The 69,600-nt window shown below is 41.4% G+C and overlaps 5 protein-coding genes across 13 annotated transcripts in view; 3 read left to right on the top strand and 2 right to left on the bottom strand.

The window, feature by feature from the left end:
- Positions 1-6,178, top strand: part of fam20a (FAM20A golgi associated secretory pathway pseudokinase) — a 17,156-nt gene extending 10,978 nt beyond the window's left edge. The window contains exons 7-12 of the mRNA XM_066665856.1: positions 2,810-2,925; positions 3,706-3,886; positions 4,012-4,121; positions 4,511-4,592; positions 4,683-4,742; positions 5,537-6,178. Of these exons, the coding sequence (XP_066521953.1) occupies positions 2,810-2,925; positions 3,706-3,886; positions 4,012-4,121; positions 4,511-4,592; positions 4,683-4,742; positions 5,537-5,807 (820 nt within the window). The 3' untranslated portion in view covers positions 5,808-6,178. The remainder of the gene's footprint in view (positions 1-2,809; positions 2,926-3,705; positions 3,887-4,011; positions 4,122-4,510; positions 4,593-4,682; positions 4,743-5,536) is intronic.
- A 1,825-nt stretch (positions 6,179-8,003) lies between these two features.
- Positions 8,004-15,830, bottom strand: prkar1ab (protein kinase, cAMP-dependent, regulatory, type I, alpha (tissue specific extinguisher 1) b). The gene is made up of 11 exons (XM_066665221.1): positions 15,694-15,830; positions 14,725-14,926; positions 14,379-14,546; positions 13,713-13,804; positions 13,539-13,600; positions 13,402-13,448; positions 12,753-12,911; positions 12,596-12,656; positions 11,865-11,986; positions 11,701-11,782; positions 8,004-10,934 (listed from the first exon to the last, which is right to left on the bottom strand). Exons 2-11 carry the CDS (start codon positions 14,896-14,898, stop codon positions 10,762-10,764), a joined length of 1,140 nt encoding a protein of 379 aa, XP_066521318.1. The 5' UTR covers positions 14,899-14,926; positions 15,694-15,830; the 3' UTR covers positions 8,004-10,761.
- Positions 15,831-16,858: 1,028 nt separating this feature from the next.
- zdhhc16b (zinc finger DHHC-type palmitoyltransferase 16b) lies at positions 16,859-24,988 on the top strand. 3 transcript variants are annotated; one of them, XM_066666510.1, is made up of 10 exons: positions 16,859-16,987; positions 19,088-19,335; positions 19,431-19,625; positions 20,063-20,151; positions 20,609-20,637; positions 20,928-21,061; positions 22,465-22,550; positions 22,655-22,778; positions 23,387-23,457; positions 23,536-24,988. In XM_066666510.1, the coding sequence occupies exons 2-10, from the start codon at positions 19,096-19,098 to the stop codon at positions 23,636-23,638; spliced, it is 1,071 nt and encodes a 356-aa protein (XP_066522607.1). In that variant the 5' UTR covers positions 16,859-16,987; positions 19,088-19,095; the 3' UTR covers positions 23,639-24,988. The 3 variants fall into 3 exon arrangements, with proteins under 3 accessions (XP_066522607.1, XP_066522608.1, XP_066522609.1); XM_066666511.1 differs by lacking the exon at positions 16,859-16,987 and adding an exon at positions 17,493-18,163; XM_066666512.1 differs by lacking the exon at positions 16,859-16,987 and adding an exon at positions 18,195-18,666.
- Positions 24,989-26,066: 1,078 nt separating this feature from the next.
- mms19 (MMS19 homolog, cytosolic iron-sulfur assembly component) lies at positions 26,067-45,761 on the bottom strand. Of its 2 annotated transcripts, none has more exons than XM_066666276.1 (31): positions 44,556-45,761; positions 43,066-43,114; positions 42,761-42,861; positions 42,590-42,675; positions 42,032-42,106; positions 40,925-40,994; positions 40,649-40,777; positions 40,047-40,108; positions 39,877-39,963; positions 39,480-39,554; positions 38,615-38,692; positions 36,918-37,056; positions 36,529-36,683; positions 36,279-36,357; positions 35,990-36,115; positions 35,769-35,850; positions 35,587-35,684; positions 34,407-34,550; positions 33,798-33,953; positions 32,337-32,436; positions 31,651-31,753; positions 30,733-30,807; positions 30,340-30,490; positions 30,063-30,169; positions 29,910-29,966; positions 29,101-29,287; positions 28,270-28,352; positions 27,590-27,754; positions 27,298-27,357; positions 27,039-27,139; positions 26,067-26,833 (listed from the first exon to the last, which is right to left on the bottom strand). In XM_066666276.1, exons 1-31 carry the CDS (start codon positions 44,641-44,643, stop codon positions 26,803-26,805), a joined length of 3,099 nt encoding a protein of 1,032 aa, XP_066522373.1. In that variant the 5' UTR covers positions 44,644-45,761; the 3' UTR covers positions 26,067-26,802. The 2 variants fall into 2 exon arrangements, with proteins under 2 accessions (XP_066522373.1, XP_066522374.1); XM_066666277.1 differs by having other exon boundaries at positions 30,340-30,466; positions 44,556-45,760.
- Positions 45,762-46,743: 982 nt separating this feature from the next.
- On the top strand, positions 46,744-61,896 carry ubtd1b (ubiquitin domain containing 1b). Of its 6 annotated transcripts, none has more exons than XM_066664740.1 (5): positions 46,744-46,791; positions 47,302-47,475; positions 48,676-48,927; positions 56,240-56,467; positions 57,112-61,896. In XM_066664740.1, the coding sequence occupies exons 3-5, from the start codon at positions 48,843-48,845 to the stop codon at positions 57,486-57,488; spliced, it is 690 nt and encodes a 229-aa protein (XP_066520837.1). In that variant the 5' UTR covers positions 46,744-46,791; positions 47,302-47,475; positions 48,676-48,842; the 3' UTR covers positions 57,489-61,896. The 6 variants fall into 6 exon arrangements, with proteins under 6 accessions (XP_066520837.1, XP_066520836.1, XP_066520840.1 ...); XM_066664739.1 differs by lacking the exon at positions 46,744-46,791 and adding an exon at positions 46,798-47,009; XM_066664743.1 differs by lacking the exon at positions 46,744-46,791 and adding an exon at positions 47,732-47,830 and having other exon boundaries at positions 46,798-47,475; positions 48,679-48,927.
- Positions 61,897-69,600: the final 7,704 nt, after the last annotated feature.

The following is a 69,600-nucleotide window of genomic DNA, read 5'->3' as shown; positions in this document are numbered from 1 at the left end:
ACATCTTTAAAATGTCTTCTGATCTTTGGTGGTGTCTCTGTGCTCTAACAAGTGGAAAAAAATATTTAATCAATTATATCATGTTTTAATTTCCCCATTCCACCACCTCCAGCTCCCACAAAGTTTTCAATTTAATTCCTTCTCTAAACAGACTGTTAAATGAATGATAAATCACTCCATTTGGGAGTAGTTTATGTTTGTACACGTTTTTCAGATATCACAACATTTACTGCAGAAGCCTAGAATACCACAAAGTGACCTTTACCCTCAGCATTGCTCAGACCTTGTGGCCAGTCTGTAAACATTCCTGTACACATTTCGGATTTCATTTCCAGCAGGACTTCTCACACAGGGCAGAGTTAGCAGTTAAAAAGAGGATTATTTCCAGCATGGTGGTTGAAGATAAACCTGTAGAGGTGGAAAGCTGACTCGTCGGATGCTGGCGACTGTCTCGGTGTCTGGAAATGAGCAGTTATTCAGAAGAGCCTCCTCTGTAATGAGTGCTTTTCCCTCTCGCTGTGTATTCTAGTCCTAAAGGTGTGCTGCGATAAACTTAGAACGAAGAGCTGTCAGACCACCCACACCACCGTTACAGCTCATCACTTGCCTTAAATTCAGGTTTTGCTTTCCACCTTAAGTGGGGTAATAGTAAGAGTTGCAAAAGTTCTGGCATTAATTAAAGGAACACTATGTGATATTTTTACCTCAAAATCACAGCTTAAGATAATTTTTATGCTCCACTGAGCTGAGAGAACAGAGCCTCTGTCTTTACTGCTCCGGGTTCAGCACTGCAGAAACTGCACTATGTCACTTTTGGAAAAGGGTTGTAGGGTAGGTCAGGGGGCCTTAGGGAGAGACCACGGGGTCAGATTTAATCAAACATCTTGGTCACACCCAGAAATACCCAGGGGTCTCTGATGACCTCAGAGAGGATTTGAAGGACAGTGCCCCCTGTTGGCCCCAGTAGCACCACCTCCAGCAGCCACCCAAGCGCATGTCTGCACTTCTGTTAACTTAAGAAATAAAAAAATTTGAGTGAATTTCTGCATGTTTCTGTAATGCAACAGCACGTAAGGTGGAATGGTGAATTAGTATAAGAGGCGAGCACATGGGAAACCACCTTTAGCCTTGTTGTAAAGCTACAATTAAACATAGATCATGTTTCCCAATGCTCTGTGGGGCTCTGCTGAGCACTAAACTGTTTGCACAACTTCTAAAGCGTGTTGAGACAAACAGCTTCAGTATTGCAGCACCAAAGCCTGTCTCTGAGGATCACGTAGTGCCAGGCTAGCGCTTTAATGAGACAGGCTCCACCGACGAGGCGTGATTAGACTTGAGACAGAGCTTTCATTATGAAAGCGCGAAATTACAGAGGAGGGAGTCACCTGCGGCCTGAGTCTCGCTAACAGTCAGCTTTAATGTGAAGCCTTGAGGGGAAAATGTCATGTGGCGTATAACTTCTTACTATCAGAATGTTTGTTTTAGTTTAACAACGTGGGCACATTTGCATCTCAGTTTTCATCGTCCTCTTCACCGAATTTTAAAGGGTTCATATCATGGAAAGCCAGCAGTTTCTCAGTTGTTACTACACACACTATTCAAGTTGCGATAAGTACCTTCCACATTCAGGAGCAGACCCCAATTTGTTGTTTTCTGTTTTATATTATTATAATATTTCTTTATTCCTTTTTTTTTTCCTCTGCTAACTCTTCTCACACTTCTTGAGATATGGACCCATTACAAATCCAAATTTTTCAGTTGAATTTGGATGACAGGACAATGTGTGTTTGTAAACAGTTCACTGATTGCACTTTCTTTGTAAAAACACATTGTTTACATATTTCCCCATAGGAATGAATGTGGTGCAAACGTTTGTGCTCCTTTTTATGTCATAATCATACAAATACACTAACAACACCCTAGCAACCACCTACCAACACCCTAGCAACCATCTGGGACCATAGCAACCACCCAGGATATAGAAAACGCGTTAGCAACACCCTAGCAGCCACCTGGGACCATATCAACCACCTAACAACAATCTAGCGACCACATGGGATCATAGCAACCACCTGGGAATATAGCGAATGAGCTGGCAACACCCTAGCAACCACCTGGGACCACAGCAGTAATTAGTAACAATCTGAGACCATATCAACCAGATAGCAACACCCAAGCAACCACCAGGGGCACCTTAGCAGCTATGTGAATTACCATAACAATTGCCCTAGCAACAACGTAGTATAACTTTGCCTTCATCTGCAATGCCATAGACACCTCTTAGCAACACCTTAGCAACCACTTGGGGAACATTAGGAACCATTTGAAATATTATGGACACTGTCCTAGCAATCACAAAGCACACCTAAGCAACTGCCTTAAATACCATAGCAACCACGCAGTAAATTCACCAGTGTTAAATCAACACTATTAGTGTTAACACAGCGAGTGCTAAATCATTACACTGACAGTGTTAATTTAACATGGGTGAATTTACTGTGCATCCTGGCAACCACCTGAAATACTACGTACTTGAAATATTACATACCTGAAATACAACCACCTAGTCACTGACAGAATTATCAAAACAACTGACCTAGAAACCATCTTGGAAACCTTAGAAATTCACCTTTAAACACTATAGCAGCATCAGTGCACGTACACACACACACACACACACATTTTGGTCCCTTAAACTAGAGGAAAGCCCTCATTATTGTAGGATGTCAACACTTTTGTGGATGTATACTGCACAATTTTCACTATTACTTTGTCTTTCATTGAAATATTGCTGTGTGAATGTCCTCAGGGTGCTGGATTTCCGGAGAGTTCCTCCTGTGGTTGGACGCTTCATTAATGTAACGGGAGACATCTTGCACATCACACACAGCGATGACCTCCGCAGCGTTTTCTTCACCTCTCCGGGTAAACTCTCACCTGCTCAAGTGTCTGTAAAAACGATTAAACAGTTGAGTGTCGCTGTCACAGAGCCTCAGGGTCCTAGGGTTGTGGGTTGGAGCCCCGCTCTGGGTCACTGTCTGTGAGTTCTCCCTGTGTCTGTGCGGGTGTTCTCCCATGGTCCAAAGCACACGTTGGTAGGTGGATTGGCGACTCTAAAGTGTCTCTACGTGTGAAGGTGTGAGTGTGTGTTACCCTGTAGTGGACTGGCGCCCCCTGCAGGTTGTGTCTCTGACTTGCACCCAGTGATTCCAGGTCAGCTCTGGACCTACCGCCGCCCGAAACTGGAGAAGGGCTACAGACAATGAATGAATGTCCAGTGAAAAACATGTAACTAACAAAAAGCACAATGTCTTAACTTTCAGTGGAAGTTAATGTAAAAAGACTTTATTTTAAAATAATTTTCAAGCATTTCTATTGGTTCTTTCGTTATGAAATTTTCATACAGTGTTATTGACAGCTGCTTTGTTCAAATGATGTAAAATAAAATTTCTCAAAAATTGGAAATACATGTTTTTCATTGGACTGTGATGATGTATATTAATCATGATTTAACTCTAGATTTCTAATCTCTTGTGCTTTCTCAGACTTTCCCCGTCCTTAAATGTACTCTCCTCAGAAATAACTTGTACTTCATGTTTGTGACTGAAATGAAATAAAGGAAGGGTGTTCTCTGAGTGCTGTAGGTGGTGATTGTCGGCGTAGGTGAATAAATCATATGTCTGCGCTGCTTTGTCTCTTGGGCAGCGAACAACACCTGCTTCTTCGCCAAGTGTTTGTACATGTGTAAGACGGAGTACGCAGTGTGTGGACACCCAGATCTGCTGGAGGGGTCCATGTCTGCCTACTTACCTGGTCTGAGCATCGCTCCCCGGATCTCTATCCCAAACCCCTGGATTCGCTCCTACACCTTCGCCGGGAAAGAGGAGTACGCACTTCATAAACATACCCTGTGTCCCTGAGCAAGTTCAGCAGCTCCCACAAACTCTGGATTTTATTTTGTGTTCACCTGTAAGACCCTCTTTGACTCCTGTCGTTATTTCCCTCCTGCAGGTGGGAAGTGAATCCCTCGTACTGCAACATGATCAAGAGACTCTATCCCTACAGCTCCGGGAACAGACTTCTCAACATCGTTGACATGGCAATATTCGACTTCCTCACAGGTTTGAGATCACGTTTGTGACTCTGTATTCTCGTGGCTAAATCTCTAAAAGCTCTGGATTTTAGCCATTTTACCTCTGTTCTCTTCTCTGTTCTTGCTTTTGCCATTTTAATTTACTCAGTGCTTTTATTTTTTGTTTCATCTGTTGTGTCACATATCGGGTGAATCCCAATTCTTATCATATCCCAATCATATATAATAACCGGTTTGAAGTTTGACTCTAAAATATCTCAGTTGTTAAGGCCATAACAATTCACCCTACCCCTTTATCCCAATAAAAGCACACCCCCCACCCCTAGGCAAACAGAGAGTGTGAGGAGTGAAATAGGATGGACCCGTATTGTACAGTCTACAACTTTTCAGTCCTCACTCTTTGCTTTTCCATCTCAGGAAACATGGACAGACACCACTATGAAATCTTCACCAGGTTTGGAGACGAAGGCTTTCTGCTGCACCTGGATAACGCCAGAGGGTTCATGCTTTTCTGTTTTCATAACATTTCTATTTGTGGTTTAATCGCTAATATTCTGCTTAGGGAAAACCCATGTGTCTTTGTGTTCAGATTTGGGAGGCACTCCCATGACGAGATGTCCATTCTGGCGCCACTGACCCAGTGCTGCATGTAAGGATTCCCTTATTTCACACTGTCCATCTTCACAGAGATTCAGAGAGAGTTGGAGTATTCGGCCAAGGAGTCATTCTGATTTGGGAATATAGGGCCCTAGGAATAAAGGACCTAGGGGATAGAACTAAGGGCTTATAGGATCCAGGGCATATGAGACCTTACAAATGTAGGACAATACGGCTCTTGAGGACAAATGTGCCTAAGAATATAGGGCTCGGGAAATATACAACTTAAGTAAAATAGGACCCTAAAAAATGGGAACCTGGGAAGGTATGGGTCAGGAAAATTAGGACCCTAGGAAAAAGAAACCCAAGTATAATAGGACAGTAGAATACAGGGAATTTAGGACCCTGGGAATATAGGGCTCTTGGAATATAGGGCCATGGGAATTTAGGACCCTGGAAATATAGAACCCTGGGAATATAGGGCCATGGGAATATAGGACCCTGGGAATATAGGACCCTGGGAATATATGACCATGGGTATTTTGGACCCTGGGAATAAAGGACCATGGGAATTTAAGGCCATGGGAATATAGGACCATGGGTATTTAGGACCCTGGTAATATACGACCATGGGAATTTAGGACCCTGGGAATATAGGACCATGGGAATATAGGACCCTGGGAATATAGGACCATGGGTATTTAGGACCCTGGGAATATAGGACCCTGGGAATATAGGACCCTGGGAATATCTCTCTCACAGTGGGCAAATAAAGAGCCCTACAAGCACAGTTTTCATTAACTCTCAGATGCTCTTACACACCTGACATTTCTCATCCTTCCCCAGTATCAAGCGCTCCACGCTCCTGAGGCTGCGGTTGCTGTCTCGCCCCAAATACCAGCTCAGTGACGTGATGAGGGAGTCTTTGGGTCGCGATCCTCTACGGCCCGTCCTGACAGAACCACACCTGCAGGCTCTGGACCGGCGTCTGGAGCGCATCCTCAGGGCTGTTAGCCGCTGTGTGAAGAAGCTCGGCGAGGCCCAGGTGGTGGTGGTGGACTTTATGGATTCTGGAGCAGCGACAGAAGGAGGACTGAGGGAAAAGGGAGGTGTATGAGAGAAGGAGGAGAAAAGAGAAGAAGGATGGAGCTGAAGGATTGGAGGGAATACGCTGGAGAAGCTGGTTCTCTCCCACAGTCTCCTTATTTTTTTTTGTTTTGGCAATAACACAGTTGGAGGAGAACACTAAGCAAGCAGGTTTGTTATGTCAGGTGACAGACGCATGTGATGTGCAGGAAGAGGGCCATCCTACACTCCCCCGCAGAGAGAGAAAGAGAGAAAGGTCTGATGCTCTCCTGGACTATCATTTATGGATGGCTGTGGCATCACTTTGGATCAAACTCAAACGAACAGATGCTAAACCCTGAGTCTTAGGGAACGCTCTCCACGTTCTTGATTCTGTATAGAAAAATAAATACAGAAAGAACCACAGCGTAAATACTTCTTTGCTTGGCTGTTGTTTGTTGTAATTTTTAAAAACAAATATTTTCCTCTAATATTATTAGTTTAAGAATCTAATTTTCATTGTTCTTTGCCTGGTTTTAATGGAAAACCTGTAAATGGTTCTTTAAAAAGGTTAATATATTTAAATATATACATATAAGGTTCTATACAGAACCACAAAATGTTCCACTACTGATAAATGCCAAATAACCTAATTTTCAATATTATATAGAATACAGTTTTATTCAAAATTATATCTCTAGCTACATGCTTCAAAAAAGGGGTTCTTTAAAGGAAACATCTATGTTTGTGGGTAATCGCAGTACTCTCTGGTTGTTTACATTCCAAAGCGGAGCATCTTTTAAGATGGAACGGTGTATTTCAGGAGATAAATGACTGTATCTTGTTGGTGTGGTGGAAGTGTAAATTGTCTGTAAGTGTTAATTCACTGTTTGAATCCCCACAGAAACTCATGTAACTCAAACTGTTTCGTTTTGTAGCACTGTCGCTAATGCAGTTAGCCGTCTCCTGAGTTTGGAGACATTTCCACCTTAAGTGTTCTGAGACATCAAAAATAAGTCAGTGTGACCCCCCTATGGAGCAGGAATAGAGCAACGTTTGGAGTCTCTCCGTTGTCTAAAAACCTCCAGATGGTGGTTCTCTGCCGTGAGCAGAGAGAGAGAAAGCCTAGCCTTTTACCCATTTACAGACACTAGGGCACAGGATGAAAAGTAGTCCTGACAGTTCTCAGATGCTGAGGAGGGTCTTGAGAGGAGCCTTTCCTCCGCCTGAGCCTCTCAGAGCTCACGGAGGGTTCTTCTCCTTGATAACCCTCAGTAAACGTAACTGAAGCCTAAAGACACTTCACACAAACGAAACACGTAAACATGTCTGAGAGAGAGAGAGAGGGGGAGAGGTGGACCAATCAAGAGGCTAATTTCTCCACAGCGAAGTGTATGCCATTTGGCTCATTATTATGCATCTGACATAATTTAAAGACTCAAGTTTTGTTCTTAATCTGTGAAATAACAATATCACTGAAGATTACTAAAGTTTGGAGGAATGGGCTCGGGACTGAAGGGTCCCCGGTTCGATCCCTTTGAATGGCACAAAAATTGGGAACAGCGCTGTCTCCTCCCTCAACATCCACTTCTGAGGGGCCCTTGAACAAGGCACTCCAAGCTGCTCCCTGGGGGTTGAGATGGCTGCCCACCACTCCGGGTGTGTGTGTGTGTATGTGTGTGAAAAGTTTAAAAAATGGTTTGCAATAAGACTATTAATGATTAATTAAGCACTTGGCACAGTTGAAGGAAACCCCCACAGATACAGAGAGAACACACCAAACACTCCTCACACAGCAACTGGAGTAGTGGATCCAATCCAGTACCCCGAGACACACACACACACACAGTCTGAGCATAATCCAACATGGAGCTAACCTCAGTGTTTGTATTTTACTGTGATAAATGAGTTTGGTCTAAGTACTTAGAGAACTAAACTGGAGAATTTTATTCTGCATGATGCTGGCCCCTTGTGGTTTTCACACAACACTGCAGCTTTCCGATATAGCTGTGTGTCCTAATCAGGTCTCACTGTCCACAAACACGTTATTAGGTGAATGAGCTGTATGACATTGTCCCCAGGTGTGTGAGTGTGGTGCTCTGTGCAATGTGTGTTCTTGTCATGCTCCCAGTGATTACGTTTAGATCAGGGTGAAGTGCTTACAGAAGAATGAATGAATGAAACATTAACATTAATAAAAAATAAACCGAATGAACACATTATTCAATAATATATTTTTTTTATTGCTTAAACTGCCATTAGAACAATCTATACCAAAAAAGATCATCTGAGCGTGACACACTGAACCCAAAGCAAAGGTCTGGGTTAAATAAAATTATAAAAAGAAAAAAGAAAGAAAATGGTCCACTGTGTGTACAGCACCTGCAGCTCCAACGACCGCAAGCATCACAACACCAGCTGAGAGAGGCTGGACGAGCGAGAGGAGCCACTCCTCAGTAACAGAAGCCAAGGCAAGCTAAGATTAATATTATTTGTGTACACAAAAACACAGACGGGCACTCGTCCATCCATACAGGCATGTACTCACATGCCTCGTATAACCCTCCTAAATAATATCCACACGTTCACATCCCATAAAAACGCTATAAAGAGTTGTGTAGTAAAATGTTGGGTTGGTGTAGACACAGAGACACCTGGTTCCATTCACCACCACTGCGAAGAAATCTAAACCCACCCTTTTCTTAAAAATCAACAGCTTCACACCAAAACCCTCTCCATTACTGTGTTTACACATCACACACTTAATTATAGACTTTCACAAAAGTGAAATACGGAGGGAAATTAAGTGAAGAAGGAAATACAGAAAATCTTTTATTTCTGGCTGTTTTCTGGGATTTGTAGAAAAGGTAATATCACAGTCTCCTGAATGTTTCTGGGGGTCTAATGATCCGATACTGCGTCAATGTATTGACCCGGTGTATGCTGCACAACTCCAGACCAAACTAAGAGACGTGAAGGTGAGGAACACACTGGACCATTCTAATACTGCGCTGTTTATGTTTCATAATGCTCATCACGACCAGGGGTTTCGTCATTACGGAGCCATGCCACTTCTTATGCCTGCAACTTACTAAGATGTGGGAACAAGATACTCATATGTGGCCACAACTTACTAAGGCATGGGAACAAGATCACTGCTTCATTATTGTAACCCATGTTAAGAAGTCATTTATGTCATTTATTTGTGTTAACTGAGGTGTGTGTGTGTGACTTATCTCATTCACACAACTTAATTATTGTTTCAGCACCAGTACCTTACAAAATTGTGGCTCTGACATAATTATCTGATGCCCACGTTTACTACCTTGTGGCCATGGCTTAATTATTTAATGTCCATACCTTACAAAGGCTACAACTTCATTTTCACACCTCACTAACATGTGGCCACAACTTGATTTCCCTGACTGACCTCATTTCGAATGCCTGACTAAATTGTGACAACGTAAATATTTCATTTTCAAGTCTAACAAAGTTGTGGCCATTAATTAAAAGTTCTCATTTCCATGTCTAACTTATGGCCATGATTTAATTATCCCACATCCAGGTCTCACTAACTAGTGGCCATGATTTAATTATCTCATATCTAGGTCTCTGTAACATTTGGCCAGAACTTAATTATCTCATTCCCATGTCTTACTAAATTGTGGGCACAACATCATCTCATTTTTAGACATTTTACTAACTTGTGGCCATTAATTAAATGTTCTCATTTCCATGTCTAACTTGTGGCTGTTATCCTACTTCCATGTCTTGTGGAACTCATGACCACAATTTATTTATCTCATTCTCATACCTTACAAAGTCTTGGCCCCAGCTTAAAGTTGTCCCCAGAGGAGCTCCGAACTTGTTCTTACTCTGTTTCTCTAATTTGAATAAAATCTGTTTCTGCACCGTTATAAAGCGCAGAGTGGAGTTTGGCACTGGCTTCGATGCTACCCAACTATCGCTTTAACTTCAGACACAGCTGATGAGCCTGGCTTCTATCTGCAGTGTCAAGGACATGCGCAGACGCAGACTGAGGACGCATGCAGCAAGAGCTTGTGTGTTACTGGTGCTGGAACAAAACAGAAAGGTTTATAACTCCTTCATTCAGAGAGTGCTACACCCCAGGTACTTCAGGGCCCTCGTTCTTCCCCAGAGTCGAGGGGGGTGGAGGGGCACTCGCACTCACACACACAAACACAACTTTATAAAGAAGGAATAACTCTATAAGCACGCTTATAGCCACGGTCTGAGGATGCAAAAGAAAAAGTCCTCTTTATTACAACTGCTTTCATGTTTCATATTCTTACAAAACTATTCTTAGAAATCTACTCCCAACTAAAGCACACTAAGCCAAAATGAAACAAGAGGAGGGTCCTCCTTGAGTGGATCTTTGTAAAAACAGAACCTCACTCTGGCGGGAGGACGCAGCTCAGGAATAGGCTGGAGATGTACCTCCAGCCAGTTCCTTTTGATTGTCCCTTCAGTGCTGAGAAGGTTTTGGGTTTGATGGAGAGGGGGCATGTGCAATGAAGCTCTTTAAAGTTGAATACCACTGATATTCCTCTGAACAAGATGTAAACACAGTGATGGAGAGTGCTGTGGTTCCAGGGTCAAAGCAGTGGACAGTGGAGGGGAATGGAAGAAGACGTCATCCTTTAAAAGCTCCTCTTTAGCTGGGTGGAGGTCCCTGATGGAGGTGGACAACTGATGGAACGCTGGATGTGCGTTGTAGACAGACGTCTGGTTCCATTCGCCAGCACTGGAGAGGAAGGAGGCCCTAGCATCAACCTCTTCACACCAAAGCAAACTGTCTCCATCACTTTGTTCACATCACACCAACAGAATTATGGGGGATCTGGAAAATGAGTGGACTTCCCCTTTAACATGAGCGAGCTTTTAACACAATAAAAGAGGAGTAAAAAGGTGGGTCTAAAAACTGCACAGGTAGACCCTGCAGGGGTATGTGAGAGTGTGTGTGAGAGAGCGAGAGCGAGAGAGATTCAGACAGACAGAGAGACAAAGCTGTTGTACTGCTGGATGTTGCGTTTGAGGATATCTGAGCATGGCCCCAGAACCCGTTCGAATCGAGGCCTGTCGAGTTTAACACACTTCAGAGGACCACGAGCCACCACTGTAGCAGCACGAGGACGATTCATCAGCAGAGCGATCTCACCTGGATGGAGAGAGGGAGGGGGAGAGGATAAGAGAGAGTACAAAGAGAGAACAAACAGAAAGAAAAGTGTGAGACAGCACAGAGAGAAACAGCAACAGGGAGAGAGCAAGTACAGAAAGAGCAGAAGAGATTAAAAACAGACAGAGAGGGAACAAAGATAGAGAGAGAGTAAAAATAAAAAGAGTAGTGTGAGACAGCAGAAAGAGAAACAGCAACAGGGAGAGAGCGCAGGAAGAGAGATAAAAGTAGAGTATAAAAAGGAGAGAGTGAGAGAGCAGAAGAGATTAAAAACACAAAGAGAGAGAGAGAGTATGAGAGAAGGAGTGTGCAAAAAGAGTGTTAACAAAAAGGGAAGTGACAGACAAAAAGAAAAGTAAAGAGTATGAAGAGAGAAGAGAATTGAGAGAGATGGAGCATAAGAGATTAAAAGATGGAGAGAGAAAGTAGAGGGAGAGGGAGAAAAAGAGAGAATTAGAGTTTAACTGCATTTAGCCACTGCTCCACTGCCCAAAGCTGAGGGGGCTGTACCCCCCTCTACACTCTGCATTGGTTCATGGAGACCATGGAGCTCATGTGCAGTTGCTTCATCTCACTGGTCCCTGCTTTTCTATGGAGTGCGAACACTTCTGTCAGCAGTGAGGGTTGGAAACTTTGTCCTTTAACCCCTCAGCAGCTCCAGCTGTCCCAGGGGACAGTTCAAAAACTGACTAAATGAACAACATCTGGAATAAACCGGGAAGGAGCTTTTAACTATAAATACACTCACCAAAGTAGTCGGAGGGTCCTAACCGTCCCACCTCCACAAACTCCTCATTCTCTGACCTTCTCTGTAACACGGCGGCACAGCCCTGAAACCATCACACACACACACTTAGAGACAATGAAACAAGCAGAAGGCAGCGGAAAGAACAGGAAGAGACACACACAAACCTCCAGGATGATGAAGAACTCATCTCCAGGTTCTCCCTGAACCACAATCTTCTGACTGTCCTCAAACTGCACCGGCTCCAGAGCGTCTGCTACCGTCAGGCGCTCCCACTTATCCAGAGACTCTGGAAAACACAGCGCACAAGGCAAATGTCATTTATATAACCCTCATACTGACTGTTTTACATTTATCCAGAGACCCAACACGTAGGTCCTTGGGAAGTTGAACTTTTCTTAAGGAAACGTCTGTGACCTGCTTTGGTCGAAACCCCACGAGCCCCACAGCAGTGTTCTCCCCCTGTGTAAATAGCCCTGTTCAGAACGCCCGCTTTCAGCACCTGTTCCTTTAAATGATAATGAGCCACTTGCTGTTCACCCCGACCCTGAGCGCACAGCAGTGAGGAGCGAGGAGTAGAAGCTCTGGTTTTTAGTCGCTTTCGCTCTGTTCTCTTTCTTCTCTGTTTTTACTCAGTGCTCTTATTCCTCTGCACTCGTTGTGTGTTTTGCTGCGTTTAACCTCGTCTTTGTGCTCTCACATAAACACGGGTTCATCACTGTGATTGGACAGACTCAGACGAGTGGGAGGGGCCATTCTAAAGTCTCTGCACTTGATGTAAGAGAGTCAGAGTCTTGGGTGGTCTTGTTGATCCACACATTAATGAGAACATACACAGAACAAGGGATTTTCTTAAATCATAGAAAATAAATCATTAAACATGATGATCAGCTCTTACCCAAGATGGACACTTTACTGAGGAACTCTTCGTACATCTTTCTCTTTCTCAGAGTGCTTCCCTGAAAACAGAGAGATGAATTTAGGTAAAAAATGATCACTGATTTGTGGCTAGTGTGATGCATATCCTGCAGTGGTCATCTGGGTCTGGGCTTTACCATCAGTATTCTCCTATAGCTGTCTCTGTCAATGCCCCACAATTTGACGTTGGTTTTTGCTCTGACTGTGGCGGCTCTGGGCGTCCCGTAGATCAGCGCCAGCTCTCCGAAACTACCTCCCTCACCGATGCTCGTCGCCCACTCGTTGTTTACATACACCTAGTACAAACACACACACACACACAGAAGAGTTTTACATTGTTACACATTGACACACTTCAAATCTAAAGTCAGGGATCCCCGCTTCCCATAAGAAATCATTTTCAGGTTTAGACACTAACGGAATTTTACATAGAGCTGCATCTAGATCAAATACCATGAGCTTTACACACTTCCAGAACCTGACTTCCAAGCTATTTTATCCATTTTCACATTTACCAGGTTTTTACCAGGACATATGGGCATCAAAGAGTGTATTGAAAATGTTTTTAAAAGAACATAAACCAGCCTTTGTTCTTGTCTGGAATAAAAAAGCTTCATAAACCCCAGGCCAGTTCATCGGACGTGTAAATATTTTAGTCATGTTACTTTGGGTATAAAGCCAAAGGTCCCATCCATTTTCTCTCTTTGCGAAGTCAGGCCGCATTAGTATTACATTCGTCACTAAACCCATGCGAGGAGTTTTTCTTACTTGCAGAACGATACTTACATCCATTTCCCCCTGGTCAATTACGTAGAAGTTGTCACCTTCGTCACCTACAGAACCATGAGAGAAAATGATACACAATGACACAAGGCACTCGATTATGAGGATCACATTAATAAAGAATGATCCAAAAGGTGAACCTTGCTGAATCACGATCTCTCCTGCAATGTAGGTGACGGGGAACATGGCGTCGAAAATGTCGCTGTGAGAAGAAATTTAATTTGTTGGTTTAAAAATAGTATAAAATAAGCAGCTACCTGCAGATAATGAATGAGTGCATTCCTAAATAAAACGATAAAGAAAGTCATCCCTACCTTCTTTCGTTGTCGTCCAAATGAGAAAAGAGCACATTCTTCTCGATGGCTTTGGCTAGAGCCGCCATAGTTTTGTAGTCTTTGGGAATAACCTTCAGAAAGAACAGAAAACAGACAAAAAGATTCAGAGTTTACCATTTGTTTTTAAGCCGTTCAGCCGAAAGTCTGTGAGAGAGACGGAGACAGAGAGAGAATATACAGAGAGAGAGAGAGACAAGAGAGGGACAGAAAGAGGGAAGAGTAACAGACATAGTACAAAGAGAAGCAGAGCGAGAACAAGAGAAAGACAGTACAAACAGAGAGAAAATGAGAAATAATGAGTGGGGGAGAGAGTATAGAGACAGAAGAACAGAGGGAGAAAGACAAGAAAGAGAGAAAGACAAAAATATATGGAAAGAGTTAAAGAGTTATAGAGAGAGAGAGAGAGAGGGGGATGGATCCTATACAGAAGGCTATGGTGTTGCAGTTTGTGATGTAGCTCACTTGTATAATTTTTCTGTCTTACTAAGACACTTGAATTGGGGGAGGTTCCAAGACAAGAAGAGGAGGGGCTAATAAACTAATGAGCAGAGCTAAAATATTCAGTAGGAGGAGCGAAGACACAATAAAAGAGAAGTAACAATTAAAAAAATGAGACACGTCCAGAAAACATGTGAATCTTCTGACCTTTCTGACGTATGACGCTGCGTCCTCCTCGGTGTAAACCTCGGCACTAATGGCTCCTCTCCTCCGCCGGCCCTTCACCACCGGGTTCATGGGAGGAGAAACCTCATCTTCCCGAGAGTCTGAGCGGGAACTGGGCTTCTGCTGGTTCAGGAATTGCTTTGCCTCCTCCTGCAAAGTTGCACAGGACACAAACATAAAATACATTTAAAATGTGCAATTATTTGTCATTGTACAACGTCATGTGTCTTCCACATTTAACCCATCTGTGGCAGGGAACACACACACACCAGTGCATTAGGGGCTGTGAACACACACCCAGAGCTGCGGAGAGTCATTCTGGACTCACCTTCTCAAGCCTCTCGAAGTGTTCTCGGAGGAAGGCCATGGGTCTTTCGGGTCGTGAGGTGCACAGCTGGACAATGCAGTCCTTCAGCACCTGCTGGATGTTGTGTTTCTGTACGTAGAACTCACACTCCCGAAGACTCCTCTCCTCCTCGCTGCTCACGCTGCCAGACGCCATGTTGACCTGCCGCTCCTGACCCCTCAACCTACAGACCACAAGCAGCATTTTACAAGCATCTCCCTGCTTTATTACAACAACTGTGATGCAATTTGAAGCTTTCAAATGGCCAATATGTTTAATTTAATCTTCTGAAGGTGTCCTTTAAAAACTTTCTGCATCACTGCTGTGCCTGATCCACTCGCACCAGAACGTCAGTGTAACTGCAGCTCTGAGAACGATGCACCACTACAGTCTGTAATTGTAGCGCTACAAAATGCACATGAATGATCAGTGGAGAAACAAGGGGGTGGCTTTAATGTTATGGCAGTGACCGTATCTAACGTTACACTTGTGGAAAGGCTTTCAGCTTGGTGCTCGAACATTGCTGTGAGGATCTGACTGCACTGCGCCACATAAACAATAACCAGGCCGGGTTATGATTTTGGATCACAAATCTTTTCAAAGGATCACAAGAAGGTAGAGTTGTATACTGGCATCTTCGGTTCCACCTTAAATTGTGCATTTAAGGTGGAAAGGAAAAAATTGTAGGCGCATCTGACGCACAGAGGAGGCCAAATTAACCTTTGCTGTTTTTTTTTTCTTAAAGATATACGAGCATCGTAACAGTCTGAGACATTTTTAATGTTGGGGAAAGTGTTTTAAAGAAGGAACATGGATTTTAAAATCATAAACAAACGCAGGCGCTATTAGCCAGTTAGCTCCGACTCGACACTGCGCGGATGAAAGCGGATTACCTCGATATTAACTCGGTCCAGAGGGGGGAGAGAAAGCTGAAGTTGTACTAAATCTTACCGAGAAAGCAGAAGAGACTCGGAGAGTTTAATTCCTCACAGTTTTTGCTCTGTTTCTCTCTCCTCCGTGCTCGGACAGACCACAGGAAACGGTCAACACCAATCACAAATATTCAGCATTGACGTCAATTCAGCTCGCTGTGACGCGCGGGCGGTTACCCATGGCAACCTTAAAGCGAGCCCGCATTCTTTTTTTCAGCGGCGACGTCTTCTTCACTTATATTTGTACAAGATCCGAGGTTTTGCACCTCAGGACATTTTTACACACTCATATTGTCACTCACACCTCTGGACAGATTTACGCACTCATCCAGTCACTTACACACTCACACCTGTGGACAGTTTCACACACACATCCATTCAAAATTTTAGTCAAGATGATTGAATGAATTTTCTCTCTCGCTCTCTCCCTAATTTGACTATTCTAAAACATGTTGTCACTAAAATGTCATTGTACTGCTAAATCTAGAAAGCATCAGTGGCAGTTTAATACCATCAGGAGATTTTTAATAACTTATAAATATGTCATTATAGCAGAGATTGGCATTTAGGGGTTTAAAAAAGATGGGCATTGTATGCCACTACTGGTCCACAGTCAGATCACTCAGATTAGTGTCCTGAGTACAAGATCTAACTTGTTTTTAATCTCTACAAATTAAACTTTTGTTTTGGAAAATAAACCAATACAATTATAACCAACAACTATGAGAGATACAATAATGAGAAGGCCTGATATAAAAGGATTAAGGACTAGAAAGAAATTGACACTGTGCTGCATTAATATTATTTACAAAACTAATTTACAAAGAATAACAAGAGAAAACAAAATCAGTAGGAAGAAAAGTCTTAAAGCCCAGAAAACGCTTTTCAAAATGTCAATGGACCTCAAACTTTGAACCAACCATGGTCCACTGTCTTCTTGCAATCAGGGATATTTCACTTCTAGATGAGTTTAAATATTATCTAATATTTCTATTTAATATTATCTATTTTATAATATATTATATAATATTATATAATATTATATAATAAATATTATACTATTTAAATATATAAATATTATACTATTATATAATAAATATTATCTATTTAAATATTATATTTTTTTTTTCCCAAAAACGCTAGCAAAAAAGAACGGCTTTTATTTTGAAAGTCGTCGAGCCGAGGAGCGGTTAAGTGGATGAGGGATAATTCAGTAGGAGAAAGCTAGATTGATTTATATATATATGCCTTTATTAAAAATGACATAAAAAAAACAGCGCAATACTCCTGTAGTTTTACGGGAATAGTAACAGGTAAGCAGCGCTACTGTTTTATTACGGAAAGCTGAAGCTTTTATGACTCTAATTCTACGTTCCACCTTAAATGGTGCAGCAACTACATTGAGGCAACATAGCTTTTAAGGTGGAATGGAACAAATAAATTAACGGTCAGTTTATTCCCCACCTTGACCATTCTAATGCTCGTGTTAATAATGAATGCCATCAGTCTGTCATAGAAATGTTCCAGAATATGATGTAAATCATTCCAGAAGAAGGATAATTGGTTTAATTTTAACGTCTGAGGTTTAATAAATATACAGTATATTAATACGATGCAGTAGAGATTGAGTATTTAAGGTGCTGAAGAATTTTAAATGAAATATTTTAATTGTAATATGACATTATTTCAAGCACTCATTAATTACAACTGAATTTTCCTCAAATTTCAATAAAGCAGTGTTAGTCACTGAGAATATATAGACTGGTAAGGACCTCAAAAGAGCAAGACGTTTATTATTTGAGTGAATTATCATTCTCAGTGCTGCAGTAACACTGACGTGTATCACCGAGTGGAACAGACACAGCAGTGCTGCTGGAGTTTTTAAACCCCTCAGTGTCACTGCTGGACTGGGAATAGTCCACCGACCAAAAACATCCAGCCGCCAGCGTCCTGTGTCACTGATGAAGGACTAGAGGACGACCGACACACACTGTGCAGCGACAAATGAGCTACTGTCTCTGACTTGGTGGCCCAACGAGGGAGGAGTGTCTCACAGAGTGGACAGTGAGTGGACACATGGTTTAAAAACTCCAGCAGCACTGCTGTGTCTGATCCACTCGCACCAGCACAACACACACTAACACACCACCACCACGTCAGTGTCACTGGAGCGCTGAGAATGTTCCACCACCACATCACATCTGCTCTGTGGGGGTCCTGAGCGCTGAAGAACAGGGGGGAAGGATGCTCACAAGGTATTAAGAGCAACAGATGCACTACAGTCTGTAATTATTTAAGAAAAAATTACTAAAAAGTGAATGGCAGTGAGAGCACAGATGGAGATCAGAGACAAGTGACCCAGTGCCTTGAATGTCACTCATAACCATGACAGTGGAACCAGGAGCAGGTTTGGGTTTCCAGGCTCTCTGAGGGCAGACAGCTGTCGTGTGGGGGAGGACATAACGACCAAAAGATTGAAACAATCAAAGGTAGTTACGATGTTACACAGTGTATTTAAGGAAAGTGAAAGTTTGTGGACACCTTCAGGGTATTAATGAGGAGTCTGTCCCTGTTTTCCTGCTGTAAGTCTCTATGCACCCGGGAAGGCTTTCTAAGGGATGTCGCTGAATATTGGGTTGAGAATTTGATTGAATAAGCTCATGTACAGCTGCCTCAGTAATGTGGCATACAAGTTTGTTTTCTCCTGCTGCTCCAGAAGCACTTACCTTCTCTTGTTCCCAGATGATCAGGAATATACGGTGTGGTTCAGATGACCTGTCGCTTTTGAAAGCTCCCTGTTAAAGAATTAATGAGCTGCAAGAACCACGTCAGTGCCATTCTTATCTTCAGAGCCAATAACCCACTCACTTTCTTGAAGTAATCCCGTATCCGGTGACTCCTTATTCTCTGCTGGAGGAAGTTTATTCAGTGCTGAGTTACAGTGGGCTCGCGGCTTCTGTTACAACTTGGCCTACTTGATGGAAATCAAGAGGTATTGGCAGGATGTTGCTAAAATATTTAACGTTTATTTTAAACGGGTTGTCCACAGGTTTTTGTGTTGCTCAGGTTAGAGCCAACTCACTTTCATTCAAACGAGGACACCTGAAAGCGCAGTCAGACCACACCATGGTGGAAGACAGCAGGACTTAACTGATGGCTGTTGTCTGTTCTTTTTTTAAGATGATTTGATGACCATTTTTAATATTTTGGACCATTGAAAGAACTTTTTAATGCAAGCAGGGATTTAGAAACCAGGTAATGAATGTCTTATGCATGTACTTCTTTTGTGTCTATTTCCTTTATTAACTAAGGATGGACACAAACAGCTGTATAGGTCCCAGTGACTGTGTCCTGATGTTCTAGCTCCTCTGTGAGAAGTTGTGAGATCAGATGCGTGTGTTTCTGTGTTACAGGGAGTGGGATGCGAAGTTGGAGGTGGTATTTTTCCAGGGTCATGCACCTCTCTCTTCGCTGGTTCCGGTTGTGTCCTCGACGGAGGAGAACAAAGCGATCCGGGAGACTCCGGGATTTCTGGAATTACATAAAAGTGATTCGCAGTTCTCTCTATTTCAACTCCCTCACTAACTGGGACACGGTTCTGGACTCCATGTTTGAACCGGTCTACTGGCTGGTGGACAACCTGACCCGCTGGTTCGGGGTGGTGAGTTAAATCTGATTGGCTGTTACAGCTCCGATGGTTTTATTGAGAAAATGTATTACATAATATACTACATATATCTCTCTGTGTCTCTGAAGGTGTTTGTGTGTCTGGTGATTGCTCTGACCAGCTCCGTGGTGGTGATCGTCTATCTCTGTGTCCTCCCGCTGATTATAAACACATATCCCACCCACTGGATCCTCTGGCATCTCTGTTATGGTCACTGGAACCTCGTGATGGTGGTGTTCCACTACTACAAAGCCACTACAACCCCACCAGGACATCCTCCACAGGTGCTTACTGCTACGTTTACATTGAACAAAAAATAATTTCCTTACACCGATCTCACATTAAGAAATAATAGATGTTTCAGCTAGATTTAAGGTGGATTCTCTTGGTATAATGTAATGTTTTGCAGCGTTCTCTCAGTAAAAATAAGGTATACAACCTCTGGAGAGAACACGCTTTGATGAGCCATTTTTTATTTATTCCCTTTCATTAACATATTGATAATAATAACATAATAAAAATTGCACTACACAGTTTTTACCTGCATTTTAACCCATGTCAGATTCGGTGAATGCACGCTGATGAACCGTGGGTTTAAATGCGCAGAAGTGTGAGCTCTGAAGTGCTTCTCATAGACCTGTTGGCGAATTTGAGCAGTTAATTATTAATTAATTAAAAACTGAACTTCCCACCATTTGACGTAGTGCTTCTTTGCTTTTAGGAGAAGAGTGACATTCCAACAGTGACCATTTGTAAGAAGTGCATCGTTCTCAAACCCGCCAGAACTCACCACTGCAGCATTTGCAACAAGTGAGTGTCCAGCTTCCTCTGAGCTCAGTCATAGCTTCCTAATCGCTGTCAATGACCAGCCACAAGGTCAGTCGTGGGGCTGTGGCCATGAACGTTACAGGGTCTGGCTGCCTCTGACTGGTCTAACACAGTTATAGAAGCTAAGTAAGACACTGCTCTTGGTGACGCAGGCTAGAATTAAAACTGCAGCTTATTCATTCACTGGTGACTCAAAAGTGTCCGTAGGTGTGAATGTGTGAGTGTGTATCGCCCTGTGAAGGACTGGCACCCCTTCCAGGGTTTGTTCCTGCCTTGCACCCAGTGATTCCGGGTACACTCCGGACCCACCCTGAACTGGATAAGGGTTACAGATAATGAATGGTGAATGAATAATAGAACAGTTCTTGTTGTCTGTATTTGTTACAGCTATTAACATGGTAAGATTTTGAAATGTGAAATATATATCCTCGTTTCACAGGTGTGTTTTGAAGATGGACCATCACTGTCGTATCCTTTTCCAGAATTATTATTTATTTAACTTTAATTTAACCAGGAAGGTCATGTTCTTATTTACAATGGCGGCCTGGAATCAGCAGATGCTGCATAAGGGAAAAGGAACTCGAAAAATGGAAGTGTGGGGGATATGGAAAGAAAGAATAAAACCACATGCATCATTAATCAATGGATAAACAAGTATGTGATGTATCAGTATAAATGAATGCTAATCAGCACAGTGCACCTGCATCTCATGGTCAAACAAGGTGCCTGCGTTTGTCTTTAACCCTTTCCTGCCACAGCCTGGTTGAATAACTGTGTGGGCCACTTCAACCACCGCTACTTCTTTTCCTTTTGCCTTTTCATGACCATGGGCTGCGTCTACTGCAGCATCAGCGCCAAAGACATGTTCCTGGATGCATACAATGCTATTGAGGTGAGGTTTTTTGGTGTTGTATTTATATAAACATAAACATATTATTGCACATATAAAAGCCAAAGTGATGAACGTATAAATTATACAGTAATACAGTAAACACAGGGATGTATCTTGACCTGTACCTACCCTCTCTGTCCGTTGGTAATTGTACTTTTCAGTAGATGTTGTGCGACTGTGGTTGTCCTGTTGTTGTTGCAGTCAGACCACTGCACAGAGCAGCTACAGGGAGAAGCAGTGTCTGGGGCGGGGGTCTTGTATAACCTTGTGCCCCCTGAGTATGCAGCAAGGAAGGTAGCAGAGAGAGAGAGAGAGAGAGAGAGGCTCCAAGGCCTCCCTGGGCTTGATCATCGTGTGTGATTTGAATGAGTTGTTGATTTTCAAAGCTTGTGTTCACACGGTGTGAAAGTCAATATGGAGTTTCTGTGGTTGCTGTGGTGTCCCAGGTGGTTGTTAAAGTGTTGTGTGTGTGAATGACCTGTGTAGAGTGTGTTCCAGTCCTGAACACGATGAAGCATTTACAGAGGATGAATGAATGAGTGAATGAATGAGCATTAGGTGTGTATAGTGTAGAAGACTGCGCCCTTGTTGTTAATCTAAAATTCAGCAAAACACGTCATGACCGTGGCGTCGTCCACTTTTTCTGTACAAAACAGCATCATCTAAATGGTGGATGGCCTCTGAGTGGCAGGGCTTAAGTGGATTCCGAAGTGGAGGTGTATTCAGGGAACGTCTGGGATGTTCCTGTAGCTCTAAATCCACTTAGCAGTGAACTTGCAGTCTCTATCTCTGTCTGTGCATTAGATTACGTAACGTGAGGTTGTGTGAGGTTGTGTTGTTGGTGTTGGTGCTAGAGTTAGGCTCCTCACATCCGGAGCTGTGTAGAATAAACCAGTCCTCCTCTAAAACTAGAAGAACCAAATTACTAGCTTTGTGTGTTACACAGTGATAGAGAGAATTCTGGTTCTAGAGTCAGAGCAGTGGACGGAATGGAAGCAGACGTCCTCCTCTAAAAGCCCCTCACAGAAAGTGAGGACAGTAGACGGTGGGGGACAGTGGACAGTGGAGGTGAATGGAAGCAGACGTCGTCCTCTAAAAGCCCCTCACAGAAAGCGAGGACAGTAAATGGTGCGGGTGACAGGGCTGGTGTCTGACTGTAGTTGGAGAAGGGCGTGGTGTTGAAACACCAGAGGAACGTGCAATACACTGTGAGGGACACACAATGTTTGAGTTGACTCATCTTCATCACTCCATAAAGACTCTTTAGACGGATGGAGGTCGCTGGTGGAGGTGGAGAGGAGATAAAATGCTGGCCGTCTTTTTTCTTTTAGTATTTTGTGATAGTTTACAGAACATTAAATATAAAATAATGTATTATTTTTCCATGTTCTTGTTCTTTTAAGAGTTACTATCAGACTCCTCCTCCTCCTTTCACCTCTCAGGAGAGACTGGTCCATAAGAGTGTACTTTACCTGTGGGTCCTCACCAGGTAAATCTGCTTCTAACGTATAATAATATTAACACTATTAAAAATCCTGAGAATTATTTACAGCATATTGAACTTCTTAAACTGTGTCTTTGCCTTGTTTTTAGCTCCGTGGCGCTGGCTTTGGGAGGCCTGACTCTGTGGCACGCGGTTCTCATCACCAGAGGAGAGACCAGCGTGGAGAGACACATAAACCGCAAGGAGGCCAGGCGACTCCGAGAGAAGGGCAAGGTGAGGAACATTAAGAAGTACTTTTTGCCCTTTAATTCGTATTACATTCACAAATAAGTTAAAACATGAGCTTTTTCTTTGTGTAACATAGAAGTGTACTTCAAACATTCTCCAGCTCTTTGTCATTTTACGCTGTGTTATTTTATTCAACAAAAAATAACCTAATAATACAGTGTTAATGTGCTCCGTTCCCGACTCTAACACTGACCCCATCTGTGGACACAGTATTATCCCCAAGAACAGAACAAACCCATCACAGTCTTCTGCGGCTTTTTCCTGATGGAGCTCAGAACGAGCGCTGAGCCCAATAAACTCTTCACTTTTCACACGGCTTCATTTGTATTTTTTCTTGAATTTAATTGAGAATTGTGATTTTTAATATGACACAAAGTTACGGTCAAATGACAAAAGAGTGGAGAATGTTTTAATTGTGAGTGATAGATTGATATGTTACAAAAATAAATGAAAAACACGAAATCAGGGGGTGTGTATTAGACTTGACAACAGGGGAAAGAAATAGAGTCGAAGCTTATGTGTGTATCAGTGCTGAGAGCTTGTTAATTTTATTCTTGTAATAAAACAGTAACAATAACCCTCTCTTTTCGTAGGTTTTCCGGAATCCGTATCACAACGGAAAAATAAACAACTGGAAAATACTGTTTGGTGTGGAGAAGGGCAGGTAAGCTTGAACCAGATTTGTTAAAGTACTGAGTCATAAGAGGCCTAATGACTTCTGGCGTTTTTTTTTTTTTTTAAGCCACTGGTTAACGCGAGTGCTCCTGCCGTCCGGTCATCTTCCCCGGGGCGACGGGATCGTGTGGGACAGTCCTCTCTACAGAACAGAGGCCATGGCCATATGATCTTAACTCTGAGCCTGAACAGAGCCCTATTCCAGCTCAGACCCTTGACCATCCCCCTCCCCGCTGCAGAGGACAGAGGAAAGCATGCGTACGACTGCAGCTCTGCGGAGAGAACGCCGTTCCTGTTGGTGCTGTGGGGAAGCTGTTTGTATGTGTATCGTGTTTTGTATCATTGGTGTGTCTTCACTGTGAATCACTGTGTACCGAGTTCAGAAGCTGCACTTGGTGCCAAAGGACCACTGCATATTTTAACTTTCTTAGCTGTGGAGAGTTCAAGACGACCCACTGGTCCGGACAACCTCTGTCTTTTATATTTATTGAAAACTACACTCTTAAAAATAAAGGTCCTCCAATGTTAGTTTAGAACTATTCCATAGAAAACATTAGTTCACAAGTCTTTTTAAGGGGGACACATACTAAGCTCTTTCCTACAAGTGAACACAGTTCTCCAGGGACTTGTAGCTTTTCCACTGCATGGTACTGACTACCGGACTCTACTGCTCTCTACTCTCTGACTGGTCGCTGGTTGGTTTCCCACAACTCCCCCCTGAAATGTATCGGGTGTCGTCTCTAAGGGGAACAGTGTGCTTTGGAAACCACAACAACGGCGGCGGTAACGTTAAGTGGTGTATTGGCGTGTTGTTTTTGTTTGGGACTGAATACAGCTCCATCATCAGTTCAGACCGATCAGTAGAGTTTGTTCCTTCCTTGTTGCAGCGTCCAGCTCTTCAGTAGCTCACAGTGAGTTCAGCGAACGACTCAAAAGTCGACTCGTCATCACACGGTGTGAGAAACATGGGCAGTGTTTGGTTCTCTAACAATGATCAAGTCTGTGGGGTGGGGTAACAGACACTACACGGTTCTGATCGGGGTATTTGAGGCTGAAATAAAATGCTCTCTAATCATGATCCTAAACCCTGTGCCTGACCAGTTCGGCCATCCTTTCCGTTCACGCAATTTACAAACCCTTATTTTTAAGAGTGCTTGTTTTTTGAGGTAATTTTACTGAAGAGCAGTTAGTGAAGTTGGAGATTGTTGTCATTAAAAGCCATGTTTTGGTTAACATTCATCATCATTTCATTTTCAAAACTCACCTCTCCATTAGCATCCTGAATGTTTGGACTCTGTGCCTTTATTTACGTTTGAATTCATTCATAAGCGCGCACCTCCCACCAGTAACAGACCAATGATTTAATATTCCTTTTACTGATGTTTTCTTGCGTTTTATTTTGGGAGGGAAACACTGAACATAACGATCACCCCAACTTTAAAACGCCCAGGAGCTGTGCTCCACCTGGTTGTAATATTTGTACCTTTATTTTATCACTATTATTGTTTTTTTTTATAATAAATAACACTTTGATTAAGTGACCTTGTGCTTTTGGCTCACTTTGTGAAGCATCGTGGTGGTAGTGTCTCTATGTAATTTATTAATCTCTCTGAGTGTTTTCACACTAAGGCTGGTAGGTGACAGATTATTGGTTCAAATTAATTTGCCCCACCCACCAGTGCACTTTAATCATCAAAAACATTCATTGTAACCCTTATCCAGTTCAGAGCGGTGGTGGGTGCAGTGTCTACCTAGAATCACTGGGCGCAAGGCAGGAACACACCACACTCCTCACAGTCACCCGAAGGAAACCCACACAGACACAGGGAGAACACACCACACTCCTCACAGATAGTCACCCGGAGGAAACCCACACAAAGGGAGAACACACCACACTACTCAAAGACAGTCACTCGGAGGGAACCCACGCAGACACAGGGAGAACACACCACACTCCTCACAGATAGTCACCCGGAGGAAACCCATGCAGACACGGAGAACACACCGCACTCCTCACAGACAGCCACCCGGAGGAAACCCACGCAGACACAGGGAGAACACACTACACTCCTCACAGTCACCTGGAGTGGGACTCAAACCCACAACCTCCAGACCCTGGAGCTGTGTGACAGATGCCACCTGCTGCTCCACCGTGCTGCCCTCCTCTAAAATAAATAATCATAAGATGCTTTGAGGAGGTAAAATCAATTTTTCAGAGCACAACTCCTACTAAACTAATGAAGGTAATACTGAGTGTGCACTATTTTCATCCACTATTTAGTAAAGTAGTATGCAGTTTCTGATGGGTTTTCAGTCATAGGCTCGTGCCTAACGAGCAAGGGGTTAACCTTAAAGGGCTCATACCTTATTTCTTTGCTTGCTATTTTTTGTAAAATTGCACCACTTACACAACCTCTCTCTCTCAGAATCAAGTGCCTGTGTTTTCTAGAACAACATGCAAACAAGCTGTGTTCTGAGTGCAGCTGTGGCTGAAACACTTCAATGTGAAGAGGCAAATAGGCAGGATGAATTCAAAACAAGCTCCTAAGGCCCTTTAAACCGTCTTAAAAACACACTAATTAAAGTTTATTAACTCAGTTCCACACATTTACAAAGGGGTTTATTGACAAGTTATTGGCATTTAAATATTCACTATATCCTTGGCATACACTTTTATAACGTGAAGGTTCAGCGTTAGTGGGTCGGCCGGTGAAACTAAACATATGACACCCTGTGAAATGTTTAAAACACTAATGGAAATCTTGTTAATGTGAAATTTCAGGTGAGAAATTCATGATGTCTGCCTTCTTCATCGTATGCACTGTCTAGACCGATTATAAAATGTAGTCAGTGTAGATTTGTAACTATTTGTGGTCAGACCACTGTCAGTAAACTCTAATGTAGACCGTTATTTCTGAACACTATCCTCGTTCTTATTGAGATTAGATTCAGAATTAATAATTAACTACATAGGCCTGTTTTTCTTTATTAGGGAAAATAGGAGCTGCTGAGGGATTCTAAACAATGGTGTATCTTCACCAGCAAAATCCAGAAATGGCAAAGATTGTTGGCTCAAAATTACAGCGCCACCTGCTGAACGTAGCAGGCTGCTTCAAAAGGCAAAAACAAAGCAGTGCACGGTGTTTGCTCATTTACAAGAAGTTCCCAGAGCCGGTGTATTCTGGTTAAGGCCAGAGAGATTCTCTGCTCGGGTTGTGCGTGTTTAGAGCAGACACAGAAAAACAGAGGAGCAGGGTTTTATGGGAAACGCTGAGGAAGAGGAGTTGGTCTCCAGTAAAGACCAGCAGCAACTGAGGGGGCTTCACCATCACCTTCACCGTCCCCCTGGACTGCCCAACAAAAACCTGTAAAACACACACACACACACACACACACACACACAGCACAGCAACTGAACCAGTTTCTCAAACACACTCCTGTGAACGACTTTACACATTCACGAACTCACACACACACACCCAGTTTCTCTCAAACAAACACACACACGTCCATTTCACACAGTTAAGAAGTATTCTATTATGTTCTGTCACTGGTGATAAACAAACTCACCATTCTCCCCGAGCAGACACCGCCTCCTTCCTCACCAGCCTCTTCTTATCGTCCAGAGGAGAGGCCAGAACCCGCAGAACTCTGGCCCGGAACGGCAGAACCTACAACGGCAGAACGGTGGATGTTAAGTTCGAAGTGGTCGAACAGTTTAAAAAAAAAAAAAAAAAAAAAAATACACGGACAGATAACACCCAGTCGAAAGAGTGGGTAGGACAATTCCACACAGCAACAACGACACCATTCAATGATGAAACATTACCGTGTGCTCAGGAAGCCGAGAGAGGGCATGGATACAGCGGAGGGCTGCGATACGCACGTTCTGTTTGAGTAAAAGGAAAATAGAAAATAAAAAACCAGACTCATTAACGAAGAATGTAAAATATTCTGGTAAAAACTTGATATGTTTCCGTGTGAAAAACATAGGCTACAATTTGATCAGGGAACATTTTCATGAAAAAAACAACTCTATGTCGGTGTGTAGTGGTGTGACACTGGGTTGAGCTGCTAGTGAGCAATGAGGTGTAAAAGGAGAGTGGGTGAGATGTATGCACCATGGCAGAGCTAGAAGTTAGAGACAGCAGGCGCGAGAAGAGCGCCTCCAGCTGGCTGCTGAGAGCAGGAGGAGGGTCCTGAAGAACCGGCTGAAGACACGACAAAACAGAGAGCTGCACTGCATCATCAGGACACAATAGCGCCTCCAGCAGGAGAGGCAGCAACTGAGAACACACAGAGGAGAGAATCACAGGAGATATTAGACACTTCATGTTGAAAATAATACAATACACCATGAAGAAATCCTAAATTTAATTTTGATTCATTTTTAAAAAATGTATCTTTATGATATTAGAAGATAAAATATGTTGATATTATAAAACACTATTCAAATATTTTATGCTTTTATGAGTTTTTAAAACTATTTTGTCTCATCTGCAGCTTTCACAAGCAGCTTTTCATTTCTTAAACCAACTAGAAATATATTGAACCTGTGATGGGGCCTCTATTATTGTGACGTAGCTAAAAGGTGTGGTGAATGATATCAGGTGACCATCTAAATTTCATTAATTTGCTGATACCAATAAAACCATGGGTCACTGATACTGCCAATTTTACCAGTCAGGAAATGTATTGGAGGAAATGCAGAGCAACAGATGGACTACAGCACGACAGTCAGTAGAGCTGAAAGAATGGCCTGTGAGGTTAGAAACAAGGATGACATTTTAATGTAACTCACCGGGGGGAGCTCCGTGAGCTGGACTTGTCGAGGCAGATTATTTACAATGTGTGACAAGGCCTTCAGATAAACAGACTTCTTCTCTGAAAGACAGAAAAGACACACATCATCCACCTCGTGAAGAGCTGGTACAAAAGTGGGGCTTGGTCAGTGTGGTACGGTGGTAACACCATTGGCTCCCATGTGAGAGACCTGGGTTCGATTCCAGGTCCGGTCTGTGCTACACCAATAAGAGTTCTTGGGCAAGACTCCTAACACTGCACTGGCCTCTGGCTCTGGATAAGAGCGTCTGCTAAATGCCAAACTGTTCTTCAAGTTGCGTGAGTGTTTCAGGATGAAATTGACTTGTTAGTCCATTACAACAGTAAAAGGCCTTTCACACAGAGTATGATTTTTTCGCACATAAAAAACAGATGTGATTTTTAACGTAGTGGAACCTTCACACCAAATCCGGCATGTTTTTATCTCAACTCTGAAATCACAGGAAGTAGCTAGAAGTGTTGTTCCTCTCAAAGAAAGGGTTTATATTTTCGTTAACTGCCGCAGTTTTATAGTCAGTGTGTTGATTGTTTTTTAAGATTTTGTTACAAAAAACTGCTATGAACAAATCGACACACACACACAAAAAGGGGTCTAATTCAAAATCACGCAGGGTCACAGCCCGTCAGTTTCGGACTCAGTGTAAACCACACCGTTAATATACATGTTTGTTTTCGAAATTGACGTGCGCTTCTTTTCTTTTTCGATCCGAAATGGCCTTAATAAAAATTTCACACGTTAATCTCCACTCACTCACACCCGATCCTCCCGGAGATGCTCCAGTATGAATACCTTGCTCTGCGCTGTTAAAGCCCTGTACGAGTTTATCAGAGTTCTCCGTGAAGAAGCGCTGCCGGTACATGATCCTCACGTCTGCGTGACAGCTGCGGTTCAGGACGTCTGAGGAGTCGCTCATCAGGAGAGAGAGGCTATCGGCCGCACGGGAACCCAGCTCAGGATCTCTCAACAGGGAGAAAATCTGAGGAAATGCAAACAGACACAAGAGTTAAAGGAAGAATAAGCAAGATTTGGTGGTTTTGCTCCTGGGCTCCCCCTATAGTTGTAGATTATAATTAACATTTACAGCATTGTCCTGAAATCAACATGGGTGTGGTTTCCCTCTCCTCCTGAAGTTACATAGTGTAGTTTCTGCAGTGCTGAGCCCAGGGTAGCAAAGACAGAGGCTCTTTTCTCGTATTACAGCTCAGTGGTGCATCACAATGATGGTTTCCTCCCACGCTCCAAAAACACACATTGTTAGGTGGATTGGAGGCTCAAAAGTGTCCGTAGATGTGAATGTGTGAGTGTGTGTTGCCCTGTGAAGGACTGGCGCCCCCTCCAGGGTGTGTTCCCGCCTTGCGCCCTGTGATTCTGGGTAGGCTCCGGACCCACCGCCGCCCTGAACCGGATAAGGGTTACAGATAATGAATGAATTAATCATACACTGTGCAGACCCAGAGATAAGTTATTCCCCCTAGATCCACACATTTCTACAGCAGCGAGAGACAGAAATCCACAGGGAAACTAACATAAATAACACACAGGCATGTATATATTAGTGTTAGAGGTAATGTGCGGTCCTACAGTGAAGCTGTTTGTACCTTGTCACTTAAAGCTGTGGACAGTGGATGGTACCGCAGAAGCAGGGCCTTGGCAACCTGCACAAAAAAGAATAAATATAAGAGGAAACATATGAATACAATAGATATCATTAACTGTACAATCAGATGGAGACATGAATTTGACAGTTTTACCCAGACTAGTAAAGTGAAGGCCTGAACGCGCTGTGCAGAAGATTCACAGTCTAAGGTTTCTCTGATCCTCTTCAACGTCTTCTCTAGAGCAGCATCTAGAGCCTGGCCTGATCATATACACACACACACACTCTAGTCAACATATCCTTCCTTCTCTTATATCCCAACACAAGTAAGCAAACTCTCACATTTGTTATTTGTAATGTCCTAAAAACAAGGCTGTGATGAAGTCTGAGAATCCGAGGTGTTGTCGAGAGCAGGAATCCAGCTTGTTTACCTGCTGCTCTCTTGTTGATGAGGCCGGCGAAGCACTTTGCGGCAGAGGTGTAGGAGAATGGGTGGGTGGAGGTGCAGCTCAGATCCTCCAGCTGCCCCAGAAGCCTGTCGATCTCTGGAATCTCCACCTGATACAGCTCAGAGTTTATGTGCTGTGTGTGGAAAAGCATCCTGCCAGCTCTTACAACAATGAGCTCACAGGGGGCATGATCTCTATAGTAATTCATGAAGTTAAAGTTAAACAGGGTGGTCTGAAGCAGCTGCACAAGGGTCTGGGTTCACGTGACCACACATAAACCCCCTCTAAGCTTTAGTGTTTAAAGTATAAAGAGGGGTATAAATGATTCCACTGAGGGTTTAAAACAGAAAAGTGTGTGAATGTGAATGAACTTACGTTGTGAGGGAAGGAACACACACAGGCCATGAGTAGACACACCAGCTGAGACTGGCTCCATGACTCAAACTCACTCTACAGACACAACATCAGATATTTTACCATTAACATGCACTGTGAACATTGCTCTCATAAACTCCTATTTAGGCTTTTTAGTGTAATTAGGCTTTTTCAGTGCAATATCTATGGGCTGCGAGAGTGCTCGCCCTACCATGCTTTCATCATAGGTGACCTGAGACGTGTTTATACTCACTACATAGTGCACTAATTACAGGGAACTGGATTCAGAAGGATGGTGCATGCCATCTAGTGGTTACTGGTGGTATCGCAACATGAGGTGACCAGAAAAAGAAAACTGTTCCACTTCATGTGTCAAATGCAAGGTTCTTTCCTGGTTCATTTGTGCACCTCAAAGGTTTTCTAGATGCCTAGCTCTTCACTTACCACTGAACAAGTCACCTAAGCCATCATCAAAAAACTGCCCTCCCTGAGAGATTTGACAAGAGCCACCACTTGTTCCTAAAAGGCCTGTCTGTGCTGCTCTGTAAGGGAACTGCTCCATGTCGTTCTTCTTCAACAAACATGAGCCAGGTGTAGAGCACACTTTCCTAATGACTGACAGTAATAAATCCTGATAAAGCTCACTGCTCTGATTTTAAACAAGAATATCCCCACTTTAGGATCAAACACCAGCAAATAAATCTGCTGTTAAATCGTGAATAATCGCCATTAAGTACAGTAGCTGATGTAATAACATTTTCAATACCTTGACACCTCTTTATTAAACTTCTAATTCTATTCTAATAATAAATAGTGCTTGTCCTGGCACATACACACTGTGCAGATAAATACCAGCAAATAGATTTCATGTAAAGGAGTTATATATTTAATGTAATAAAGATCTGATCATAAACTGACCTTGAGCAGCTGAATTTGAGATGGATAAGTGTTTTCAGGCAAGAAGGACGTCTCTCCATCGAGGAATAATGAGACGAACTGAGCAGCCGTCTGAGCAGCGAGACTGTAGAGGAGCAGAGGAGAAACCTGACTCACGAAAACATTTCACATCAGATATGTACAGTAGATTAACTCTGATCTCTTTGGAGATTAGCAATGAAACAATAGCATCTTCGTATGCTATGTGAAGCTTAGCTCATTGATTCATGAGTCATATGTGCTCATGAATCAATCACCTCATGTTGGAACCATGCTGTGAGGATCCATAGGTACAGGATGCAGTCCCATCACTCCAGAGAACAGTTCCACTGCTCCACAGCCCACTGAGCATGGTGATTTTATATTTTACAGTTTGTGCATGCACTATGGAAAGGAGCTGGATTCACTGTTTATAAGGGGGTGTCTACAAATGTTGGACTACAGTTTTGGTCAAAAATGAAGCTGTTATGTCCTCAGTGGCTGAATAAATGATTTTTTTTTATTGACAAAAGAGCTGGAAATAAATATTTTAACACTTTGCCCAGTCCTAGTTAAAAGCTCTCTTTGTGGTGTGACTTTAAACATTTTCACACTCATTTCCTGTGGCTTCTGACTGGGTTTGCATGCTCTTGTGTGTAAAGTGTGTGTGTGTGGTGTGTCTGACTCACTCTGTCTGCAGAGCTGCACAAACTGAGCTTATGACAGGAACTAAAGCAGACAGAACGGTCTCCTGCGTAAGAGCACTGCTCAGATCAGAGCTCCTCTGACCTGCAATAAACCACAATTTACATTTATTATGTCTCAGCGTATTCTTGTGTTTTCACTTGTTTCCTTGCAGGCGAGCGCACTGCATCAGTAGCAGTGCACTGTAATTATCTTATACAGTCCATCACACGACTATTATCTTAACACAGGCCAGTTTTTATGAACAAGAAGATCTGGCTTCAATTCTGAGAGCTGAATGTATGACAGAAAATCAGTTCAGTTCACTTCACTTATGGCCATGTACACAGCACATGCTTTGGCTGCCTCTGACTGGTCAAACCCTGTTATAGCAGCTAAATATCCAGGCTTACTGTTTTTTTCTAAATTGTGTTTTAAATATAAAAATGTAGGTTTCAGATCTACCAATGGTTCAAAACATAGTCAGATCTTATTTTTGTATATGATTTCTACATCATACAGAGGTTAACATGTAAACAAACATTAAAATATCCCAGTGGTTTAATGTGGAATTCTCCCTTTAAAAAAAAATATAAAGTTGTGGTGAATGGAACCAGACGTCTCCATGTCTACACCAGCTGTGACCTCCACCCGTCTAAAAACTTTTATACTGAATTATGTTGTTGATGAAAGAGTGGGATCTCTGAGCAAACCTTTACAACGCTCTTCTCAGAAACAGGTTTTAAAACATACTCTTAAGGTGCTCCCAAATTCCCAAATTCTGTTTACCTCCCCATCACCTGGAGATCACAGGTTCGAATCCAGGTGAAGCCCCTGCCATCTGAGACCAGGAGTCCTACAGGGATCAACTGGCCTTAATCTCTGAGTGGGTAGGATGGCCCTCACTTCCCCATCGCTGCCCATGGTCACCCGGAAGCATGGACCTCTGTGAGCTGATGTGAGAGATCTGGACAGTTTGCATGCTTGATACAATATTTTAAAGATGTTTAGTGTTGTGCTAGGTCTTATGTCTTGTCTAATTACACCTTGTGCAGACCCCATCCTTCCCAAGGCTGGTGGAACACATGGAGGAGGTTCAGTGGCATATGAAACGGAATTGAAGAGAGAAACACCCACAAAAACACCAGGGGTGAAAAAAAAGGTAAAAACTACTGTACAAACTTCTTTTTTCTCTGCAAGACACTCTTCAGACGTCTGGTTCCATTCACCGCCACTATGACCGAGACTCAACTTTTTTTAAAACTGGTAATTTCACGCAAAACTCTACATCACTTTATTTACATTTTAATCCTTTAAACCCTTTAATAACGCAGAAAATGGGATATTCCCTTAATGCTGCTATTGAAGGCTAACATATATGACTGAATCTGACAACTACTAATCCTTTATAGAACAAACGCATTCACACTTCCAAAAAATAAAAATAAAAACAGTGTAGTGCTTACTCTGCAGAGCGGCCTGAAGAGCCAACCCCAGCAACTGAGGAATGATGACATCATGGAAAAACTTCCCAATCTCCTCCGCACCCTGGGCCCGATTGGCTATCCTCTGCAGACTGTGGCACACTGAGGTCACTTCCTCCAGGGAGAAACTGTTGCTACCTACATGGAGACGTCCAGAAAAGAGGTTCAACATTATTACAGTATTGAGACATTCTCAGCTATAAAGGCACCGGAATTCAGAGGACAATATGATCAACACCAGACCTCATTATCACACTTTACCCGAGAGTTATTCCTCGATAACAGTGCTGACATCTATTTATTAAAAACTAGTGTGTGTGGAAATACGGCAATTTGAAATTTTACCAGCAGGGGAGCTGTTAACACACAAGCTAATGTGTGTCTGTCATTTAAAGAGAGAAATCAACCTTATTAAAATGGGTTGAACAGTTATATTTTATTTAATATAACTATCATTAATCTTTAACTAAATCAATTAAATATTATATACACATAGATCCCCCCCCCACACACACACACCCCCCCTCCCCCAATGCCAAACGCACAGTGTCTACATTCTTCATGTGTTAGAGAAGAGTCAGGGCTGTGTACCTCTTTGAGCAGAAGATAAAACCTGCAGCAGAACCGGAGCAGTTTCCTGAACTAACCCGGGCAGAGTGGAGACGGAGGCCAGAGCTGATACACACCGCTGCCGAGTCTTAGATGGAGCAGAGTCATCTCTGAGCACCATGGGTTCTGTGGGGAGAAATGGTAATTAACCAAGAGACTGGGATTATAAAACTGGGACCTGCAAGATGTGAGCTGTGTGGAGTCTGTAGTTGAGTGGTCCTCATTTCTGTTCGGGATATTTTTTAATAACCTCAGACTTGGTTTTCCTCAGGACAACGTTTATTCCTTGCTTCTAGTGTCAAGATTCTTCTCAGAACTGGCTCCAGGACGGAAGCACAAACTCCCACTGGGCTTTAATGTCTGAACAGCAGTCCCTCACTGTCTCCCCCTGTCTCCCACTGCCAGAACCAGAGACCATGACTCTCTCCAAATGTCTCCCACTGCCAGAACCAGAGACCATGACTCTCTCCAAATGTCTCCCACTGCCAGAACCAGAGACCATGACTCTCTCCAAATGTCTCCCACTGCCAGAACCAGAGACCATGACTCTCTCCAAATGTCTCCCACTGCCAGAACCAGAGACCATGACTCTCTCCAAATGTCTCCCACTGTCTCCTACTGCCAGAACCAGAGACCATGACTCTCTCCAAATGTCTCCCACTGTCTCCTACTGCCAGAACCAGAGACCATGACTCTCTCCAAATGTCTCCCACTGTCTCCTACTGCCAGAACCAGAGTCCCTCCCTGACTCCAAATGTCTACCACTGCCTTCCATTGTCCCTCACTGTCTTCAAAGACAGACTCAAGACTCAACCCTTTGTGCAGTCTTTAAATAAACACTGATCCCACACTTATGAAAACATTGTGAATTTTCTTGGACTGTGTTCAGGTCTCAGCCTTGTCTCCTGTATCTCGCAGGGTCTTAGATCAGTGGTATCTGGACCCTAATTTTACTGCTTCCCTGAACAGTCAACAAATCAAATTTTTCAAGAGCATCGAATAAAGGCCGTAAATGTAAATATCCTGTGTCTCAAACAAGCACTCAGTCATTTCTACCTTCAAAGAAGCCAATAAAACGTATGGAAACGATCATTTGTATATTGTTACATAGGAAGACTCAAATGAGATGAAAAATCTAACTGCTTTGTAGGTGTACGGGTACCTGAGAATATTTCATCCTTCAGTCTGGGAATCAGTCGGGAGGTGAAGGAGGAGGGATGGAGTCGAGACAGCGATCCTGCGCACTCCGCTACGGCCAAACTGAGACAGGAAACAGCAACAATGTTTACCAGCTCTCAGAACATCAGCACGAGAAGAGACGCAGCCCTGTGGCCATGAAAATACCTGACTTGAGCATCATCCTCCTCCAGAATTAATTTGGTCAGATGGTCCACAGCCGTCTCCACCTCAGACTCGGACAGAAGGCCTGGACAGGACACAGTGAAGGTCAGAAAAGTTTACTGTTCTGTTCATGTAAAGAGTTACAGTGCACCTGAATGTAAGGGCCAGGACCAGCAGGTCATCAGGGTTTAAATCAGCCGGGAGGTGTGTGTGTGTGTTCTCACCAGGCTGCTCCCCCAGTGTAATGAGAACTTTGATAGCAGTGATCTGAAGGCCAGCACTGGACTCAGAAAGAGCAGAAAATACTGCACTGCACAGAGACTTCTGAAACGGCAATAACACACTCTCCTCTGAGAGAGAGAGCAAGAGAGATAGAGAGAGAGAGAGAGAGGATTCAGCAGTGCTGTGCTGCAGATTAATGGTGTCTCGACATTTCTTGACAGTAGAGTAGAAATAACATAAACAACCCACTTTTTCATCAACACAAGAATTAACTAATTTTAGTTTGCGTACCTCCCTCTGCAGACAGACTGCTGGGCGTGGGCTGAACAAACCCATGTAAGACCTCCAGCAGGGTGCGCCGCTGAGCACACTACACACACGCGCACACACACAGAGAGATAGCAGCTGTATACAGAACTGGTGACTGGTAAGTTTTTTATTATTTCTAAAACATTTTAGGAATGATCCAATATTACAAGTTTCTCTGCAAGTGGAAAACAACTATCAAAAGTTTCCAGGCTTTTATTTAGTCCACACCAACCTGAGCCCTGGAGCTGTACTCGTCCAGCAGCGCAGGCAGGACTGTCGCTGTGATGAGGAGACTGGACCTGTAGGAAGCGCCACATGCAGCCTGCAGGAGCTTAGCACTCGGCCAAACGAGCTTCAGATCTGGCTCACAGAGGTGATGCTTACAATCTGAGAGAGAGAGAGAGAGAGAGAAAGCAAGAGAGTTAGAAAGAGCGAGAGAGAAATGAGAAAGAGGAAAGAGAATGGGAGAAAGAAAAATAAGTGAAAATGAAGAAGGTATAAATCCACAAAAAATGGAATACTGCACAATAAACCTATAATAATGCTTTGTGTTATATGAGATGATTAGGTCAAATTATTAGCTGAAATTATCAGAGGAGATGATCAGATCAGAGCTGGTACCTTTGAGAACGAGCTCCAGAAAAACCTGCAGTGGGTCTTCGGAGTCTGAGGTGAGGACAGAGCGAGACAGACATGCAGAGAGCGAGGTTAGAGCTGCGAGTCCTGCAGACTCCACGCGTTCACTCGCCGTCTGAAAGACCTGCGCACATAACACCATCACAGCAGATTAGCCAACTTAAACACGATACCATCATAGCCAGAAAACTCCAACCCAACAAAAAGCCAGGCCAATAGAAAAAGAGCTAGGGAGTCCTCCATTTAACCAGAAAACTTACTATAGGGCTGTCCTCCAGTCTTAGCGTATTATCCAGCTACTTGAGGAATCAAATGGGATTCTTGCTTATTAATAATAATAATAACAATAATATTGCATTCATTCATTGTCTGTAACCCTTATCCAGTTCAGTGGGCATAAGGAGGGAACACACCCTGGAGGGGGCACCAGTCCTTCGAAGGGCGACAATAATAAAAACTACTTGGCAACCCTCCACTTTGGGTTTAATTAAGCAGGATTTGGAGTCTCATTTTAGTCTGCCCTGTCCAATTGGAGACGAAAAGTCATTACCACTCGACAATCTACAAATTTAGGATCAAAATTCAGTGAAACCTTGACTTATGAGTGAATCGATTTATGAATTATGAGCTTGATACGAGCTGTCGCTAGGATTTTTTGCTTTATGAAGTGAGCGAGCTTACACCACCTGCCACCACCTGACGGTCCAGCGAGCGTTCAGATCACTAGGTTATCTTGCCATGCATCTCTAATAAATCGCTGTTTTTTGCAGCACTGTAGCATTAAGTGTGTAGCGAGTAAGTGAAGTTAAGAGATAGAGCATGGGGAGCCGCCAACCTCTCTCTCTCAGATCTTCAAGGTAAATATACTTAATAGAACACGTTTATTTCTTTACATTCTCTTTTATTATGTATTATTGATTTTTTTATACATTATTTTTTATTTATAAAGTAAATTTTTCTTATTTAAAAAAAAGGAACAAAAAAATGGTGTGGTTTTTGAGGCTGGAATGGATTAATAGTATTTCAATTCATTTTACTGGGCAAATTTAATTTGATATACGAGCAAACTGAGTTACGAGCTCGGTCACAGAACGAATTAACCTTGTAAGTCAAGGTATTACTGTAATTAGAATATCTAATTAAATAGCCAACTAACAAATCCTAGAGGGACAGGGAGGGTCCACAAAAGTGGGATTTCTCATTATTAAATGTGCAATTATTTGTTATTGTATGGCGAACAACAAAATGTCCCTTACGCATTTAACCCATCTGTGACAGTGAACACACACACACACTGGGATGTGAACACACACCCAGAGTGCCAGGCAGTCATTCTCAGCTCCCGGGGAGCAGTTGAGGGTTCTGTGCCTTGCTCACCTATGACTGATGGAGGAGGACAGTTCTGTTCCTTCACTCCCACCGCCCCCAGTTTTCCTGCTGCTCGTGGGAATCGAACCAACGACCTTTGAGCCCTAAGCCTGCTCTGCTCTAACCATTAGGCCATGGTATAAAATACTAAATACATTTAAAAGGGTGAGGATCCTACTATAAAAAAAATCAAAAAGAAATTACAGCCTGCAAAAATGTCCAAAAATCACAAATGTCTCCAAAGGTGGTGAAGACCTTTGGTATTCTGACTTGCGGACATATTTTGGCCCTTGGTTATGTTTCACCACACTCACCTCTCTCCGTATGGAAGACCACAGGCCTGGAAGAAAGTCCGCCAGCTCTCTGTGTCCATAAACGGGTCCACAGGCAGCCTAGAGCAAACAGGAGAGAGGATTTGGATGCTTTGACCTTTTTCAGATCAGATTTCACATCTTCACATCATATATGACATATCTCTAGCTTAGACACCATGTATAGAGGACTGGCCACATATAAACAGAGTCTGATATTTGAAAACAACAAAAAATACATATGAAAGACAAGTAATGTTGATGGGGAAATATCCTCCTTCTTTTCCACAGTGGAACATAGTTCTGTTTCTTAATGTGACCTGTGACCTCTGTGACCTGCTTTGGTCCAAACCCCACAGCAGTGTTCTCCCCATGTGTAAACAGCCCAGTTCAGAACGCCTGCTTTCAGCAACTGTTCCTTTAAATGATAATGAGCCGCTTGCTGTTCACCCCGACCCCGAGCGCACAGCAGTAAGGAGCGAGGAGCAGAAGCTCTGGTTTTTAGCTGTTTTCTCTGTTATCTTTCTTCTCCGTTTTTACTCAGTGCTCTTATTTCTTCGCGCCACTCTAAAGTGTCTGCACTTGACGTCAGAAGCGGAGCAGAATCAGAACGACTCGTTTTATCCTGTGTTTTCTGACTTAGAGCACACAGACAACTGACTGGGGCCTTGTTTCATAGTGTGTGGGTTGATGGTCTCCAGATCAATACATTAATGTAAACATGCATTTAGCAAGTAAGTTTATCATAATATGTCCTCTTTAAAGCAGCTGAATTCTCTGAAATGTTAAAAGCATTTTGACACGTTTAGGACACATTTAGCCTGTAGTGTAAATGTCAGATAGTTTAGCTTAGAGAATAATGCTTTACCAGCGTCTGCAGAGAGTCCACTTTGGCGTTTTGGACGTCAGAATCCAGCTTCTCGATGATTAAAGGCAGTAGAAACTGAATAAATCAAAGACTCATAGTTAGCTGTCCTTATGGATGAATTCAAAACACAAACAAACACTAAAAAACACAGCAAATCTTAAATCCAGTCTATTTACATTTTGTTTCTTTTTATCCATTTTATCCTGGTAAACAGGAATGTAACTCCTGACACATTTTAAAGTGGACTGGAATCAACAAAACATAACTTTGGCACCAACAAAAGGCAGAGAATCGAACTTTGTGATCAAAATTTAGCTCTGTTTTAGTCACACGCTCGAAACACTGTAAATAACATCATTAAAACAAGTAAATGACGTCTAGAAAAATGTATTTATACCTCTGCGAAGCGAGGTGTCCCAGTCAAAACAGCCCTCAGAGCCAGGATGAGATCCTCCTCAGCGATTCCATGAGGGTTGTTGGGAGGCTAAAGATGACACACATATTAAATACTCTGTCAGTTATTTAAGAGCACACTCACACAGAAGAAAAAAAATGGAGTATACATACCGGGGTAAAATCTATGGGGAAATAACAGGACATGACTTCAAACAGCTCCTCTGTAAACTGACCTAAAGAAGAATCACAGCCGGTCAGATCATCCAACAGCTGCTAAAAATCAAATATACACACAGATACTACACATTTTTATGAACAAAAGCATTCGTTTCACATTGAAGGGTCACTTCGGCCAAAAACGAGACATGTAACTCTCTCTACACCTTTTGTAAAAACAAACTGCCATTATACTGACTCCTAGTGGCCTGGGTGTGTCAGTGACTCTGGACCAAACCTGGCCATCCCCCATTTGTGGCAGAGATGTATAGGTTGCTTGTATATCTTTTGTCAAACTCTATTAAAATTACTCTGCAAATGTAAAGCTCTGTTAGGTCGTGCATTGTGCCCCTCAGCTGCAATTGTCATATCACTGCGGTCGGTTTAAGCCCTAGTTTTAGACTTTCGTGTCAAAATGTGAGATTAACTCCATGAGGGTTTTCCTTCCCCTGTAAAGTTCCCTTTAAGAAGACATCTTGTTCTGACTGTGTCTTTATGACGCCATACAACTAAAATACTGGTGTCATATCCTTATTGTCTTTAAAATCTGTACTCACTGAGGTCGTATCCTCTGTGGATGATGTTCCTGGCAATTTGAAAGGCCAGCAGTAGGTTTCGAGGATCTCTCTCTCCGTCAACTGCCTGCACAAACCCGTACACGAAGTCTGGGCCTAAACCCTTCAGCTCTGTGGGAACAGTAAAGAAAAATCTACTGTGGAGTGACAGTTAAAAGCATCAGCAACAACATGCGACGGTCCTTGGCTCTCTGAAGACGCTGATAAAAATAGCACAGTGCTAGTCATGGGTAAGGAGAGTAAGGGTTCCTTCCTTACCTCCCTCTCTCGACTCCATGAGGCTGATCAGCATGTTGTAGACACACGACCGTTGGGCCACCATCAGCGACTGGGGAAATAAAGCAGTAACACTGGTTATCTTAATCAAATCTGATTATTCTGGATGTTGTGATGAATATCTTTTGCATTTCTGAAGCTGTAAAGTCTGCCCTGTTCACCCCATCACAAGATAAGACCAGGGTAAAGCCTTCTGACCTCAGACCCCAAAGGGTTAAAAGCCCTCAGACTCCCAGAGGGGGTACGGTTATGGAACGGAAATGTTTTTAAATGTTTAACACTGTGATACTCTCTTTCGTTTTCTCTTGTACTTTCCTTGTGAGACAGAAGGAATGAACACAGACGTTTCTTATTTTTCTGAAAGCACTAATAACCTCAGCGGCACAGTGGTGCAGCAGGTAGTGTCGCAGTCACAGAGGACGTGTTCCTGCTTTGCGCCCAGTGATTCCGGGTAGGCTCCGGACCCTCCGCCGCCCTGAACTGGATAAGGGTTACAGACAATGAATGAATGAATGAATGAATGATTAATAACCTCATTCGAGTTTGAGTAAAAGCTGGTCTACACTTCTGCGTCGTAATCACAAATATCAGAGGCCAGCAGACATGCTGATGCGCACCCATCCAGAATCTCACCTATACAACGTGCAACAAGCAAAAACACTAGCCCTGATCTTCACGAGACCCAAACCCTCCTGAACCTGGTGACTCAAACTACACGTTCCACAGAATGTAAAGCTATATGGGACTTTAGAAAAGCACTAAATAAACCTGACTATCAATCTTCACAGAAGTAAACCCAGTCTAGATCACTACTTTTGATGGATTGCCGTCTTAAGTGTCTACCTCCGATTGTTGCCGATAAAAGGATGTAGAATAACGAAAACCAAAGGTAGATCCTTGAATTTGGGAAGTACTTCTTTCCACACCTTACTTCCTACAGATTCAGAAACCACAGAACCAAGTCTACTCCAGCGTGTGTATCAATTCAGCGAGTTTGTGATAATTAGGCATGTTCATTTATAGAGGAGATGCATTTCTTGTTAGCGAGCATAGTGATGGTGAAAGGCTTGTGTCTGCTTTGTAATTCACCTGCACATGGATGTCCTGGAAGAGGGATTTCAGAATAGAGACGGCAGAACCAGGGGGAAGAGCTGTGCTCTTCACCTAAAGGAGGAAAACAGATGATTAAGTATTGGACCAATCTGAGGATCCTAGTTACATAAAAACCTTCCCAAACATTAAAATATCACTGTCCACACAGAATTAGCATGCTGTGCTGCACTACAGGAACCGACTACTTCCATAACCTCTTAAACTCTTTAAAACATTTAAGAATATGTTTTTTAAAAGATATAAAAATAACAGAAACGATGTCAGTTTTTATATAAAAACAAGTTGCCAAAACTCTATGAAAACTCTCATTATATTAAAAAACATTTATTTAGTCCCTGGATTTTCACCCCATAATTGGTCGTTTCCAATCCCACCCTGTTAGCCTTTACCTGAACTCCCTTCATCACAATCAATGCCACCAACTTCCTCGGAGACACGAGATGTCCACCACCGCCTCTTTTCAGTCTGCCACTACTGCAACAACCTGGACAGCCCAACACACCAGAGGAGAGCGAGACTTGAGCGGAGACTTACCAAGGCCTTGAGTCCCCGAAGAACATGTGGCGTGATCGCATAGTGATCCTTGAGTCGGTTCTCGTAGAAAGCAATCAGCACTTCCACTGCAGACAGTATTAGCAATTAGAGCTCACAATCAGTAAGAATTATCGTCATCCAAAACCTCCTTAAAATCTGTATACAGCTTACCCTCTTTTTCTGAAAGGCCGCTGTAGCATTCCTGAAGGACTTGAGAGAGGAGCTGAACACCTCTGCCCCGAGTCTGAGGCTGAGAACTGGTTAGACTCAAGCTAAACACAAACAACAAACCTGCTGAGTCTACCACTGACTGAAAAGTGAACGAAAGCCTACCATCATGTTAATACTGTTACATATGTAAACACCTTCAGTAACTCTTGAGCTGCTACTAAAGCTCAGCTGTACATAGACCACAAGGCCAATAGGTCAATATAGTTATATATAGTGTGTATACATATAAAAATAAAACATCTTACCCCAGTGCCTCAACTAACTCAAGAATGGTGAAGTTTCCAGCCTTGACACCTTAAAGAAAAACAAGAGGATTATGAGAGAGAAAGGCATGAAAAGTAGCAACAAAGATTACCCCAGTGTCTTATGGCTATAAGCTGTGTGAAAGGGGCAATAGGTTTCTGATTACCCCAGTCCACAGCTCCCTCCACTCCCTTAGGGCTCAGGCTCAGTCTTGTTAAAGGGCCAATACCATACATTTTTATCTCTGAGGTCCACTTATAACATCTGTGGGACTATATAAACCAAAACCCCATTGTGTTTCATGTTTAACATTATATTCCAGTATCACTGTAGTCATTGGATTTAAGCAGACTGTGCATTTAAGATTCACACAGCACACAGCTGTCAAAAGAAAAATGTATTTCGAAAAGGAGATACATGTTTATCTTTGGAGTGCGACAATATGTAAATAACCCCTGATCTTATTGGATGCCCTCCATAAAAAGGGCTGATTTATTCCCCCTTAGGGATGGGTGGGGTGCAAACATTTGTGCACTCTTCATAGCCTGCCAAAGCATTCACTTAACAACAACCACCCATGACCATAGAAACCATGTGAAATACTATAGCAACCCCTATGGCAACCACCCCAGTAACCATCTGGAAAACATTAGCAGACACATGAAATACCATAGTACACATCTGGGACACCTTAACATCTGTCCTTGCACGCACCTGGGGACCACATAAGCTAAGTACATTTCTGGTTATTTTTATAATGGAATTATAAGTTTATTTGCCCAGAAAAACAGTAACAACACTGTAACTCTTAATAACAAATAAAATAAAAATTTAAATTAAATCTGTAAATTAACGATTTCCAAAACCTCTCCTGTCGTAGTAGTTTTAAAACATTTTAAAGTCAAACATCATGTAAAGGGAACAGCAATATGAAAAATAATTTGCTTATGGTTAAAAAATAAGTTTTGCACAATACTGTATGTAAAAGTTTCATTATTTGTGAGGTCACAAACGGCTTCAAACGGATTGTTTATTCAGCTCGGCTTAAATATATATACAGAGGAATTAACAGTATGTTGGGAGACTTTTGCAATGTTGAGCGTTACTGGAATTGTCCGTTCCACCTTAAATGGGACAGCAGTTACATTCAAGCGCTTCGGGCGCCTGAATGTAACTGCTGACCCATTTAAGGGGGAACTGACAATTCCAAAAAGAAGCCAACTTTAACCTCACACAACGTGCACGTTTAAGATTACAATCGATGACAATTCATAGAGTGTCTCCATTATATCTCATTTCATCGTCCAGGGCTTAAAGTTAGGCTCAAAACACGCCAAAACGACAATATTAGTGAGTTAATTCAGTTTGCATCACACAGGATGTGGGGAGAGCGTTAACGAGTCATTCTACAGGAGCCCCGAGAACACGAGAGTTACCTTCCAAAGTAAACGCTGATTTGCTACAATATTATATCGACAAATAAATAAAATACCTTCTGTAACATCCGCAGCTTTGCTGTCCACTTCTCCCGCCACAAATTCCTCCACCAAGCCGGGCAACCGAGCGCTTTCTGCCGCCATCGCCAACTAGCGACTCGAGGACGAATCGGCTCTTTGCACCGACTCTTCTTGTCAATTGGTCGATACACCGAATACAATAAAATCCTCTCTTCATAGCAGTGTTCTAACATCTGACATACAAGGTGTTTTTGCTGCTTAAATATGTAAAATCAGCGGGCCAGGTATCATGTAATAACTTTCTTTGGGAATTTTTCAGAGGCTTTAGGCGCTTGGTTCCGTTCTGTCTTTGATTAACACCCAGAAAAAGAGAAGAAGTCATTAATGCCATAAACTTGTTCTAAGGTTTTAAAAGTCTTAGCTCTAATGCTACACATCTACCTTCATTCAGTACATGCATCTATGAGTGTGTGCGTGAGGGAATGAGTGTGTGAAACTGTCCACAGGTGTGAGTGAGTGAGTGTATGTGTGTGTGAGTGAGTGAGTAGGTGAGAGTGTGAAGCTTTTCACAGGTGTGAGAGTGTGTAAGTGACAAGGTGAGTGTGTGACTCTGTCCACAGGTGTGTGTGTGAACCTGTCCGCAGGTGTGAGTGACTAGGTGAGTGTGTGAAACTGTCCACAGGTGTGAATGAGTGTGTGTCTTTGTGTGAACCGGTCCACAGGTGTGAGTGTGTGAGTGACTGGGTGAGTGTGTGACACTGTCCACAGGTGTGAGTGTGTGAATGAGTGGGTGTGTGTGAACCTGTCCACAGGTGTGATTGTGTGACTGGGTGAGTGTGTGAATGAGTGGATGTGTGTGTGAACCTCTCCACAGGTGTGAATGTGTGAGTGACTGGGTGAGTAAGTGAGTGGGTGAACCTGTCCAAAGGTGTGTGTGTGAGTGACTGGATGAGTGTGTGAAACTGTCCACAGGTGTGAGTGGGTGAGTGTGTGAATAAATTAATGATAGTACATCATTATGATAAGGACAGTGTTAAAGCTTAATTCACACATCTTTTCGATCTCTTTCTTTAACTTGTATGAACTTCACTTTAATTCAGTTAACGTTTACTATTCTCGCGTGATTTCAGAGCTAACAGTTTCAGTCAATCGGTTCACTCAAGCGGACACTTGGGAAGAGTCGGTTCCCTGGAACAGAATCGAACTCTAACCAGCATTGTGGGGAGCTTCTGAACGTGTTTGATCACGCATGCGCACACCGGGGCAAGATCACGTCACGGTTAACGAGCAGAGAAGGAAAATTAAGTGATGAGAAATATTTTTATTTCCTTCAAATAAATCCTGCTCTTCCTTTGGCTTCACAAACAGACACTGATAAATTACATAAGAATTGTTATTATTATTATTATTATATTTAAAAAAAATTATTGGCTGTATATATATATATATATATATATATATATATATATATATATATATAAATTAAACTAAACCATGTTTATAAACACAGTTTAATAGATAATGACAAAGTAAAACAAATACTAAATTTAGCTGTTTTCTGTAATATGTTTATTGTCAGATATCTGAATCCCCTCTTCTGTTCATTCATTCATTGTAACTCTTATCCAGTTCAAGGCGGGGGTAGGTCCAGAGCCTACCCGGAATCACTGGGCGCAAGGTGGGGACACACCCTGAAGGGGGCGCCAGCTCTTCAATTCATATATTCATTAATCCATTCACACATACATGTCATGTAACTAGGTCATTCTTTACAGGGAGGCCGTGACTCCGGGCCCTTATCGACAGCTGGTAGGTGTGGATCAGACACAACAGTGCTTCTGGAATTTCTCCTCAGTGTCAATGCTGGACTCAGAATAGGCCGCCTATTTTTAAATCACAATGTTTAAAAACTCGAGTAGCAATGCTGTGTCTGATCCACTCGTACCAGCACAGCATACACTAACACACTCCCCCCTCAGTGTAACTACAGCGCTGAGAATGATCCACTACCACATCACACCTGCTCTGTGGGGGTCCTGACGATTTAGGAACAGGATCAGAGGGGGGTATCAAAGTATGCAGAGCAACAGATAGATTACAGTCTTTAACTACAGAACTAAAGTGCAGCAAATTTTGTAATTATAATTATCAGGTTTCACCGCACACTTTTGTCAACACCTAATTCGTCCAATCGCTGAAGAGTTCTCACGTTTCGGCATGACGTAGACATATCGATTCTGCGCATGTGCTAGAAGGCAACGCCAAGTAAAGGTAATAGCGATTCGCACTCGAACTGGGACTAAAGGAGAACTCGGAAACATATGTTTTTATCTCGAAAACAGGATCAACCAGCGTTGGACACGCACCTAGAAAACATGTAGGGGCGGTTATGATATTAGTAATGGCGACCGTTTGTCCGTAGACTGGCTTTTGGAGGAGTGAAAGTGGAGAGCTAACCGAGCTGTAGCTCCTCTCTTGGCGGAGATAAAGTAAGTTTGTGAAGAGGAAAGTGGACTCGGAGGCGAACTATGCCTTAAAGACACTTAGAGGAGACACTGGTCCATTTCTCGAGCTCTGCTTTCAAGAAATAGAGCTTTAATCGAGTGTTTTAACCTTTGTTTCTCGATTTAAGATCGGTTTATTTAACCGCCTCTCATACGAACTTAAGAAACTGGAGCCTGGCTCGATTTAATAGTCATTAGAATCTGTTTTAAACTTGTTTCTTCGTCGTTTTTTGTCCACGAGAGAAATCAACACATCGAAGTTGTTGTTTCTGTACAGGAACAAGGAGGCCAACGTCTGATATTTCGAACAACAACGACAGCATTCTGCTTCTGGCCTTCTGAGTAAACTTACTACAAGTCTGTACTTGTAGACTCCTAGAATTGAAGACTTGCGTGTACCTGAAGTCTTTAAAGTTTTGTGCAGATCTTCCTGAGATATTCCCTTCCTAAGGTGAGCCCAGTAAATCAACCACCCTGCTTTAAAGGACTGTTAGAACCTGTAATATACAATATATTGGAATTGTTAGCATTTGTATGAATTATAACACTAATTGAAAGTATATGTTAATAAATTAACATTTAAAATGAAATGACCACCACTTTTAATGTGTTATTTTAAAGGTGCAATCGGCAACTTATTGTTTTTTTTAAGTGGTACAAATAAACTGTGAAATACAAAAATTATTGTTCTTAATGTATTATTTTAGCGACATCATTTGCCAGAGTGACCTATGTGCCTGAGCAAACCTGCTTAGATAGGCATACAGTGCACCACAGTGGTTCAGCTACTTGGCCACCAAGGGGTTGTATGTCTTGTTTTTTGACTAATGCACTAGTTCACTGTTGCGTTTGGAGATGTGCGACCTTTGGTGGTTAGATGGGTGTAATACAATAATAAAGACAGGCACTGGCTGCTTTGGTGAAACTGTCTAGTGCACCTTTAAATAATTAAAATCACTTTGCCAATTAAGAGGAACCTGTGCTTAATAGTGATACAGTCATTTTCTGTAGGTCACTTTAAGAAAATATCTGATTCTGATTGTTGATTTATTTCATGAAGGTTTATGTGTTTGTAGTGCATTGTGAATTCTCATATTAATTAATACGGGTTAATGGAATATTTAAATATAAGTTAGGTTACGATGCTGAAAAGCACCGACCGAGATGAGGATGTTGCTCTATTCCTGCTCCATAGGGGGGTAACACTGACTTATTTTGTCTGTTTCGGATCACTTAAGGTGCAAATGTCTCCAAACTCAGGAGATGGCTAACTGCATTAGTGACAGTGCTACAAAACTAAACAACTCGAGTTACACATGAGTTTCTGTGGGAATTTAAACAGTGAATAAACACTTACAGACAATTTACACTTCAGACACAAACAACCAACAGTCATTATTCTCCTCAAACACACCGTTCCATATTAAAAGAGATCCTGAACGTAAACAATCCAGAGAGAATTGTTTCCTCACAATCGTAGACGTCCCCTTTAACTGCGCATTATCCCTGATGGATAAACTGGTAAATGAAGGCAATATTAAAGCATTAAAATCCTTTGCACTAATAAAATAAACACATTAAGAAATGTATAACATGCTTTAACTCATTCTTAAAAACATTGAACTGAAACTTTCACTGGTTTCTTTTTCAGCAGGAGAATAAAAACAAAGGCACCATCATCGCTTCAGCCCTCATTTAAATCTCTTAAACAAGGTTTTCCTGTCTGAGCGGGCACAGTAACATGCAAACGTCCGGGTCCTGACTTTAGCTCCTGATCAATAGCCGGTGAATAATGTGGCTTGTCTTTATCTGACCATCATGGGAGGATGTGTGGGGAGAGAACAACAGGGATCCCGAGGACAGGGATCGTCTCGAGGTGGCAGGAATCAGAGAAAACGTGGAGGTGAGAAATATTCCTTATTACAGGCATCATCCATAAGTTTGTTAATGTATTTCCATGTTTAAATGGTTAAAGGTGCAGTCATTCATTGTCTACATTGACTCAGCTTTATGTTAAACTATCTCCTAGTGGCCTGGATGTGTCAGAGATTCAGTTACCAACCTGCTTTATACAGGCGCTGTTAGCTGTGCCCTGTTTACTATATGGTGAGCTATTTTGGTGTTCCGCAGTAGTTTCCTACAGTGCACCACAAAAAGTAGTGTATAACCCTTGTACACTAGCAGATTGCAGATTACCCAACATCCACTGCTTTGTTTGGTAAATAATCTACAAGGGGTGGTTTCCTAAATCACTCAGTACCCTCCTGTATTCAGTTCTCTATAGTAGTACACTATATAGAGTATAATGTTGGGTATAGTGAATAGGGAGCCATTGCTGACACGGGTGATGTGAGGTTTATACACTGCCAGTAACTGATCTGGTTACAGTGCCCCCTTTTGAGGGGGTGGGATATATCAGGCTTTGAGTGAACAGTCAGTTAACTCTGTGTTCTGACCTGGTTCTATCAGAGCGGAGTTAACTCTTTCAGCGGTGCGTGTTCTGACCCGGTTCTATCAGAGTGGAGTTAACTCTTTCAGCGGTGCGTGTTCTGACCTGGTTCTATCAGAGCGGAGTTAACTCTTTCAGCGGTCTGTGTTCTGACCCGGTTCTATCAGAGCGGTGTTAACTCTGTGTTCTGACCCGGTTTGTACAGATTTGTAAAGTCAGAGGAGCAGAAACTGCATTTCCGACAGCTCAGTATCAAAACGCACATGATCTGTGTTCCTGTTTCGTTAGTGTTTAATCATCCAGTCAATTCATCATCAGTCTGTAAGTTGAACGTTGTTTGTCAGTCTGCCTTGAGCAGGGACTCTGTGTCTTAGACGTGTGTTGTCATGTCCCCCCTCTTGGCTATGTTTATAGTCTCACCACGGGAGAATTGTTTTTTTTTTTTTTTTTTTTTTTTTTTTTTTTTTTTTTTTTTTTTTTGGGTGTCTTATTTATTAATATGCACCAAAGATGGTTGTTATACCTGTTTTGAGAGAGTTTCTGGGAAAATAGCTGTGAATATAGCAAAGCATATTGAGTATATTAAATAATAAATTATAAAACAATAAAATAAGTAAAGGCCTGAACGATAATTCTCTACTGTTCCTGTTAATTCTAAAAGAGAATTCCCTTCTTCAATATACACTATATGCCAAAGGCACCTCTATTTAATAAAAGTAGACCACAACAACACACCAGTACACGATGAGTAAACAATGCTAATGTTATCGCAGCTGTTGTCATGGTTTCCAAAGCCTACTGTTCACGTTAGACGACACCAGACACATTATGGCGGGGAGCTGTGGGAGTGGAAAACCAACAACGTACTAAAAAGCCAGTGGAGTTGAGTATTGTTAAAACAAAAACAGAATGAACAAACAAACTAAGCATATTGCCACTTCAGTTTTAAAATCGCAGTGTTCGATAATATCCAATATCATCCCAAGGCAAGTCTAGAGGGATAAAAACCCCAAGGTGGGGTGGTGTTTGTGGTCTACAACTTATCTTCCAACACCAGCACCTGACCTCACTGATGGCCATCAAATTAGACCAGAAAGGCCATGTCAGACCAGACCAGGCTACGTTCACTTGTTGAAGATGTGATGCTGGTGAAGATATGTTGTGTGGTTTGAGTCATGTCTAGCACATGTTAAAGGACATTGTGATGGTGAAGTAACTGCCAAAAACACCCACAGGAAACTGAACATTGCAGGAGTTATCTCCGCTCACAGCAGCGGAGGCTTTAAGGGCCGTGTTCTGGACAGAGATAAGACTGTCGTCTTTCAAATGTGACCAGCGTTGTTCGTATAGATTGGCTGTAAGTTTCTGTATAACACTCTTTTTCCTGTCTGTGTGCTCGAGCTCAGTCTGAAGAAGTTGTAGCTCTTTGTTTGAGGTTTAACCTCTCCTTCTCTCTCTCAGGTCGTAGTGTGGAGCAGGTTTAACTTCATAATATTAATGAATAAAATGAACCAACTCATTGTTGTTACCGTGTTTGTGCTGGAATTAAATTTAAGCTTTAATTTTATTTTAATAAAATTGAAATAATAATTTTAGTGTAAATGTAACGTTTGCATCAGTACAGTACAGCATTAATAAAGGTAGATATTGTATTATTAATTAAAATAACATTTTATTTATAACATGTAATAACAGGACAGAGACCTCTTTTTGGTTGTTTTATTACTGGTTCTAATACACCCTTTAAAAAAAGAGGGTTCTTCAAGGGTTCTTTATTAAATGGCATGTATAAGCGTGCGTAATTTTTTTTTTTTAGATTGGTGGAGAATGTTGTTTGTGGTTCTCTATAGCACCACATAACAAACTGGGCATCATAGCAATAGCAGAACCGTTTTGACTTTGTACAACTCACTCTCCGTCGAGTTAAGGAACCATTTCCTCATGCAACAAACCATTTCAGCAGGAAGGTGGGCCTATATAGTACCACTGGTTCTAAAGCATTCTTTGTGTTTTTCTTGTAGTATTCAATTCAAATTGTCATATTACTCAACAAAAAAATGAAGTACGCTCTTAAAAATAAAGGTGTTACAAAAGGTTCTTTGAACGATGTCATAGAAGAACCAGTTTTGGTTCCATAAAGAATCATTTTTGTTGATATGTTCAACGGGTAAAGAACTTTAGGATTCAGAGATGGATTTTTAAACCCGTATAAGGTTCTTCACACTCGCATCTCTTAAAAACATGGTTCTTTATGGAACCAAAAGTGGTTCTTCTATGGCATCACTCAAGGAACCATTTTTAGCACCTTTAATTTTATGTGTAGTGTGTAAACAGCGAGTGAAGCGTTTATTGGGTGCTGCATTCGTTCTGAGCTCCATCAGGAAAAAGCTGCAGAAGACTGTGATGGGTTTGTTCTGTTCTTGGGAATAATACTGTGTCCAAAAGTCAGTGTGAGTGTGGGTTTAAACCATTTACTGATGGAGTCAGTGTAAGTGTTTATGACCATAGCGTAGTAATACTTCATTTATTTTGTCATTTTTAATACTATACAAGTTACCATAAAACAAATGTTTTGTTACACAACAAAGCTTTAAAATATATTTGTACGCTTAATACCATACCACAATATGGCTATAAAGATACAAGCCCATATCACAGTTTTCCCTGATCATGATACACCGATATAGGTGATTAATCGTGAAGCCCTCACTGAGTGTAATCCTTGTTTCTGTCTGGAGTTAATTCTACAGACGCTGAGCAACTCATAGCTGCTCCTTTGAGCCTTAAAGAGCTGCTTGTGGTTTTGGGAGCTCTGTGGAGGAGTAGTCGTCTGTGTAGAAACAAGTCGAGTTGTTTGGGCCCCAGAATGAGGATTATGGGTAACCACCAGTATTTGCCTCCTTTGTTGTGCCTTGAAAGGGCATCACGAGACAATGCCCTGTGATCGAGTGCTGTTTGTCATTACGTCCTCCGTGGCTGTAAAATTCCAGAGCAGTATATACTCCAAAACTGTCAATAAAACAAGCCAAAGTTCCCATCCAAACTGTGCAATAAATTAGGGATTGTGACGATGGGTTGTTTTAATATTGGAGTCAGGATAAAGCTGTCATACTCTCTCACCCTTCTCCATAGTGGAACACAGTTCTGTTTCTTTGTGACTTGCTTTGGTACGAGCCCCACAGCTGTGTTCTCCCCCTGTGTATACAGCCCTGTTCAGAACGCCTGCTTTCAGCACCTGTTCCTTTAAATGATAATGATCCACTCGCTGTTCACCCCGACCCCGAGCGCACAGCAGTGAGGAGAGAGGAGCAGAAGCTCAGGGTTTTAGCTGTTTTTGCTTGGTTCTCTTTATTCTCTGTTCTCGTTTTCTCCATTTTTACTCAGTACTCTTATTTCTCAGCGCTCGTTGTGTCTGTTTTGCTGTGTCTTTCATAAGACGTCTCACATAAACACGAGTCCAGCACTGTGATTGCACAGACTCAGATGAGGGGGTGGGACCATTCTAAAGTCTGTGCAGTCTCAGAAGTGGAGCAGAATCCGAACGACTCGTTTCATTCCGTGTTTTCAGACTTGGGGCACACAAAACTGACTTTTTTTTTTTTTTGTCTTTCCCCCCCTCCCCCACAATGTGTGGGTTGGTGGACTCCAGATTCTCACACATGAATGTGAAGATGCACTAAATAAGGTTTTTTTTTTTTCATATGTCCTACTTGGACCTTATAATTGGACCTCATTTTTTAATAAAGCAGGCTATCCCAGTGTTTTACTGCATTGGTTTAATTTTTTTAATACTGCATTGATACCTTCCCACTGTGAGTTAAATGAGAAAGCAGAGTAAATCCTCCACCGTGTCCTGATTATGTGCTGCATCTAAGCTGCCCACACTATAAATAATTTGTTTGGATGAAAGGTGACCTTCTTAAACCCTTGGTAACAGACAGGCGTCCCTCTGTCACTATCCATGGGTGGGGAAATAAACTAGGTATGTATGATAGGGCAGAAAAATATCTTCACAATACTAAACATTTTTCTGATATATGATTTTCTGATACATGAGACACCTTTTAAACAGCACTAAAAACATCATGCATGCATTTTTATTCAGCTACAATCAGAACCTTTTAAACAAGACCAAGCGAGAGCTGGACGCTGCTACAAGGAAAGAACAAACTCTACTGAACTGATGACGAAGCTGTGTTCAGTCCCAAACAACAACACGCCAATACACCATGAGTAAACACCTCTTAATGTTACCGCCGCCGTTGTTGTGGTTTCCAAAGCCCACTGTTCCCCACTGAGACGGGGTTAGAGACGACACCCGATACATTTCAGGGGAAGCTGTGGAAAGCCAACCAGGGATCAGAATCCATGCAGTCGTAAAGCGATGGGACTGCTACACCATCTTAACATAGAACATACAATTTTGTTATGGTACCCACAGTATGTTAATCATGTTTTTTTTTTTTCTCCTGAGTTTTCCATTTATTTGGTTCTTTATCCAATTTGGCCAAGAATTTGAAATTTGGTGCATCACTAATAACGATACATTTTTGTCTCCTCGTTCAGAGACCCGCACACGCCTCATAATACGCTTAACAGCACTTTGTTATATTCTCTTCCTGGAAACGGAAGTCCTGAATGACCTCGTCATGTTTATAAGACTAAGCTTTGCATTTTGATCTGGAGCTGGATCTTATCAGTTCACATACAAATGGGTGGGAATCCTGGTTGTTTTTTAACCCGACGCCTGAGACCAAGCCCCGTGAAGCCCAGCAGCGGTTCCCTGTTACACAAAGCAACGCTTGTCTCTGCTTCGCCAGTATTTACAAATGTGTCCAGTCTGTGGTTTTTCAGACGGATCAGGCTTGTCTAACCTTAAAGCTAAATTCCTATACAGTGGTGGTGAATAGAACCAGGCGTTAAGTGTCTTACATAACTTTCCGAAATGTATTGTTATTTTTAAAAATATAAATACATTTGTTCATCCTCATTTTTGCTGAATTTTCTCTTCGATTTTAAGTTGCGTTCCCCTGGCACTGAATCCCCCCAATTGTTTTCCTCTGTGGGCAGTGATGGTGAAGAGGGGGTAGACCCACCCACCAGCCCAGAGAGCGTGGCCAGTTGTGCTGTCTAAGACTCCCAGTCACAGATGACTGAAGCATCACCTCTATCCAGAGGTAACTCTGAACATAAACATGTCTTCTGAGTTGTAATTTGGAGATTTAAAGAGGAAATCCAAAGATCTTTGAGAAATACAATCTAAATTGTATTTGGAGACTCTTTCTTAAAACAACGTCCCGCTCATCATCAGCGTTTTCATAAACATTCGATCTAGAGGCAGTTCCATTCACCACCACTGTGTACAAATCTCTGTCAGTTTTTCTAAAGCAATTTTAAGCATCCTTCATGACATTGTTTATGCATCAGCAGCTTAATTCTTGGAATGTTAAGAGAAATCTTAGGTCAAGGATGCATATTCCACTTGCTTTAAGGAGCCCTGTGATCTTTTTGGTTTGGGAAGATGTAAAAAAAAAAAAAAAAAAAAAAAAAAAAAAAAAACAAACAAAAAAAAACCTTGTAACAGTCTTGTAGCTTTGTCCTCAAATCAACCTTGTCCATAAATTCAATAAGAGTTTTATGGACTAGAAGCTTCATATACAAAGCTGTCATTCTGTAGATGGCTGCATTTTGCCAAACAGACATGGGACTTAAAGAATGCCCCAGACAGTCAATGATATATTACTTTATTGCACACTGTGGTGGGCTTAGCATGTGCTGTTTACTCCAAACAGGGACGCTGTTGTCTCCAGAGCTGTTGTTGGCTGTGGATTTGTCTGGCTTATTGTCTGTAAGCAGCATTGTTTGTATATTGTCATATATGTTTATCCTAACCGTGCTGTTATTGGGAGTGTCCTCCATGTGCTCAAATCAACCACAGACTCAAGAAACTTATTATTTGATGTTGAAGCTGTTATTAAATGCTGAGATGATGCTGTATCTGAGGCATGTGGACAATATTTTTGTGTTTGTATTTATTTTGTGTTTGTATTTGTGACCCTCACAGTTCAGTGACGAGGCTTGTGCTGTAAATATGCTCCAGTGTTAAAGCTGGGATATTTTCTCTAATGTCGCTGGGAGCTTGTTCCTCTCTTGTTTTCTGAGCACTGTTTATATTTGGGGTGTGATTGTGCTTTGGCTGAAACCGTTTTCTCTCAGCGTATACATTTGACTTCTTTTTGTTCAGTGTCATCTTAATTGGAGCCAAAACACAGCACGTTCAAACCACAGCTGTGTTTTTCTTTGGTACGAGTCACTCGGTCGGCCTCTGCGTTTAGGTTCTCCTCTATGTGGCAGATAGGGGGCAGAATACAGTGACCACAGCTTCTCCCCCTCCAGGGTGTGTTCCCATCTTACCCCCAGTGATTCTGGGTAGCATCCGGACCCACCGCCACCCTGAACTGGATAATGGTTATTAATATACAATTAATATACTATTATTGTAGTGGATTTTGTCATTGTTATTATGTTTGTCAGAGTAGTAGAGAGTAGATGTTAAAAAGGGTGTTAATGATGTAACTTGAGTTGCGTCACTGATATAAATAAGTCTGTTTCCCAGCCTGATTGTGATTGTAAAATGTAATTAATACCGTGTTACATTTTGGCCAGATCATTTAGTCCTAGCCGAAATGAATTGCTGCCCCTTTAACCTAAAGCTACAGTGAAGTTGTTCCCCTTATCACAGACATTCTTAATTTTGCTCCTCCAGCTCGTAACGAACCTCTGAAGAAAGACAAGCCTCGGTGGAAGAGCGACTATCCCATGACAGAGGGTCAGCTCCGGAGTAAAAGGGATGAGTTTTGGGACACAGCTCCGGCGTTCGAGGGTCGCAAGGAGATTTGGGACGCCCTGAAAGCAGCTGCTGTAGCTCTGGAGTGTAATGACCACGATCTGGCGCAGGCCATAGTGGACGGAGCCAGTATCACACTGCCACACGGTGAGAGAGACAGTGATGTACTTTACATTGATTTATACACGACTGAATCTAGACTGGATTACGGAGATTTAGCCAGTTCCTTTTTTTTATTGATTTCAATCAGTTCAGTGAGCACAGCGGTGGATTAAAGGTGCAGTCAGTCTTTTTATTAGCCACCCATAAGTAGCAAAAAATATTTATCAAAGAGGTTATCATTTTACACTTCTTTCATTTTTGGTTTGAGGATAAACACATAAACATCTTAAGCTACTTTTTGTTTTGGATGTGGGTGAATTAAAAGAATACTAAGTAAAATTCTGCATTTCAGTTTCTGGGATCCAATTGCAGAGGGGGTGTATTTCCTATCCTCCTCTAAGGGTTACATAGTGCAGTTTCTGCAGAACTGAGCCCAGTGGTAGCATCGACAGAGGCACTATTATCCCTGTTACAGCTCAGGGCAGCATCACAATGATTTTGAAGCTGTAATTTTAAGCTAAAATACTACATAGTGTTTCTTTAATTTGAGAAATCAAAATGTATTTGTGCATTAAAATGCTCAGACATTTTTTAAACGGCTACGAAGGGGTGGCATTCCCTTTTATATGTTTTTCGTGTTAAAATTCACAAGAGATTTTGTTCCTACTTAAATTTTTGTCCTGGTACAGGATCCCTGACCGAGTGTTACGATGAGCTGGGTAACCGTTACCAGCTGCCCGTGTACTGCTTGGCGCCGCCGGTCAATCTCATCACAGAACGCAGCGAGGACGACGCAGCAGAAAACACAGAGCCACAGACAACGTCCAAGAAAGAGTTTCAGCTGAAAGTCCGTCTCTCTACCGGCAAAGACCTGCGGCTAAACGCCAGCATGGCTGACACCATCGGGCTCCTGAAGAAGCAGCTCCAGGCCCAGGAAGGTATCGACGTGGCTCACCAGCGCTGGTTCTTCTCAGGAAAACTCCTCACCGACAAAACCCGCCTCCAGGACACCAAGATCCAGAAAGACTTTGTCATTCAGGTCATCGTCAACCAGCCCAACATCTAAAGTCAAGCCATGTTCAGACCTTGGACTGGAAATGTTCAGAAAAATCTTGTGCAGAAGTTTGAGAAATCCCTGGTCAGATTTAGCTCTGCATTAGATTATAATAAACAAAATAAGAAATTTCTACCACCACAAAGTAGCAAACAATATTTATTAACCTTCTTCTTTAGCTGCAGAAGCATATTACTTCATAGACACTGAATGAACCAGTTTATGGTCCATAGAGAGGGTCTCCCACATCAGGGCCGTCATGTTTAAACAGGCCACTAGGTGTCAGTATAATTGCTGTAACATAACGTGAAGAATCAGTATAGGAAATGAATAACTGCTCCTTTTAAATGTGGCAGTTTGCTTCACATTGTCTGTGTTTACTGAACGTAACAAACTTGAGGAGGGGAAAAAAATATAAACTGTGCCATAACTTTTGCACAGGCCACATGCTGTATTTAAATTTGTTTCCCCATGTTAAATTCAGCGTGTGCAGACGTGTGGACTCTTTTGATGTCACTTATTTTGATACTGGGGGTCTTCCACAAAGCGGGATTTCTCACTGAAACAGATAACTCAGTCTAGTCTAACCAACAGAAGGAGAGGTAGGAGATGTTCCTATGGGACTTCCGTTGGGATTAAGTTATCTCGCTAAGTTTGAAATCCAGCTTTGTGGAATTCCTCCCAGAGCACAGACCTTCACACAGAACTCTAGCTGTGGACCTTGCAAAGGATGTAGCTGTATATTTCTTTACTTCCTTTATTGATCTTTAGTTTTTTTTTTTTTGTTTTTTGTTTTTTTTAATTGGATCAGACACCACATGCTGCTTTCATTGTTCTTTTCTACAATCAGAAACACATTTATAAAAGAGACATCTCAAAAAAGAAGAAAAAAAAGTATTGGCAAAACATTCAAAACCAAGTCCATATATCTGATATTTCTCATAATTATATTGTTGTAAAATTCTATATTTATCTCATGGATTTTTTGAAATTTCACCCGGTCATTCATCGTCATCAGTTCCCGTTAGCTGTTCGCCAATCAAACGATGCCTCCAACTCTGGCGGGGTGAGGACAACCAATTGCTTCCTCTGCGACACGTGAGGTCGCCTCCTGCCTGATGTCAGGACAGTGCTGTAAAAGTATATTACACTCTGAAAATTTATGGGGTGCCTAGTGGTTGCTTTAAGCCTGGTGTTGCTTTAAACCACTGAAACACTGAACATTTTTAAAGTTTCCAAATATATGACTCACAAAGGCCTATTTATATTCACCCTTTTTGTGATGTCACAAGCAGACTTACATTTATTCATGTTAGGCTGGCAGCAGTTCTATCCCACCCACGTATGCTATATGGTGTGGTTCATTTGCATATATCAATCTTAAAGGCACAGTAATGAAACTCTTCACTAGTTGTAAGGGAGGAATGAAGGTCGTGGGAATATTAATTAAGAACATATGTGCGTGCAACTTTATTCAGGTGTCCAGGAAAACAAGTCACATAAAATAGAAAAATAAGTTTAAATCATTAGGTATTTTCACATCAATCTCATATTGAGAAATATTAGAAAAATTGACTGGATCTTAGATATTTTACTTGCTAAAATGAATTAGCTGGTTTCCTGTTTAAGAACAATGAGCTGAATTTACTGTGGACTCTTATCAATGTTTTATACAGAACCCGGTGAAAGTAAAAGTGGATCTGTCTGTGTGTCGTCAACCTGTGAGACCTTCCTGGTGAAAAACTCAAACAAAAAAACCTTTACCTTCCAAGTGCCAATATGAGGAACAGCTCTGGAGGAGAGAGCACGCAGTCCCTAGACTATGCATCTTCTGTGAAAGCCTGAAATTTGGAGGAACCTATTCTTTTTTTAATTATTATTATTTTTGAGAATATGACAATTTCAGTTGCGCTTCATTTGCACAGTTGAATATAAGGATTGTGCGACTTAAAAAAGAGAAATAAGAGATTTCATATATAGATGCTTTCAGATCAAAACCTTGTACCTTTTATTTTGAATGTTATCTGGAAAAAAAACAGTTGCTCTTTACATTTAATGATTAAATTAAAAAAAAAACAATAGAAATGGTTCAAATTTTCTTGGAATGAAACCTTTTTTCAATAATCCCCCTAAGCCTTGTAGTTCTACACAAATTTGCATACATTTCTAACCCATAAGGCTACAGTGTTCTGTAATTAATGCATGATTATGATCATGTTTTCAGATTAGGTATCAATAGAAATCTTTCAGTTGCAAGTCTAGTGGTGGAGCAAGAATACTTTATGTTCTGTAACGTCCCCAATTTGGAGAAGCAAGGTTTTTCAAGTCAGTGACAGTATTCTCATTGTTCTGGTTGTTTCCGTCTATGTGTTGATCTTAGTCTGGTGAGCAATATAAACCTTTACCTCTTGGTAGCGGCTGGACCCACAAAGATGTTCTTGGTAAACTGATATTCCACTTTTGTAAAATCTCAAACACTAACAGCCCAATTTGACTATGCAATTTACAGTTGTGTGACAGCATCAGCCTCCTTTCAAGTTTAAAAAAATCATTATTTCAGTCTTAGTACACCCACTGTCAACATAGAAGCCTGTACTTTCAGTAAAAACCTCACAAAACTGTTAAACTTGAGAGACACGTCACAAACTTGCTGTAGTATCGGGTCTTAATCCAGTGCATACCACTTAATAAATAAAGGCTTACTTATGGCCATCTTGCCATGAACCTGTAAAGATTTATGATCAACTTGTAGATTGGCTGCCTCCTAAAGGCTGAATAAAAGCCAATAAATAGGGATCAAACTAATTTTACCTTCCTTTCATATAATATTTGTATTCATTTACTTGTAAAAGGGGAATTCCTCCAATTTTAGGCTTGTGATAGTGATAGAGAACTAAATATTAAATACCGGTACCTGGTCTCAGCAATGTTCTAACATCTAGAACAAAGGCTTCCCTCACTGCAGTACTCTGTTTTAAAGAGTGAAGAAATTCTGAATGGAATAATCCAGTGTTTGAGATGTAAACAGAGTGGTTTGGTGTGAGACGGTTGATTGTAAAGAACTTTTGGACTTTCTTTACAGTGGTGTTGAATGCAGCCAGGTGGTGATACGTTTTCTTTGGGTGTTGTTTTGTCTTATGATGCCATACATTCAGTGCAGCTACTTGAATGTAGGACTTCTGTCAAAAAATACATTTAAAACCTTTTCAAGAATCACAGACATCAGCTGTGTATTCATAACAGTATCATTTTATGTATCAACTTTGGGTGGGAAATTTAAAGATGGACAGCTGGTTCCATTCACAACCACTGTTAAAAAATTCCCACTCATTAATTTTCCCTTTAATGGTGCACTATAAAACACAGCACTCTGAACCAATTTGTTTACTTCTCAAACAGAGAACTATGCAGAATATTATAAAAAAAACTGTAAACTTCCCCTTTAACAAGAGGCAGCATTGTGGCTAGCTGCTAAACCTGTTTGATGGCTCCTAATTCCCCTCAGCAGAATCTAAAAACGTTTTTGTTGTGACAACAAATTACAGCAAACGTTTTGTTTTTAACTATTTACCCTTTTAGGTTCTTGACAAGTATTTTTTTTTTTTTTCAAATAAAGCACAAAAGATTTGCTGTTAGCCTTCGCTAATGCTAATTTACGGCATTATCATACAGATGCCTAATTAGTTATGTGGTATTTCTATTGAAAGAAATTGGAAATGAGGTAGTTGATTTTAAAAATATCTGAGATGAATAAATATTTAAAGGGTGAAATTAATTAAATTTGAACTGCCCTGGTAGCATGCTAAGTGGTTTTTCTAATAAGCAATGACTAGGGCAGATTTTAGATTCCTCCATGAAAATGGGATCTAATTTTTTTAAAAATAGTGAATAAAACTCACAAATAATCAAAAATGCTTTAACAAAGGCTTATTTTATATGTACTGTATGTTGTTTACGTGTGACTGCTAATACAACTGAGGTAATATGAATGGTAGGCCCTTAAAATGCAGTTTGTTTTTGGCTGTTTAAAATATAAATCTCTGTCTAAATGCTGTTTTCTGGAATTTCAAGATGTGGAGTGGCCTCCAAATTCTGAACAGAAGGACGGAACAATAGCCACAACTATTTCTTTTTTTTATTTTCTAGTAGCTTTTTCCAGACACTTTCTTCTTCCAAATGACTCAAAAGCCATAAAACTCAAGCCTGCTCTTGTGTGTCTGCGACTTGAGGGGAAAAACATGCAAATAATAAAAAAAAATAAAAAATCACCAGAGAAAATGTATGTATATTGAGATTTTGAAAAAGTGCAAATGGTATAGATTTCATATATTTAGTAATTCATGTGTTTTTTTTTTCTTCTCCCAAGTGAACATTTATAAACTTTTATTTTGTTTTCTCAAAAGACTATTTGTAGATTAAAACGGACATAAAAGAAATATGTTCTGCAATGAATCTTCTTGTGTTTTTTTTTTTTCTTTTGAAAATGGGTGATGTAGTTCAATATATTGCACATTGTATTTATACAGAGGGATCAGCCACAAGATTATAACCACAGATGGTTACAGTGGCCCTTGTTGAGCGGGGATTTATCAGGCAGTGGGCAGTGAGTTGTTGTAGTTGATGCTGGAAGCAGGACGAATGATCAGCAGGCTCTAAGTCTCTCAGGTTTGTGTTCATTGTGTTGTGTGCAGAACCGTGTGATTGCTTTCCAGCTTTCCCTCTTCTGGAAATTGTATACCTTAGTTTACCAGTTATAGAAAACGTAGAAAAAGGGAATATTTCTTTCTGAAAATATCAATCCTGTCGATTTTGGGCCGTCACACAGAAGTGATGGGCGAATGCTGTGGTAAAGGGGATGGAAGTTCCCAATTTGGACAAAGAGATCTGAAATCTAGGAATTTTAAGTGTACTGATATGTACTTTGACTCTAACATGTTTCAACTTGCCTCTAACCCTTCTGCTGTTCTGAGATAACGCTGCCATCTAGAGGCGTTAAAGAAGACAGACAGGCACTGGACCTATTGGGGACATAACAGCTGATCAGTTAGAGTTGCAGATATGTGGAGTGTTTCATCACTGATCAACCACTAAACTATAACTGCTACATTTCTATCAAGGTGTGTGCAGATTTTGTCCCTAGAGATTGATCATGTGGCTTGGATTTGAAGCTTTGGAGCCCTTCGTAGTAACAAACCTGATATTAAATAATATATCACACTGTTAATGTGCCTTTTGAACACTGCTGGATCTGTGTGTATTAGCCGTAAAATAAACCAGCTTTAAAGACGTTGCACTCACAAAGTATTAACATCCACTCCTTTTGCTTGTGATTATATGCACTAATCAAATATGTTACCAGCATACAGTCATGTTTCCATTGAAAACACAGCATTTCTCAGACCCTCATATCTGTCACAGTGTAAACAGTGCTGTTTATCTGATGAGGACTCTTGTGTGGTTGTTATGGGTTCAGTTTTCTCTAGGTTTCTTTTTTTTTTTTTTTGGCACTGCTGTGTTTTTCTTTTAACCTTCCCCTCTTAGGATTTAATATTTAAATTAGACATCAAGAGCAGAGAATTTAGAATCACCAGAGTCTGTCCAATCACAGCACTGGACCCGTGTTTATGTGAGAGCGCAAGACGAAGTTAAACGCGGCAAAACAGACACAACGAGTGCAGAGGAATTAGAGCACTGAGTAAAAACATAGAAGAAAGAGAACAGAGCGAAAACGCCTAAAAACCAGAGCTTCTGCTCCTCTCTTCTCACTGCTGTGCGCTCGGGGTCGGGGTGAACAGCGACCTCAACAGCGATTCTCATTTAAAGGAACAGGTGCTGAAAGCGGGCGTTCTGAACAGGGCTGTTTACACAGGGGGTGAACACTGCTGTGGGGCTCGTGGGGTTTGGACCAAAGCTGGTCACAGACGTTTCAGAACTATGTTCCGCTGTGGAGGAGGAGGTGAGTATGGCACCTATAATGGCGAATTATCTTATATCGCCTCCTCTGAAATAAAGCAGTTTTGACATGAAACAACTCCGGTAAAGTTGGTTTCATATTCGCATATTCAGATTTCTTTCTTCAATAGCTCTCAAACGGTGCATGCAAATGACTTAATACTTGCAAAGTATTGTTTTTGGGATCCAAGACAAGCAACTACAATTCAGTTTATGTTAGAAATGTTTGCCATTAAAAAAACACGAAATATATTGTTTTCTATGGGCTGCCGCAATCTCCGCGAGAGCTAAGGGACCGTTTACAAACTACACTACACAGTAAAAACGAAGGTGACGAACCTCACACATGATGTGTACTACATCTCTTACCTTGATAAATTTAACCATTGCTGGCCCGTGGTGATACATTTTTCATTACAAATTTCAATAGCTTTTGAACCTTTGATGATATTGTTTCAAAACAAGTTGTATTTGAACAAGTGCAACCCACATGACATACTACACCTCTTATTTTGGCAAATTTAACCATTGCTGGCCCGTGGTGATACATTTTTCATTATAAATTTCAATAGCTTTTTAACCTTTTATGATACTGTTTCTAAACAAGTTTTATTTGAACAAGTGCCACCCACATGACATACTACACCTCTTATTTTGGTCAATTTAACAATTAATGGCCCATAATGATGCATTTTTGAGAATACATTTCAATAGCTTTTGAATGTTTATTGAAATTGCTCAGAAAGAACATGTAGCTGTTTGAATGAAGTAATGGTGGGGTAGGCAATAATTTGAGCAGCTTTTTTAACAGGTTTTAAAATATTTTTATTGACCAACTGTCAATATTTTGCAGAATGTAAGTATATACACACAAAACAACAGCAATAGTTATTATCCAAAAAAATAATAATTTCAATGTAAAAATTAAGTTGTCTGACTCATAAGAGACATAACTTTTGCCAGAGGTGTACATACAGTAGGTGTATGCAAAACGTTGGTGTTTCCACAGGATACATTTAAAGAAAGCTGGAGCAGACATTCCCAGAAACAGAGACTACCTTATGTAATGTGTAACCCCCATTTCATGTGAGATACAGATTACTCACAGTTAAAGCTGCTCAGCAGTTTAGGGGTTAATTTGGTTGAGCTGAGTGATGCACTAAGATGTGGCCAATCATATTGGACAATTTAGTTTGTCCCGCCTCAGCTGCTGCTTATTGGTGATAGCTAATCCAGCAAATAGCGTTTTTTTTTTTTGTTCTTTTCTCTCTTCATGCCCTGGAGGAAGGAGCTGTAGCTCCCAGTTAGCCTAAATAACAATTAAAATCACAGTTCCTTGTTGTTAAAAAAAAAGTACCTGGTTGAAGATACAGCTATCAATAGTTGAAACAGTGTCAAGAAGACTCTCTGTGGTTTATAACTGACTTATAAACACAGTTTTTGGTGAGTTTAACGGCGTTCTCGCTAGCTATGCTACAAGACCGCATGGTCTAATATAATACTCAGTTCAGTAATATACATGGACAAGATTACTTAATAAAAACTGGATATAAGTTTAAATAAAGATAAAATATAGTAAAACTGTTGGTTTTAACTCAGTTTAAAGCAAAATTAAATTAATAAATGTCAAATAAATCAATGTTTTCTACTCATAGCAGTTGCTGGTTCTAGAGCTTTTGAGGAAAGCTGACTAACAGCTGTACATTCATCCCAGAGGTATATTCCATTTAAATCTTAAATTGGGTTTGTGCATAATTAAAGAGAAATCACTGTATTGGTTGGATATATAAAATTTTATTGAATGTAATATATGTTGTGAATGAAGTATCTTTTTGGGTTTTATATCTGCAAAGAAAAGAGAAAATATGTTAACTTTATTGTATGGGGAAAGTACATGGAAAATGTGAAATACTTACCTTGTATGTTATGGTTCTGAAGACCTGTAATAGAAAAGTTGTTTTAGTTAGTAAGAAACTTTGTGTATTGTAATGTTATTATTACGTGATGTAATCACAAGAGATTGAATATAACTAAGAGTGAAGGTCAGTGTGATTTAGATAAGTTTACTGTACCTGTTTTGCTTAAGCAGGTCAGGTTTTTAGAGGGCATTGGAAGTCCTGGAGAGTGGATTTCCCCTTTCATCTTGGAACCCTTCTGTGAAATTGATGGCGAGCCACCCAAAAGAACTGACAGATCTGACCACTCTTGTGTTGTGCTGAACTACCTGGTTACGTGGTAGGGCTACAATTGAGAGACTGAGACACATTTATTTTTCTTTCCTCATTGCACCTAATGGTTTAACAATTTTATTTTATTTTATTTTTTTTTATATTACTTGATTAGTTGTTATTTGTTGGGTTATTGATATTTAAAGGTGTAACCAACATATCTCACAACAACAATAATATCTCACAAGCCAATACTAGTGTTTTGTATGTTTTAATAGTATATGTATGTTTTTTTAGTAAAGCCAATCATTTACTTTTACTTTTTCTTGTTTGTGGTTCATGCTGACACACACCCCCACCTCCTTAACAAGCCTAGACATACTGGTCCTTAGAGTAGCAAACTCCTATATTTCCTGTGTCTACTGAGCTTAATTGTTGCTGTATAGTACACAGATTACCAGGTTAGACAAGAGGAGTGTTACAAATGCATAACATGAGATGTGTTGCTACTTGTCTTGGACAATGTCCTAGATCCACAATGGCCCTTTACAGACAAACAGTCTCTGTTTCTGGGAATGTCTGCTCCAGCTTTCTTTAAATGTATCCTGTGGATACACCAACATTTTGCCAACATCATGGGCCATTAATTGTTAAATTGACCAAAATAAAAGGTGTAGTATGTCATGTGGGTGGCACTTGTTCAAATAAAACTTGTTTAGAAACAATATCATAAAAGGTTCAAAAGCTATTGAAATTTATTTTCAAAAACCCATCACCATGGGCCAGCAATGGTTAAATTGACCAAAATAAAAGGTGTAGTATGTCATGTGGGTTGCACTTAATCAAATACAACTTGTTTAGAAACAATATCATCAAAGGTTCAAAAGCTATTGAAATTTGTAATGAAAAATGTATCACCACGGGCCAACAATGGTTAAATTTGCCAAAATAACAGGTGTAGTACGTCATGTGGGTGGCACTTGATCAAATACAATTTGTTTTGAAACAATATCATCAAAGGTTCAAAAGCTATTGAAATTTGTAATGAAAAATGTATCACCACGGTGATACTTATAACAATACTTTGCAAGTATTAAGTCATTTGCATGCACCGTTTGAGAGCTATTGAAGAAAGAAATCTGAATATGCGAATATGAAACCAACTTTACCGGAGTCACTTTTTAACTGTAATCTTTCTTTGAAGCTGTTGCGTAGTGAGCAGAATTTGGATACTGATGGTGTTTGGTTTGTTCTGGGGCTGGATGAAAGGAAGGGGAAGGGCCAGTAAAAGTGTGGAATAAATGATGTAGGTGTTGCTGGAATCATCGGAGAGTTGACTCCGTCAGAGTTAACAGAGCTGACTGGACGTTTTTATGGCCGAGACTCTGGGTTTAGAGAGAGGAACGTTCGCCTGCTGTGGCCCAGTGTTGTGTGCAAAAGATTAAAAATTTGCTGTAGCTCTTCTTGCAGGAAAATAAATTCACACCATCCTACAGGATCACTGCAATGGAATGTGTTTCCTGCAGATTTCAACACAGTTCCTGTTTATTTGACAAGCTTAACGTGTTGCAAAAAAGAAAGTGTCACACGTAAATGTAAATCATGTTTTCATTTTTGCACAAGCCACATTTCATGTTTATCTTCTTCCTGATGTTATGCTCAGATAGAACTTTCCCAGTAAACAATTAGCCGTTGATTCAATGTTGAAATAACGTAATGACTGCCGTCTAATCAACGTTCTCTTAAGGTTGAAAATGAAAGTTGAAAAGACGTCCAAACACAGACATTGAAAAGACGACTATTAGACGTATTTTGGACGTTATTAATTGGTCCCGAAATAAATTACTTGTATAAAACGCGTTTTGGACGTCCACTGACGTTATCGATTGGTCACCACTTAACTAACTTATTAAGATGGATTTTGGACGTCCATCAACGTGTATTGGTTGTGTGTTACAGCAGCATGAACGAGCGTGGTGGATCATACTCAGCACCGCAGTGATGTGATGCGGGTACGAATTGATCAGACGCGGCAGTGCTACTGGAGTTTTTATAAACACTGTGTTTTTTCAAATTGCTCTGTCAGGGTCCTGATCGTTGAAGAACAGGGTGAAAGGGGGCTAGCAAGGGGACAGCTGAGAGCGAGTGTAGAAATAAGGAGGTCACTTCAATGTGTTGGCTATATATACATTTACAAATGTAAAAAAAAAAGGAAATGTAATAAAACAAGGCCCTTTATTACAGATTGAGAGTATATTATTATTATTATTATTATAATGCAAAGTAAGTTCATTTATAGAGCATCTTTCACACACAATTCAAAATGGTAAAGAAATCAATAAGAAAATACCGATTAAAAACATAGAATGCATTTAAAACAATTTAAAAAGTGCGGTAATAAAATAAAAGAAACGATTTAAAAATAATTAGATAATATTAGATAATTTTTGAGATCACAATTTTTTTTTCATGGAAACAGTTAAACATTTTGCAATAAAAAAGTGAACCTGTCCAATCAGGAGTGTTTATTATTGTTATCATTTTGTATGACAATTGAGTTTATTGTTTGTATCGAATGTTGTACTTATTCACACCGAAAAAAAAACGGTGAGACAGGGTTCAGTTATTACACACACATCCAGCAGGTGGCAGTGTTCACAAACAAAAGACACAGGCTTCGTCCCAAAGCCTCAGTTTCTTTTCTTGTTCCTGAGCGTGAGCTGCTGAGACATAACTGAGACATAACCCAGAAATGGGTGATATCTGAGTACAAATATAGTCACTTATGTGCAATTTGAGTAGAAATAAGCTCCTTAAATCTTGAGGAAATGTGTTCTGAGGACCAGATCCGAAGTGTAGCCCCCACTCTGTTCTTTTCCTTCTGGATCAGTATGAAGCTCCATAGTGGTACAGACACCTTCACCTCGCATACAGCACGGGATTAGGGACTCTTCAGCAATCTTCACCCTTGACCCTCTTGAGGTTTCAGTGAGCAACTTTCGAGCAAAAACATTTTCCTCTGGCAATGTCTGCATTCACATTTTCGTTACATAAACTGAGTGGCCTTGGTTCTTGGGCCGTGTTTGCTGTGGTGGGCTCATAAAGGAGCGCTCCCCCCAGAAGACCACAGAGGTCTAAGAAAACAGAAACGGTACAAGTCTCATGGTTTCAGGACCACCAGCCTCGGTGCAATAGGGTAGGAACGGCCGAGTCATCTGAGGTCACCGCTTTTCATTAGTTTCTTATCCTCCTCTAAACAATGGGATTTCAAAAGCAATAGGTAGGAAATGACTTGCTCCTTACGGTCACTCATGGCAAACAGCTTTTTACTCAGGCCCCTGTCCTACTGGAGTTGTCCTTTCTGCTGTTTATTGGTGAGGTGAGGGTGTGTGTGTGTGTGTGTGTTGTTGTGGTGCTGCTTTGTGATCAGGTTGCACCGCTGAACGCTGAGGCTCCACTGACCACAGCTCACACACTCAGAGCTAATCCTTTGAGTAGTATTTCTACTGCACTCCTTACTTTACCCAAAGTAGCAGGCTGCTTTTAGGACTACACACCTCTGCCTGTAAGGCCTCTAAATGTTGTGGTTGTTTCCCTGGCTCAGCTTTATTTAATCAGCAGTGTGTGAGGGTGGTGCGGTTCAGCCCCGGGTAAAGAGGAGGAGGAAGGTCCAGTCAGCAGCGGGGGGCACATTCAAGAAATGCTGCCTTACCAAGTGAAACCTTCATAGATCTATTACATTTATCTAATATTCCTCATTAGAAGATTGTTTTCAGAATAATTAAAGATGATTTAACCTACTTTATGGTGTGTCTTACTCATTTTAAGTGATTCAATTCAGTGTTTTAAAAGAAATAATATGGATTACTAGGTTTCTCCACAGTGGAACATAGTTCTGTTTCTTAATGAAACGTCTATGACCTGCTTTGGTCCAAACCCCACGAGCTCCACAGCAGTGTTCTCCCCCTGTGTAAACAGCCCTGTTCAGAACGCCCGCTTTCAGC

The sequence above is a fragment of the Hoplias malabaricus genome, chromosome 3, assembly GCF_029633855.1.
Source record: "Hoplias malabaricus isolate fHopMal1 chromosome 3, fHopMal1.hap1, whole genome shotgun sequence".
In the NCBI taxonomy this organism is placed as follows: domain Eukaryota; kingdom Metazoa; phylum Chordata; class Actinopteri; order Characiformes; family Erythrinidae; genus Hoplias; species Hoplias malabaricus.
The sequence above is the reverse complement of the archived record's forward strand: the minus strand, read 5'-3'. Positions and strand labels throughout refer to the sequence as shown.

What these genes read in the sequence shown, in the direction of transcription:
- prkar1ab (XM_066665221.1), bottom strand. Translation starts at nt 14,898, where the DNA reads ATGGCGTCTGGCAGCGTGAGCAGCGAGGAGGAGAGGAGTCTTCGGGAG. An exon ending in CAGCGTCATACGTCAGAAAG is followed by an intron (nt 13,805 to 14,378) that starts GTCAGAAGATTC and finishes TTCTTTCTGAAG; the next exon opens with GTTATTCCCAAAGACTACAA. An exon ending in GCTATAGGAGAATACTGATG is followed by an intron (nt 12,657 to 12,752) that starts GTAAAGCCCAGA and finishes CTCTGTTTTCAG; the next exon opens with GGAAGCACTCTGAGAAAGAG.
- zdhhc16b (XM_066666510.1), top strand. Translation starts at nt 19,096, where the DNA reads ATGCGAAGTTGGAGGTGGTATTTTTCCAGGGTCATGCACCTCTCTCTT. An exon ending in GAAGATGGACCATCACTGTC is followed by an intron (nt 20,638 to 20,927) that starts GTATCCTTTTCC and finishes TTCCTGCCACAG; the next exon opens with CCTGGTTGAATAACTGTGTG. An exon ending in TACCTGTGGGTCCTCACCAG is followed by an intron (nt 22,551 to 22,654) that starts GTAAATCTGCTT and finishes CCTTGTTTTTAG; the next exon opens with CTCCGTGGCGCTGGCTTTGG.
- mms19 (XM_066666276.1), bottom strand. Translation starts at nt 44,643, where the DNA reads ATGGCGGCAGAAAGCGCTCGGTTGCCCGGCTTGGTGGAGGAATTTGTG. An exon ending in TCCAGGACATCCATGTGCAG is followed by an intron (nt 40,995 to 42,031) that starts GTGAATTACAAA and finishes TTATTTCCCCAG; the next exon opens with TCGCTGATGGTGGCCCAACG. An exon ending in CTCGGCTTCCTGAGCACACG is followed by an intron (nt 27,140 to 27,297) that starts GTAATGTTTCAT and finishes CTGCCGTTGTAG; the next exon opens with GTTCTGCCGTTCCGGGCCAG.
- ubtd1b (XM_066664740.1), top strand. Translation starts at nt 48,843, where the DNA reads ATGGGAGGATGTGTGGGGAGAGAACAACAGGGATCCCGAGGACAGGGA. An exon ending in GAATCAGAGAAAACGTGGAG is followed by an intron (nt 48,928 to 56,239) that starts GTGAGAAATATT and finishes TTGCTCCTCCAG; the next exon opens with CTCGTAACGAACCTCTGAAG. An exon ending in CAGTATCACACTGCCACACG is followed by an intron (nt 56,468 to 57,111) that starts GTGAGAGAGACA and finishes GTCCTGGTACAG; the next exon opens with GATCCCTGACCGAGTGTTAC.